General features: G+C 56.2%; 1 protein-coding gene and 1 long non-coding RNA gene across 25 annotated transcripts; one reads left to right on the top strand and one right to left on the bottom strand.

Annotated features, from left to right (window-relative positions):
• Window positions 1–999: 999 nt before the first annotated feature.
• Window positions 1,000–39,086, bottom strand: LOC124107493 (uncharacterized). 24 transcript variants are annotated; one of them, XR_006856424.2, is made up of 14 exons: window positions 38,891–39,086; window positions 26,946–30,721; window positions 26,562–26,653; window positions 25,651–25,703; window positions 25,277–25,509; window positions 23,266–23,474; window positions 20,749–23,003; window positions 20,226–20,511; window positions 16,330–19,966; window positions 13,763–13,895; window positions 12,609–12,807; window positions 9,830–11,935; window positions 3,076–3,226; window positions 1,000–2,958 (listed from the first exon to the last, which is right to left on the bottom strand). It is a non-coding gene; the product is annotated as an uncharacterized LOC124107493 (long non-coding RNA). The 24 variants fall into 24 exon arrangements; XR_006856432.2 differs by lacking the exon at window positions 25,651–25,703 and having other exon boundaries at window positions 20,749–21,731; window positions 21,821–21,871; window positions 22,838–23,003; window positions 26,562–30,721; XR_006856435.2 differs by lacking the exon at window positions 25,651–25,703 and having other exon boundaries at window positions 20,749–21,511; window positions 21,700–21,731; window positions 21,821–23,003; window positions 26,562–30,721.
• Window positions 39,087–56,833: 17,747 nt separating this feature from the next.
• LOC124107423 (uncharacterized) lies at window positions 56,834–66,649 on the top strand. Its single transcript, XM_058585859.1, has 4 exons — window positions 56,834–56,937; window positions 58,514–58,685; window positions 63,684–63,810; window positions 65,410–66,649. The coding sequence occupies exons 1-4, from the start codon at window positions 56,834–56,836 to the stop codon at window positions 66,102–66,104; spliced, it is 1,098 nt and encodes a 365-aa protein (XP_058441842.1). The 3' UTR covers window positions 66,105–66,649.
• The last annotated feature ends 2,974 nt before the right edge of the window (window positions 66,650–69,623 follow it).

A 69,623-nucleotide genomic window follows, 5' to 3' on the forward strand; every position in this document is an offset into this window, starting at 1 on the left:
CCCACCGGGGTGGACAGAGGCTCCTGCTGCTGGGGTGCTGCAGGGCCATCAGCAGAGGGGCAAGCTTTGCCTGCCAACCACACTTGGAGTCACCACAGAGCAGAGAGGATGAGCCGAGAGCCCCTAGGACAGCTGCTGCCCCTGCTCCATGCGGCCTGCTCCTGGGGTCAGTGGTGTGGAGGAGCTGGCCGGCCACGAGCCCTGGAACTTGGCAGCCAGCCACCAGGCTCCCGTTCCCCAGGTTCAGAAGAGCCCTGGGCAAAGGGTATGCTGTCTCCTTGTCATCCCAGCCCAGTCCCTTCCAGGGCCGTAGAGCCACTCAGGAGCCTGGATCCGGCGGTCCTGCCTGGAGGCTGACCATAGGGCAGTGTGTCCTCTCCCCAGCCTCAGGTGCCCTTGCAAGTGTGTGCTCAACACAATACACCAGCAGGGAGATGAAGGCAGCTAACAATTCCGTACAGCGGGATCCCAATCCCAGATACACACACGAGAATCGGGGAGAAATGCCTGCCTGCCCCGAGGGCTGCCTCAGAGAGTTCTGGAAACAGGCACTTTCACACCCCACTTCCTGCTTTTCCTCATATTCTACAAAGACTCTTTATTTTAAAAATAGGGCTGACCACAAAGTCCAGTCTGGAATCCATCGGGAGCCTGACCCCAGCTCAGCCCGATGGCCCTGTCACCACGTAACTCTGCCTCGAGGCTCCCTGCAGAAGCCCCCACCCCACGTCACCCCCTGTGGCATCCGGAAGCCAAGGCCATGCCTCTGGAACCCGCTCCTCCTGCCCTCCTCGGTGTGATGGGTTCCAGCCTGCACCGGCCAGCTGTCCCTCCCCCCAGGCCAGCTCAATTCCGTCAGTGATGTCCTCGAACACCCGCATCCACTTCCTCCGACAGGACCGTGTGCGCCCTCCCCTTGCTGCGAGGAGATGTACCCTCTCTGCCCACCCTGTCACCGGGCCAGAAGAGATTAATAACACACTTAATTTCACAAGCACAGAAGGTTGCATCTAAATGGCCAAAATATTTGGACCACAGCACGACAAGTGAGCTCATTCTGGTGGTTTTAAAAGCTGACACAGACGCCGCTTGGCTTGTGTTCACGGTGATCGCGTGCCAACACGGCTGAACGGCGAGGTCGCCCGGGATGGTGCCCCAGACCCTAGGACCCCACGAACACCAGGGATGGCCACAGAGGGGGAGCAGACAGCACGGGGTAGGCCACAGCACGGCCCCACCCCAGGCCACTTGTACTGGCACCCAGGTGCCCTGGGGGCCAGGTCCTGCCCAGGCCAGACCAGGGACCCAACCACGAGACCAGAGAGGAAAAGGAGCCAGTGGTGCAAAGATGCCCCCAGCGCTCCCGAGCTCCATTAGTGCCTGGAGGTCGGGTCCGGTCTGCAGGAGATTGGAAGGGCCGGCCTGCGGGGGCCACAGAGAGGCTGTCCCAGTGGGCCCAGGAGGACACCGTGCAGGACGATCTGGGTGTCTGGCGAGGAGACTCTAAAGGCTGGGCGGCCCCCGTCTGGAAGAGCCCAATTATTAGGGAAGTGGAACAGGAGCTGCAGGAAGTTCTGACCCCGAGGGGCCCACGCTTGGTACCCCTGTCCTCTGAGCGCTGGTCCCTTGTTCCTCGTGCCAGGGATCGATGTGATATTGGCTCCATTTTACCAAGAGGAAAACCAGGCTCCAAGGTGGGCATCGGCTCTCTTCACCGCCCACTGCACTGGGGTCCTCCTGGGAAGCCCCCAGGCTGCTTGGCTGAGGAGGGCTTGGCTGGGGGGCTGCTGCAGGCACCCCCCTCAACTTAACTCCAGGCTAGCTCAGCAGCTGGGTCCTCCCTTCCCAGAGGACTTTCCAAAACAAAGGAGGGTCCCAGGCAGGCCTGGATGCCCCTGCCTCAGCCCCTGGCCCCTCCAATTTTGCACACAGGGACTCAGGCCCAGAAGGAAGGTGCTTGCCCACGCGCCTCCCGGCACACAGGGCCCCCCAGGCCTGGCAGCCCCTCCCTTGGACTGCCCGGTATGGTGTGGGCAGCACATGCCCATGGGGTCTGCCGCCTGCCCTCCAAGAATGCCCCCTGCTCATCCTCACGCCTGCTGTCCCCAGGAAGCCCTCGAGCAGCTGTGTCTGGAGCCCCTGACACATGCCCTTGCTGAGAGCTGAGCAAAGAGCTAACAGGATTTCCCTGCGGCCTGCCACTCCCGCGCTGACCCTTCAGTGGTGTCTGAAGAGGAATTAGCACAGGCTCCCCCCCCCCGCCCCAGCTGCTCCAAGTGGATTTCCTTCTGCGTTCAGCCTGGCTCCTGGCGAGGCTGGACTCCGGGCTAGCGGGGAAGGCGCCTGGACAGGCGTCAGCTCTCCTGTGAGGCAGCCAGTCCAGGTGACAGGGAGGGGCCAGCGTCGAAAGTGTTCACGGGAGGTCCTGTCCACAAGGCCCAGGCAAGCACCCTGAGGCTCTGACCCTCCCCTCTGCCCTACAGCGTTGGCCAGTCCTTCCTGGAAGGCTGCATCTTGGAACAAGTCACAGCTCTGAGTCTCAGTTTTCTCACTTGTAAAACGGGACCTAGTAAAGGCCCGAGTGGGCCTCGGTACGCACAGAGCAAACAGTACGCGGTTTTGCTTTTTAAAAAATGGTGGAACGTAGAGCAGGAGGGAGGAAGGGAACTCCCAGGCACTGCAGACTCCTTCTGGGTGGGCTCGGAGGAGGCCAGCTCCTCTCCTGCACGCAGCGTGACCACCTCTGAGCGGTGCCCGGCCTACTGTCTTTGCAGGGGTCTCTTCAGGAGGAGGTGCCCACCTGGTCAGTACCACCAGCAGAACAAGCGAGTTCACCACGCCCTCGTCCATATCAGCTGTGAGGTCACTGTCCAGTCCCCAGGAGGCCGCCCAGCCCCTGAGGGAAGGTCGCAGCTTCTGGAAGCAGCAAGGCCTGTGGGGGGGCGTGTCGCACCTAATCTGCAAGGAGATTAACAACAGGATTAGACCCAGCCCGGCCAGGCCAGCAAGGAGGCAGGACAGGCCCAGAGGCCACAGGCATGGGAATGGACACCAGGAGGACAAGAAGTTACTCACGCAGAAGCCAAAGAGGAGAGGATGCTGACTCACTCAGGTGCGACCAGAGGGCTGGAGCGATGGCACAAGGAGACCAGGTCGTGCCCGCACTAGACAGGCCAGCAGTAGCAGAGAACCCAGGTGTCAGGCTGCCTTTCTAGGAGGATGGACCCTGAGAGGAGGAGGAAGATGGGGTCCGAGATGGCTGGGGTGGATGCGCCAGGCCAAAGGGGGCCTGAAATTCCCGCCCTCCACGGTAGGCCAGCATGCAAGGATTCACCCGAGCAGGGGCCTATTTCTGCCCTCGCACCTTGAAATGAAATCACAGAGGGGACCCCCGAACCCAGCCAGCTCTCTCCAAACACAGGGAATAAAGTTGCAGCCTAAAAGTGATCATTCCAGGGCTGTGGCTCCTCGGTAGAGCACTTGCCTAGCAGGTGCAAGGCCCTGGGTTGATCCTGAGCAACACACACACACACACACACACACACAGTGATCCTGCATATCAAATTGTGTGAGATGCAGCCAAAGCAGTGCTTAGAGGGAAATGTTTAGCTTTAAAGGCCTGCATTAAAAGTAAAAAGATTTAAAGTCGATAACCTAAGGTTCTATGTTAAGATGATTTTTTAAAAAGAAGAACAAAGTAAACTCAAAGTGAGTAGAAGAAATACTAAAGATAAATGCAAGAAATCAGTGAAACAGAAGCAGATCATAGAGATGATAGTTAACAAATGCAAAAACTGGTTGGTTGAAAATATCAGCCAAATTGACAAGCGCCTCATCAGAATAACCAAGAAGAAAAGAGAGAACACAGAAGTGGTTTTCTATTAGGAATGGAAAAAAAGCCCATCGGCACTGTACATGTAAAAAGATGTAGGAGAATGCCACAAACGACTTTTTGCCTTAAAAAATGTGACAATGTAGAGGAAATGAACATGTTTCTTTCTTCCTCTTTTCTTTTTTTCTCCCTTCTCAATCTTTGTTTTTTTTTTAATTTTTTGTTTATTTGTTTTCACCTGAGAATTGAACCCAGGGCACTCTGCCACTGAGCTACATTTTCAGCCCTATTTATTTTATTTTGAGACAGGGTCTTGCTAAATGGCTGAGGCTGGCCTCAAACATGTGATCCTCCTGCCTCAGCCTCCAAGTCACTGGGATTACAGGCGTGCACCACTGTGCCCAGAAACGTATTTCTTGAAAGAGAAAACTTACCAGAATTGACTCAAAATAGAATATAAAGTCAGATCAGCCCTGTAGCTCTTAAAGAGATCAAATAGACCAGAAATCATCCTGATAGAAGACTCCAGATCCCAGTGGTTCCATGGGTGAACTCAGTCACTTAGATCTTTTATCAAAGATTTAAGAAAAAACGTTTTTTCAAAGATTTGATAAAATTCTTTTCAAAATATTGTATTAAACATAACAATATATAAAAGAGTGATATTCATGATCAAGTGGGATTTATCCCAGGGATGCAATGTCAGTTTCACATTTGGAAAATGATCCACAGAATTCACCATATAAACATACTGAAGGGGAAAAGTCACATAGCAGTTTGATTATTCCAAAGGATTCTGAAAAAGGATCTGACAAAGTTCAACTTAATTTCATACTAAAAAAAAAAAAAAAACTCAGAAAATTAGACATAATAGAGAATTTTTTCAAAGTGATAAAAAGAATCACAAAACAAAACAATCTCATTTTTTAAAAAGACATATTTAACAGTAAAAATGCTGACTTATTTCCCCCTTGGACTGGGAACAAGAAAGCATGTTCTCTTGCCACTTCTACTCAACATTACCGTTAGTCAAGAAAATGAAATAAAAGGCAAAAAGCTCAGAAAAGCAGTTGAAGTGCTCCTTTTTGCAGATGATGTGATTATGTATGTAGGAAATCCCAGGACATACACAAACAACAATCAGAACCAGTGAGTGAATTTAGCAAGGTCACAAGATGCAAGGTTGATATTTAAAAAAAAAAATTTTTTTTGCTCTTATGTGTTAGCAGTAAACAATTGAAAATAAAATATTTTAAATTTCACTTATAATAGCACAAAAGAAGTAAATTGTTTGGAACAAATCTAACAAAATTTGTTCAAGACATCTATACTGTAAAGTAAGAAAATAAAAAAGTCATAGGTAAACACAGATATACCATGTTCATGGATTTGAGAGTATGGCATGTTGGATTACAATGACCTCAAACCGATTCAACACAATCGCAATAAAATCCCAACATGAATTTTGATAGCAACTGACAATATAATTCTAAAAGTCATCTGGAAATAGAAATAAATGACTTGGAATATTCAAAGCAATTTTTTAAAAAGCAATTAAAAAAAAACAAAGTTGGAGAATTGACCCTATGTGATTTTAAGTCATTTTATAAAAATTACACTAATAAGGACAGTTTGATATTGGTCTAAAATAAAAAATGAAATATGCATATGTATAATTTGGAGGTCTAGAGCCCAGAAGCAGACCCTTACGTATGGCTAATTATTGACAAAAGTGTAATGGGTAGAAATTTTGTTGAAAGGACAGCTTTTGGATGCTCTGCCACCTAGATACCTATATAAAAAATTAAGTGTCAACCCTTATATCAAACACAGTAATTACCTTAAAATGTTTCATAGGACCATAAACCTAAAAGCATAAAGCCCCTAAAAGAAAATACAGTTGTTTGCTACCTTGGGGTGAAAACAGGACTCTAGGATAGAACACAAAATCATACAACCTTTTCTTTAAAAAGATCAATTGGACATCATCAGAAATGACAAATTTTGGCCAGGTGTGTCGTGGCACACCCCTGTTATCCCAGAGACTCAGCGGCTGAAGCAGGAGGATCACAAGTTTGAGGTCAACCTCAGCAACCTAGAAAGACCATGTCTCAAAATAAAAAATAAGAAGGGCTGGGGATGTAGCTCAGTGGCAGAGTGTCCCTGGGTTCAATCCATGATACCAAACACAAAAAATTTAAATTAAAAAGTTTCATTCTGCAAATAGTACCATTAGAAAATGGAAAGTCCAGGCACGTATGAAGAGGAAATATTTGCAAGGCATATACTACACAGAGGACTTGTGTCTAGAATATAAAAAGAGCTTTTAAAATTCAGTATTAAGAAAACCAACAAGAATTTTAAAGGCAAGAGATTTGAACATACATTTCACAAAAGGAGACACACAAGTGCCGATAAATACATGCAAAAATGCTCCCTGAGACATCCCCTCATCCACTGAGATGGCTAACTTTCAAAGACTGACCATTCCGATTGGTGGCAAGGACGTGGCAACTGGGGTGCTCTGACCCGGCCATGGGGATGTAAAGGGCCATAGTCACTTTGGAAAAAATTTTGGTGTTTCCTTTGAAAGTTAGCTATTCATCTCTCCTGTGACCCAAGCGAGCACTTACTCTTGGACACATGCCTACAAAATATTTGCACACAGCCGTATAGCAGCCCCCTGCAGTATGGGCCCCTGCCTCCTGTGTGTGTCACCAGAGGAAGCAAGCAGGAGACCTTGCGCCACAGTGGTGTAGGAGGAAGGAGGTGGCCCTGGAGGCCCTGGAGTCCCAGCCTCAGCTGTGCCCCTTGCTAGCCGTGTGACTTCCCCTTCCCAGCCCTCTGCTTCCTCAGCTACAGGGCTGTGTGCCGTGCTCCGAGGTCACAGAGGGGGACAGCAGCTCAGTGGGCAGCAGAGACCCAGCAACAGGAGGGGGTGCCAGCAGAGCAAGGCTCTTCTCTGGGGAGGCGGCAGGGTTCAGGGGAAATCTCAGTCCAAAGCAGTGGGATGTGCTCCTCCCAGGAGGAAGAGGGATGCAGAACGGCCCTCTCGCCTTCAACCGTGAACCTGTCCGTCTCGTGGGGCAGGAGACACAGGCTTGGGTGTCAGGCAGATCTGGGCTCAAATTCCAGCCCAGCATTGTGATATTGGCCCGGAATCCAAAGCTCCGAAGCCCCAGATTCTCCATTATAAATGGGCAAGAGAGCTAGCAGCTCCCCCGTCAGATACAGGAGGGAGCAGGTGGGCCTGTCCCCTCGCGGATGCCTTGGGCAGCAAAGCCCGTCTCTCCAATGGCTCCTCATTGGCAGAGCTGAGCATGAGGAAGCCCCAGGTGGTGGTTAGCATGGGGACCCAAGAGCTTCCTGCTGGCACCCTCTGGCCAGCCTCGTCTTCCTGGCTGACCAGCTCCTGGGTGGCTGTACTCAGGCCCAGGTGGTGCCCCTGGAGGCAGCTCCTGGCTTATGCTGTGCTGGGCTTGCTGCTTCCTTCCTTCCGAACTGGGCATTGAACCCAGGGACACTTCACCACATCCCCAGAGCTTTTATTTTAAATTCTGAGACAGAATCTTGCTAAGTTGCTGAGGACCTCACTAAATTGCTGAGGCTGGCATCTGACTGGCCAACCTCCTGCATTAGCCTCTCAAGTCTCTGGAGTTACGGGCGGGCACCACGTGTGCTGGGCTCTTTCTGGAGGCCCCCGTGGGACCTTGCTCAAGGGAGTTCTACAGCTCTGTGGGCTCCACCTGTGCCGCCTTCCCTGCACTGAGAGCTGGAGATTGGTCCCTTGGTCCAAAGGAGGCAGCCACAGTTTCAAATGGACCCCATGCAGGACAAGGGCCAGGCAGGTAAGGCCCAGGCAGGGGGTGTGGCCAGTGCTGCTGAGCCAAGGTGCCACCTGCAGGCATGGGGTTTACTCAGGACGTGACTGGGAACAGAACCACACACTGCCTCTGATCAGGAAGCCCATGGGGTCCAGCTGTGGTCCTTCTGCTCCAGGCAGTGTGGACTGGGTTTGAGGGTGCAGTCCAGCTGGCAGCAGGATGATCCGGAAGGTCCACCACAGCTTTATCACAAGTCTGAATCCTCGACAGCATGACAAGAAGACTGGGCTCTGCTGGGACTGTCACCCTGTGCACCTACACATGGCCTCATAAGCACATTCTCAGGGTAAATGGACTCTTAAGTCACAGCTCAGGATTGCCTGCATGTCCCAAGGGGGCCAGAGGAGAAGCCATGGGCTTCTTCTGACCTAGGGTTAGACGTCCTGGGGCTTCACTTGCACTTAGTGTGTTGGTTAAGCAAGCTGCACTGCCCATAAGATTCAAGGGGCCAAGACTGAGACCCAGCTTTCAGTGGAAGAAGAGTTATTTTGGAAGGGCTCTCTGCTAGGCTGTTTCCTCAGGAAGCCCTTACCACCACCAATAGCCTCATCATCCTCACCCTTATCATTACAAACTTCACCATCATCACCACCAGCATCACCACCATCACCAGCACCATCACCATCACCACCATCACCACAACCATCACCACCATCACCACAACCATCACCACCATCACCACCACCATCACCATCACCATCATCACCATCACCACCATCACCACCATCACCACCATTATCACCATCACCACATCACCACTATCATCACCACCATCACTGTTACCACCAGCATCATCACCATCAATACCATCACCACCATAATCACCACCACCATCACCATCATCATCACCACCATCACCACCACCACCATCACCACCATCACCACCATCACTACCATCATCATCATCTCCACCATCACCATCATCACCATCACCACCATCACCACCACTATCACCACCACCACCAGCATTGTAGCATCACCACCATCAACACCATCAACACTACCATCACCAGCATCACCACCACCATCACCACCAGCATTGTAGCATCACCACCATCAACACCATCAACACCATCACCACCAGCATCATCACCATCAACACCACCATCACCAGCATCACCACCACCATCACCACCAGCATCATCACCACCACCATCACCACCAGCATTGTACCATCACCACCATCACCACCATCAATACCACCATCACCACCATCACCACCAGCATTGTAGCATCACCACCATCAACACCATCATTGTAGCATCACCATCATCAATACCATCAACACCATCATCACCACCGTTGTCACCATCACCACCATCACCACCACCATCACCAGCACCACCAGATTCTTTACCACCATGGCTAACACCATCTTGGCAACCTCATTACTGGGGAGCACCAACTGTGCACTTATGCTCTCTGGGTTGCCAAGAAACCAAGTCACAGAGTGACTTACCTGAGCCAACCTGGCTGCAAACTGGTGTCCACCACATCCCTCCCCAAGGACTCCACTCCCAAGTCCTCCCGAGGCTGACTGGGCTTAGCCCGCGAGTCCTCTCCACAAACGTGAGGGCAGGCGGGCTCCTGGAAGCCTAGTCTCCTGCTCCCGTGCAGCCGAGGAGCTCGGGAGCTGAGGGGAACAGGACATCGCAGACGTCCCGCCGCTGTCTACACTAGTCAAGTTGATTGAATAATTGCCACTCCTTCATTTGGCATCAATGCAGCCTTGAACCTGGCTCTTTTACAGAGGCGTTCACCAGACCCTCTCGGGGAGGTGACTCTGGCTGGTCAATAGTGCTGCCTGCTCCCCCAGGTCAGGGGTCTCCTTCTCCAGCTGGAGGAGAAAGGCTAAATGACTGTCCGAGGTCAGGGAGTGACCCATGGGTGAGGCGACAAGAGGAGCCCTGCGCCTGACCACTGCCTCAGGCACTGACGACTAAATCACCCCAAAGAGACGAGTGTGATTTCATTTCTAGTCCATCTACAGGAGGGGGAAAATCAATGTTTGCTAAATGAAAAGGAAAAAGATTGGCAGGAGGAAAATATATTTCCAACTTTTAATAGTGCGTTATCGACAATGACCAGTCAGAGGTAAAGAGGGAGGGCCCACCTGGCTGAGTGGCTTGGCTTGACAGAGGGACACGATCTGGGGACTGAGAGCCAATGCAGTGGGAGGGCAACAGACTCCTCTGCCAGTCGGGGTGGCGGGCGCTGTGGGTGAGCCCAGCTGAATGCCCCAGGGGCCAAGGGGGGAGCAGGGAGGTGGCGTAAGGGGTCATCTGTGGACAGAAAGGAGAGAGAAGATGACCTGGTCTCTGCAGGGCCAGGAAGCACCAGGGGGGAGGGCAGGGAAGCGAGGAGGCGATTCCTGGGGCAAGGGGCAGGCACCTCCCAGGACCTGGCTGGCCCCGAGGCCCACCCAAGGGGGTTGAGGGCCACATTGGTTGGGAGGGTCGGTTTTCTTGCTCCCTGATCTCTGGTGTGCATTCAGGAAAATGCAGCACAAGACTCCTCGGTGCCGGCCTAGTTCCCAAAGCCGGGGAGGAAGCAGCGCCCAGCGCAGAGGCTGCCCGCCCCGTGCTGGCGATGGTTCAGCGAGTACAGCCTGGGAGGGGTGGGCGAGGGCCCAGTCCAGGCTGGGTGGAGGAGGGAAGGCGGGACACAGGGTCTGTCTCAGGCTGGCCCAGTGGAGTAGGGGAACGTTTTCAGAGGAGGAAGCCACAGGAACGGAAGGCTCCACGGCCCCGCTGAGAGGAGGGGGAGAGCCCAGGGTCCAGGGCCGTGCATCAGCCTCGCCTGGGCCCCTGGCCACACAGGAGCATATTTACGACCAGTGCAGACCCTGGGGAGGCAGGACGTGTCCTCAAGCATCAGGATCAGGAGACTCCAGGCCCCAGGAGGCTGGCTTGCTGGGCAGGGCTCCTCGTGGACGCAGGGCCAGCCACCCATCCGCACCTTCCCTTCCTTGCCAGTTCTCTCCAAATTGTTGCTCTTTGCACTGCTGCTGAGCCTCCTGACCACAAGCACGGGGCTCTGTCTGACCTGCACTGACCTTGGGACACCCGCCGACCTCTGTAGCCCTGGCTTGAGTCTTCCCTTTACCCCCGGCTCCTGGTCCCTCTTTCCTCCCAGGATTAGCCACTAAACTATGCACATCTCCTGGGGGCTTGCAGAGGTTGTCACTGTGTCCCCAGCTGACACTGCCCAGCTCAGGATCTGGGCCCATGCAAACACCCTGCCTTTGACAGTCCCAGACATCCCTTGTGGAGAGAAAGTGGACACAGAGATGGAGGGGACGGTAGCCCAAGAGGTGTCTGGCCAGGTCTGACCCAGGCCTCGTGAGGAGTTTGCCCAAGTTTATAAGGTGAACTTGAGGCAGGTGAGAGCCAGGTGCCACCAGTGTCTCTGGGGCCTTCCTCAGTCTCTCATGACATCTGTGCAAAGTAAAGACGTCTGAGCCGCAGCGCTGCGTGTGCCTGCGACAGGGGCCTATCCGCAGGACGTCCTGCCACAGGGGTACCTTCGGCTCATGTGTCCTGTGTGCGATGCCTTTCTACGTCATTTCTGCTTCAGTCCAAAAACGTGGTTCATTCGAGAAAGTCCAGAAAACATAAGACGACAACGGACAAGAGGCAGAGAAAAATGTCAATAATCGCTCCCCAAGGGAGTCACCACCAATGACACTATGACCTGCTCCTAGCCTTTCTTCTGCCCCTAGAGGGACATGCGGGAGTTGGGCACGGTGTGCGTCTGCGCCGTCAACGTGGTCCTGCCCCCGTGCCTGTTCCTCCCGACGTATCAGCTGATTTGATCTGCTGAGGTAAGTGTCGATGGACCTCCTCCTCACGTCACTGATGAAATGAGCCCTCTTCTCCGCCACACTTCCCGTTGTCTGCAGCTCCGGAACATTCTTGATGAGGGTCCGTCAGGGTCCGGGGGCAGGCTAGTGGCAACCCGACCTTCCCTGGAATGAAGTGCCCCACAGCGTCCTTCTCCACCTCTTCACGGGACCTGTGGTCTCCCTATGGGGACTCTCTGGTCTGGGGGGTCGGAGGGTGGTGGGTCGACCACAGGTCCCCTGCGCCCCGAGTCCCACTTCTGCTGCGTCCTGGCTCTTGGCAACTTGGTTACTGATGTCGACTTCTTGGGGCTTTGTGGGTGAATAGGTTGCCCATATTCTTACTGTCCGCAGTAGTGACCGGAACTAGGTGTGCCTCTGCAGGGACAGTTCATAAGAGGACGGAGGGCAATCCGTCGACCGCCCCGGCCCACGTTCCCTAGAGACGAGCGAGCACCCGCAGAGCCTCCCAGCCCCGACACCCACACACTGTTCAAAGGAGCACAGCAAAGGGCCCGGGGCTGCAGGGCACGGGGTGCTGCTTGGGGCTGGAAATGAGGGCCTCCCACACCCTGGGATTAAAGGGTGAGGGGAGGGCACAGACAGGGAGGGCCGCGGGACGGGCACCTAGCAGGGGGCACGCCACTGGCTGCTCCAGAGAGTGCTGGGAATCAGCAGCCTGACGTGGTGAGCAGGGGGCTGTTGGTTCAGCCTCGAGGACCCCAAGCAGGCAAGGGTAAGGGCCAAGGGACAGAGGAAGATGTGCAGCGGCAGCATTTTTCTATTGATCTGAGGATGCTCTTTATTATCATGGCGCTGCCCATCCCTCCAGCAGCCACGACAGGACCCCCTCTCATCTGCACTGTCCTGCGTGAGCCGGGGCCCGTGGGACCAGCACAGGCTGTGCCTGGGGACATTTCTGCCATCAGTATCAGGTTTGTCAGGCTTCCTGCCTACTAAACAGATAGTGCTAGGCAGCTTTAAAAATGTCGCCTCTGGCAGAGAGATGCGCCCGGGATTCAGCGCGGCACGGGCAATCACAGGGAATTACCATCAATTTATTTGGAAGGACTAAAAACAGCAGCATCGAGGGCTGGAGAAGCCGCACTCGGGCTCCCGGGAGAGTCCGGTTGTCAAGGTAAACACCAGAGTCCCTGCTTGCAGGAGGCAGGCACAGGGGGCTTCCAGGGACCCCCACTCCTGACGTTCAAGTCTCTCTGTGATCCCCTCCCACGCTGGACAGGGCCAATCTGTGTGACCAACAGGACATTGTGGAAAGGAAAATGTGACTCTGAGATTGGGGTCCAAGAGACGAGTGTCTTCTGTCTTCCCCCCCAGGAAGCTGACCACTCGGGCAGCCCGAGGAGAGATCTGAGGCCTCCTGCCCACCGCCAGCTCCCACTGGCAGCCGTCCAGCCCTTCCGAGCCGAGCAGCCCAGCAGACAGCCTGGTGGCTACCTCTCGAGGAACCAGGACAGACCCTCCTGGCCACACTGCTGCCGGCTTCCTGACTCACAGAAACTGGGAGCTGCGTGTGGTTAGCACTACGTAGCCAGGGGGCGTTTCTTGGGCGTCAGTAGATAACCAGGGAATGGCTAGCTGCCAACCTAGGCTGCAGTGCCAGATCCAGGCAAAGCCCAAGGTCTGGGTGCCGGTGTGGACCCAGCCCCGCGCCCATAGCACGGGCTGCCCGGCCACTCAATGTCACAGTCTTTGAGATCAGAGCTCAGGGCTGAGGCTCTGGAACTTAAACCTCTCTGCAGAGCCACTGCCACCTTTTGGCCTCGGTCTTCCCTCTGTAAAAGGAAGGAGCTAAGAAGGACACTTCCAGCTTGACCTCCTGAAGTCCACAGAGGCCATGTGAGACCCCCTCCCCTCCTACACCTGCCTCCATGACAGGGGCCAAGTCGGGCTGCACAAGCACCCAACTCGAAAAGCACCAGAGCAGAGCATCCCTCTGGTGACCCAGCTCTCTGGTGTTCATTTCCAGAGAAGAAACTGTGCAGATATATAGAAAGAGTTATCATGGACACCGGCCCCAGTGATGATTACACAGGATGAACGTCCCGTGATCTGCCATCTGCAACCTGGAGATAGAGGACAGCTGCTGGTTCAGCTCTTGTTCAAGACAGAAGGCTCAAGCCCAAGAGATGCTATGTCCAGGGAAGGAGATGGACATCTGGAGAAGAGAGAGAACAAACTCACCTCTCATCTTAGCCTGTTTTCTGTTGCCATTACTAAACACCCGAGGCCAGTACTTTATAAAGAGAAGAGGTTGTTTAGCTCCCAGATCAAGAGCATGATGTGGCTTCAGTGGACTCCAGTGGCAGGGAGGTCACTGGTGAGAGAGGGAGGAAGTGGTCACTGGTGAGAAAGGGAGCAAGTGCACCCAGATGGCTGACCTTACTTTATTCAACCCACTGTCAAGGGAACCAGTGCAGGCCCAGCAGTCCTGGCTCACTCCTGTGCAAAGGCTCTGATCCCTTGCATGGGGGAACCTGAGACCCAACCGTGCCACAGCCCTACCTCTTAAAGGGCCCACTACCTCTCAGTACCGCCACAGGGATCAGTCAGACATTCGCAGACCACAGCAACCTCCCTCTGCTTTCTGTTTGGGTAGCTCCCACAGACGGGGTGAAACCCACTAGAGGGGGTGGGACCCACTGACTGGATCCGGTGCTGATCTCTTCTGGAAGCGCCTCACAGACACACCTAGAGCAAGGCCACCAGCTCCCGGGGCACCACTGGGCCCAGCTGAGTGACACATGTAACTGACCCTCACAGTCCCCTGTAACTCCTTTTGAAAATCGAGGCATGTTTCACGTGCCACAGAATCCCCGTTTCACAGTGTCCTGGGCTTCCGAACACACAGTTGTGCAACCTCACCACTACCTGATTCTCCTCTGCCTCATCACCCCAGAGGAAGCCACGCCCACCCGGCCCTGCCCCGGCCCTGGAGACGGGCTACTTTCTGTTCCTGCAGGCTTGCCTCTCGGGACACTTCAGAGCGCGAATCCCACAACACGCAGCCTTCGCTCCTGGCTTCTTGGAGTTACGGCGGCAGGGACCAGCTGAAGGCTATTCCACTGACCACAGGCTGCCTAGCCATTCACCCACAGGTGGACAGCAGGCTGTGCCCACTTCATGGCTATCATGCATAGAGCTGGCCCACCCCCAGGACAGGAATGAGCCAGAGGAGCTGTCCCTCTGCTTAGGGGACACCAATCCTGCACCTACATTTTGATTAAGTCCGTTTGTGGGTTGGCTGCAGGAAGACCCTGCCCTCTGGATGGGGAAAGGCATGTGCTTTTGTTGACGAAAGGCAGGCAGGGCCCAGAGACTCGAGCCCCCTCCCCTAATCCCATCTTCCTGAAGTTCAGTCTCCCCTTGAGCCTGGGGTTGAATGACACCAAGAGGCCGGGGGTCAGGAAGGACCCCTTGCCATGGCAAAGCATGCTGACCTTGCCACTGGACCCTCCCAGGTGCCCCAGAGGCCCAGGACCAGCATGCCTACTCCCTCCCCATTGCCTCCAGGAGGCTCGGGGCTGAGTGAAGGCCCTGGAGTTGGCCCGGCCTCTGCCCAGCCTGTGGCAGCAGAGGGGCTGCTGAGTCCACCCCTCAGTTCTCCTTCTGTACCATGGCGGTAACAACACCTGTGCAGGGACAGGTGCTGGGGCCATGGCGCCACCACCAGGTGGGATGGCGGGGCCCATGAGCAAAAACCCACTCTGGGGAGCAAGCGACCGAGTACATGGCAGAGGAACAAAGCTGGCTCTGCGTGCTGCACCAGGTGGGGGGTGGGCTGGGCACAGGTGGCCCTGCCCCACGTGTGGCCTTGTTGACTGCTTGGAGGCTGGGTGCCCCCACGGCTGCACACCAGGTCCAGGAAGTGGCCGGCCTGCCTGCGGTCCCTCGGTGCCCTCCCCTGCCAGCCTGGTCCCTGCAGCCTGGCCTCAGAGGGCCGGAGCTCCAAGGCTGGGCTGAGCTGGAGACCAGGCCTCCTGCCCTAGCCCGGGACCACCCTCCATCCTGGTCTGCACCCGCTAAAATACACGATAAAGGGAGGGGGACCAGGCAGAGGGTGAAGGGGAGGAAAATGAAGTGGTTCTGCCTGACTCTTCCTCCCAAGGCCTCGTACAGGGAGGAGGAAAGGGGCTGGGCCACTCTTCCCTGGTCCCACGCCTCAGACACCGGCTGCCTGCCCCCCAGGTGACGATATGGCCATCCGTCCACAGACGGGGCCATCCAGTCCCTGGGTGGCCGGCCTGCAGGCCCAGGGCAGAGCCATGGGCCCAGCTGCACCTGCGGGCTGGAGACCTTAAAGCAGGTTCTGCAAAGATGGAGCTTTGGCCCATTCCTGCCCTTGAAGCTGGAGCCCGGCCTCCTCTGTGTGTCCTGGAGAGCTGTGGGTGTCCCACCCACTGGCATGTCCTGCCCCCCAAGGGCACCCAGGCAGGTGGCCAGGGGTGGCCTGTGGGCAGCTCAGGCCTTCATCCCACCAAAAAGCCTTGAGACGGACATTTCCTGTGATGCCTGAGGTGCTGGCCCTGCCACTCCAAAAGGTGTGACATGCGGCCTGTGGAGAAGCCAAGCCCCAGGGCTGGACACAGCTCCACGGTAGCACTGTTGCCCAACATGTGAGGCCCCGGTGTGGTCAGAGGAGCCAAGACTCAGTCAGGGCCCCCGCTCCCGTAGGGCCGGCCTCCAGGGAGCCAGGCAGGGCAGAGCCACTGATGAACGTGAGGTCCTCACTCCACCCAGAAACCACTTACATGGACTTCCCTGTGCGGACCCCGGGCCCTCAGACTGGCCTAGCTGGAAGCAGGGTGGGTGCCGATACACCTGGTGAGCTCGGGTCCTGGTGGAGTCAGACGGGCTCCTGGTCCAGTGTGTCTAGTGCCCTCTGAGGACAGCAGGTGAAGACAGACCCGGGGAGAAGCCACATGCAGTGGGGGCAGGCCGAGTGACGCGAGGCCGATGAAGCCATGCCAAGCCTTACTGACCCCCCACTCGCACACGAGGACGACGCGGGTCCCTTCTCCTCACCAGGCCCTGGCACAACTCAGGGTGCAGGAATAGTGGCCTCCCTGGCCCAGCTGTGTGCTGGAAAGTTTGGACACAAGGTGGGCTTTCCCTGGGGTCGGACTCGGCCGGCACAGCTGTTTCGGAGTCCCAGAAAGCCGGGCGCTGGAGGCGAGCAGGCACCGAAACGTCTCCCTCCCGCCCCTTCTCAGAGGCGAAGGAGATCACCGTCCGCTGGTCTGACCTCAGTCTCCATCCCAGGCCTCAGGCCCTGGAAAGGCCCAGCAGGTGGACTGGAACTACATCACCATGACTGGGCGGGTCACCAGCATTGGGCTAGGCCCTCCTGGTCACCCCACCCCGAGGACTTGGCCCCAGAGATGGAGACCAAGGCCTGCGGCAGTGGGCAGCCCACACCCCAACCTGCTTCACTACCTGCACCTGGTGGAGCCCCTCCCCCGGGCTGCTCCTCCCATGCTTCCCCCTCCTGAGGAGGATGTGTCCTTCCTGGGGGACGGTCCACAGGTAGGCTGGCCCTCACAGAGTCCACACTCCAAGGCAGGGTGTGGGAGTTAGGATCTGCTAGGCTAGGGGCAGTCAGAGATCAGAGCCACAGCCCCAGGCCCAGTGACCAGCTGTGCCAACCCTGACCAGGGTAAGGACCAGGGTGAGCAGGAAGTGATTCTGTCTGACTGATGGCTAGAGTTGTGGTGGGCTCAGCAGGAGTTTGGATCTGGGCTGGGTCTTATCTGAGGGCACTGGGGAGCCACAGAGGGGTTTAGAGGAGTGCCATGGGTGAACTTCTGGAAGACACTTCAGAGGCCAGGTGGGGAGGGAGGGCGGGCATAGAGGCAGGCTCCTGTGAGGAGGTGGAGGTCGTCATGGCTGGGGGACACCAGGACCAGGCAGTGTGGCATGGCCAGAGTGGAAAAGGGTGGGGCACTTGCCATTTCTGCCTGGCTTGTTTCTCAGAAGGCCGCTGTCCTGGCCAGGGGCTGACCTCCCCCCACCCCCACCAGGTAGGCTGGTCCCTGGCTGGCTCTTTGTGGGAATTGGGGATTTCTAGCATGTTCTTAGCCAGCCACCTGGGCTGTTCCATGAGCTCATGTCTTGAGGGGTGCGGGTCTAGGCGCTACTGGTGTCCACAAAGAGGTCCCCACAGGAGGCAGATGAGGTCCCGCCCCACAGGTCTCCCTCGTCCCCATCAGAAAGTAGCCAAGGTGATGGCGCAGTGCAGGTGGGTAGGGGACATAGGCCTGTGCTGGGGACAGAAGCTGGGCAGGGAGCCTCAGTGTGTGCGTGAGGTCCTGTGGCAAATTTCCAGGGCCACCCAAGGCCCAGGGCAGCCTCAGGCTGGGCATGGACGCCCTCCCAGAGTCAATGCCCGGGTCTGGGCACACTGAGGCCCAAGGAGCAGACCTGCCTCTCCCCTGGTGACGGTCACCTTGGGAGGATGGAGGCCAGCCCTCCTGGCCCAGGGCACCCCACCCCGCCTCCACCTCCAAAGGTCGGGTCCTAGGGGATCAGGTGTCTGTGAAAACTATCCCCCGAGAATCATCCGGAAGCTCCATTTCCAGACAGGGCTAGGGTTCCCGAGGTTGCCCCGAGCTTGCCATCCACGTGACAGGTGGAATAAACTCCTTCGCCTCAGCTGGGAGCTTGGGGTCCTTGTTGGGTCATTTGTCCACTCAGCTGATTTCTATCAAGGCCCCGCTAGCATGGGCTGGAGGGACAGCGATGACCAGACAGAGGCAGCCTTCAGGGAGTTTGCAGTCAGGGAGGAGAGGAGCCTGCCCCACTCTTCATGTTCCTAGTGACCATGGCACCATGCCTGGGCTGGGAGAAGGGCAGTGGGCAGCGGGCAGTGGGCAGCGGAGCTCCTGGGCAGGGATTCAAACCACAGCCTCCAGCCCATTGCCGGAGACCTCTGTCTGGCCATTGGGAAGCTGCGCTCCGCAGCCCGGGGAGGAGCAGCCAGCAGCCCGGGTGCCACCCAGGTGCTTGCCAGCCACTTGTGGCCCAGGGACTTGCTGGTCTTCAGGGGCCGCCAGTTCAGGAGATGGAGCAAACTTGACGTGCCAGATCCCAAGCCAGAGACTGCCTCAGTCCCCACGGGAGTGGCAGAGACGGCGGGTCCCTGCCAGCCCCCAGCCAGGCCACAGTGGCCTGCTGGGAAATTGGCACCTGCTCCCCGCCAGCTGCTGGTTTTCTCGAGGGCGCGCTGGGTGCCAACTGCTTCGACTTGTTTGGAATGGAAATCTCCCCTTCCTGATACTATTGTCACTGGTACGTCCCCCCAGAAGCGGGGATCTGGACGTGCCGCGGCAGCAGCAGCCTGCCCTCCCGGGGCATGAACAAGCCCATCTGTTTCCACTTTGGATGTGGCGGAGGCTCAGGGCGAGGGCTGCCGTCTGAGCCCACAGATGCTGAGCAGAGGCGGGGGACAGCACCCACGGCACCCACGGTGGGAGAAGTGCTTGGATGGAGACAGCCACCGCTGTGGGGCTGAGGCCAGGGCGCCCCGGCCAGCCCCCCACAGCTGCACAGGTTTGGGGTCCCAGAAGCTCTTCTTCCTGATTGCCACAGAGGCCAATATGGGCTCCCTGACTTTGCACCCCTCTGGCTTCCCTGCAGGTCCTCGGGACCCCCGGCCTGCCAAGCCCAGCTCCAGCCTGCCCCCCTGAAGCTGCCCAGACCCCGTGCTGTGGCACCACATGGTGGGTTTAGGGCAGGGCATGCCCTTGCTCAAGGTTGAGCACAAACCTCAGAGACCCACAGCCCCAGGTTGTCTCCCACCTACCCTGTCCACCTGTGTCACCTCCGGGTCCTATGCACAGCAGGGGCTCTGTGGGCTCCAGACCTCAGAGAGGAGGAGGGGCTTGTCAATACTTGACTGGCAGGTGCATCCTAAGTAACATCGTATTTCAGGATCAAATTACGTTGCATGCACATACAAAGGTGGCATAGTGAATCCCACCCCTGTGCCTGACTGTGATGCACCAACAGAAAATCAACTGAAGAGACAGACTCACGTGGCCCTCTGGGCAGTCTTGGCAGGAGGCTGAATGAGGTGCCCAACCTGAACCCCATGGTGGGGAGCTGGCAGGGAGCTGCTGCCCCACGTCTGCATCTTCAGCCCAAGGCCAGGTGACCATGCTCCTCCACGCCCTACCCCCCACCCCGGCTCCAATGGGGCAAAGGACCCCCAGAGCAGCCCCCGCCCCAGGGAGCCCAGAGAGGGCTGGGAGCCCCAAGGACCAGGTTGCCATGGAATCACGAGGGTCTTACTGTCCACCAGGGACCCAAGCCAGGTGTCAGCAAATTCCAGCAGTTAACATGTCCTGTGACAAAAATGGCCCTGGCTGGAGAAAGGAGCCCTAGAATTTCCTAGGACGAAATTTCAAAAAGCAAAGCTGTCACAGAAATCCAGATATGTTTATCCTCGAGGAGAGGGGCTGCGGGGCTTGCCGACCGTGGGGCTCCCAGGAGGTCAGTCCCCGCCCGGATCACTCCTGGCCTGCCCCATTCTGGCCGCCACAAAGCCATCCCAGTCCTCCTCACCCAAGGCCAGCGTCAGCTCTGGAGCCCGCCCCCTCTGGTCACCCCCTGGTGGGAAGTGGCTCACAGGGGAGGGGGCCTCTGTCACCTGGGGTCTGGCAGCTGGTTTGCCTTTCCTAGGATTGCTTGGGCAGCCCTGGGCAGGCAGGCAACCTTTCCATCGGGCCACCTTGGCCAGGACATAGGAGTCCCACTGTCCTGCAGGAGGGACCCCTTTGTGGCTCCCCACCCAGTAGAGGGGAGGGGCGGCTGGTGGCTTCCTCCCGGCAGGGTGAGGAAGGGCTCCGTGTCATTAATCCCCTGGGGTGAGTCCCCCAGCTCCCGCTGAGCTGGCCCCTGCTCCAGCAGCCAGGGCCTCGATCCCAGGTGCATGACTGTCACCAAGATAAAAGAGACATAATTAAATTCCAATCAACTGGGTGATTTGTTATCATAATGTAATATTTCCCTCCAGCCCCTTAATCCCACAGATCTGCCTCCGCCAGGGCTGCGGGTGGGGGTCCCTGCCACTCTGGGCCCAGCTGCTGGAGCCCCTGCCCCCACACACTCGCCCTCCCCCAACGCCAAGCCCTGAAGGTGATAATGAAGTCATTTTTCTGAGGAATGCTCACCTGGAAGACAGCTTGTCCTCCGGCCAGCCAGCTAATCGGCTAATCGAGCTGGGGAGGCAGGCCCAGGGGCAGTGGGGTGAGCAGGGCGGGCCCTGATGCGTGCTGTGCTGGGAGCCTGCTGCCCCGTAGGGGGGGGCCGTGTGGAGCCTCCAGCAGAGACCCTGCCCGTTGGCCAGTGTGCACAGGGAGGGGAACACGGGACCTGGCGCCAGGGTCCCGGGAGAGATGGATCTGCTCTGTCGCAGCACGGCTGAGGCGGAGGGCAGAGCCTGGGCTCACACGGGGCCACTGTGCCACCTTCCTGGGGCCTCAGCTCCCCGTCTTTGAGGTGAGCCTCCTAACGCTGGGCCACTTGAGGAGGGGGAGCCCCGAGCCAGGAGGCAGAGGCCGTCTCCCTGCCTCCCTGGGGCCTGTGTTAGAGAGGCCGAGGGGCCACCCTGAGGGGGGCAGGGCTCCTGGGGAGGAGGTCACTTTGTTTACACCTCTCGCCCATTCTGTGGCTTCCACGTTTTCTAGATACGGGTCTGTCGACTGTCACGGGGTGGGAGCCCGAGCTCTGGGTGGCTGGGCAGGCTGAGGACCCAGGCAGCTCGGAGCTCATCCTGGGCAGGCCTGCCGGCCACAGGGTGCAGGGCACAGGGGCTGTCAGTGGCAGCAGGACCCCTAGACAGCAGCTCCCATACCTCTCCTGGGCCTGCACAGCTCGGGTGTGGACTGGTCACCTCTGAGACCCCATCTTCAGCAATGCAGCCTTCCCTCCAAGCTGCAGGGCCAAGGAAGTCACCTGCTTGCCCTTCCTCCTACCTGATTCTCCCAACACCCGGGGACTGGGAGAAGGAAACAAGGCCAGAGTGGGTGCCCAAAGCCACACGGCTCTGAGCGCCAGAGCTGGGGTTCGACTGCAGTGGAAGGACCCCAGAGCTGGGCTCTCGACCTCCCCAAAGGCTGCACCTGTCTGATCGAGGTCTGCACAAGCTTCGCTGCTGGGAAAAGTGATGGACGCACATTAGGGACAGGAAATGGACACTGTGTCCAAGTCACACCATTGAGGAAATAATGAAAAACAACCCACATTTTGACTCAAGGGATTATGATGCAATTTCTCAATAAACATAAAAATTCTCTACAATAAATAAAAGGAACAAAATTAAAACTTGGTGGGGTGGAATCTCCAGTGGTTCTCAGTTGGTGGACTTCAGAGTTTAAGACTCTTCTCCCTGGGTTCGGCTCAAGGGCTGGTGAAGCCAGACCAGTGAGCATCTGGCGACCCCCCCAGGAGCTGCTGTGAGGTTCCCTTCCCAGGGACACAGAGGGTCACGCAGGCAGGTGAGGCTGGTGGAGCTGAGGCTACGGCTCCTGTGGTGGGACACACCACCCAGGCTGGAAGGCCAGGGACACAGGGGCGGGGGGGCTTCTGGGCTGCACGACTGTGGCCAGCTCCCCCCTCCAGGAGTGGGCCCCTCCTGTGCAAAGAACAGCACCCAACCGCTACCGGCCATACCACCCAGCTGTGCTGCAGAGCCTTGCGCCTGCCTACAGAAACTAGGTGTCCAGGCCCCTGGACCCAGCAGCACAAACGCAGGGACTGGAGCCCTCAGCAGGTGCCCAGAGCCCCGGCAGGAGGCCCCGGAGCTGTGCCTCTGCAGGTAACCTGGAGCACTCGGGGTGCAACACCAACCCCCAGGCCTTTAGAGCCTGCCCTGCATGTGAAGCAGGCTGGTGGGTGAGGAGGCCGCCACAGAACAGGCCTGGCCCCAGGGCCTCTCCTTCCTGCCCCAGGCAGTTCTGCTCCAACTGAGCTCCCAATAACAGCCTAACGCTGGGCGGCAAGCAAGGGCCTGGTGCCCCGAGAGCCAGTGCTCTTGGCTGCCTGGGGAGGCCCAAGGGCCACGCTCCATGGAGAGCTGGCCCTGGTGATTAGTCCTGTCTGCCACAGGGCAGGAGAGGCCCTGCCAGTGAGGGCCTGGCTGCTCCCTGTCCCCGCAGAGACCACTTCATGTATCCCTCCAGAGTGTCAGTCACACCTTCTGAGGCCTTCATGACATGTCCTAATGTACCCCGCCAGGCAGCCACCCACCCATCAGTCCACCTGTCCATTTGTCCACTCATCATCTTGTCCACTCCTCATCCGTCCACTCATCCCATGGCCTTCAGCTAAGTTCTGCAGGTAAGGGTGTTGGAGGGTGAGCAGGGGCCTCCGTGTGGCCTGTCTCCAGATCGCCCAGGAAGCTCCATGCCTGGCTGCACAGAGTGCCCTGGACAGGAGAGGACCTATAGGAGCCGCCCCAGATGACCAGCAGCTCCACGAGGGCCCTGAGCCCCGTGAAGGAATTTGAGAGGGGAGTGGAGGGGGCTGGCATGGGGCCTGTGCTTCCTGGGGGACAACCTTCCAGCACAGGGACATGAGGGGACCGAGCGCACACGTGGAGGTGGACACAGGACAGTGTTGTGCAGAAGGGGCCCAGAGGACGGGGTCTCGGTAACGAGACCTGGACTCCAGCTTTGACTCCCTCTCACCTGGGCCTCGGCGTCCTCCTCTATGGAGCGGAGGTGCTGGCCCAAGTCACAGCAGCTGTGTGGACGCACAGCCATAGGCTCGGGGCTGGACACACGTCCTGGACCAGAAGGAGCAGCCCCTGGCTGCCTGGACACTCGCCCACAGAAGGAGGCCAAAGCCGGGCCCCCAGGTGGCGCGGACTTCCGGGAGGCATCCCGCTGGCTCCCAGCTGCAGGAGGGAAGAGCGCGTAGGGAAGGGCCCGGCCTCGGCACAGAGCGAGAACTGGGGAGCGCGGCAGCCCGTGCCAAGGTGGTTACAGCAGCCCTATTCATCAGCGGGGAACTGGAAACCTCCCAGCTGCCCAACAATGGTGTTGGGGAAGCCAGCGGCCGCGCAGGCAGCTGTGCGGGCCCTGTGGGCACACAGCTCTTGGCAGCATCGGCAGCGGAGGCGGGCAGCAGGCAGGACCAGCCGTGTGGGCACGCTGGAGGGCCAGGCAAAGGAGGGCACATGCGGGGGACAGTGGGTTGTGGTCTCCCGTGTCCCTGTCCCCTGGCTCCTTGGGAAGCCTCAGGGTCTTGCTGTCTACCTTATAGTGTAGAGAAGGGGTTTTGGTGTCCCCCGGCTGGGGACATTACAAATGGTTCTTGTCCCAGTGCCTCTGTCCTGCTGGGCCTCGGTTTCCTCACCCCTGAATAGGGTGGCCACTGTTGTGAAGCCAGAGAACGGGCCTGGCCTGGCCAGCAGGTGTTCAGGAAGTGCCTCTCGGATGGCGAGGCTACGAGGGGAGGGGACCGCAGAACTGCAGGCTGCCTCGCGCCTCTGTGCTTCCAGACACTGCACCTCTGCTCGTCTCCCACTCCACCCTGCAACCCCTGCCCGGTGGCTGCTCTCCTGAGCGTGTTGGCAACGGGGGCCCACAGGCCTCTGCCTGCTCTCAGGCCGGGGCCCAAAGACCTGAGTGGGCAGCGGGTGGGAGGGGAGAGCCAGGACTACCCAGCCCACGCTCATGCTGGAGCCCAGGCATGGCACTGTAGGCCTGGCCAGTCACTGGGGGACCCTCTGTCAGGGGTGCAGGCCCCTGGGGAGGGAGGTGTGTGGGGGGGTGCAGAGGGGCTCGAGCTACAGCTGCGTGCCTGCAGAGCAGGGAGCCGAGGGGTCTCCCCAGCCCTCACCTGGGGCGCCGTGCAGGCCTTGGCCTGGGAAGTGGACACCCTGCGCTCTCAGGACAGGTGAGGGAGGCGCCTCCTGGTTCCTCACAGCCTCCAGCACTCAGGGAGCAGAGACCCAGGCCCCTGACCCCACGAGCCCGGCCAGCCGAGGGTTTGCAGAAGCTCAGCCAAGTCTGAGCCCCAAGGTGGGCGTTTCCGGGATCCCTCAAAGCGCTTCCAGCCATGATTGCCCGAAGCCGGGCGCTCCACAGCCCTTCTCCGTCCTCATCCTATTTGTTCACAGCTGTCACCACATTTCATAAATTCCTCATATAAGGAAACCGGGTCTCAGTTCTCAGACACCCGCGGCCGAACCAGAATCAAGCTAGGCCCTGAGTGGCACTTCTCTCTCTCTGTTGGATTCAGTGTCCCACCCTTGGCGCCAAGGACAAAGTCCAAGAGGGGTGGGCATGACAACTGCTCCCTCTGTGTCCCTGTGTCCAGCCCCACCACCCCTCTCTGCCACCAGCGGCGTCCTCAGTGTCCTGCAGCCCCCCAGCCACATGCCTCCCTCCCTCCCCTGGACGGCGCTGGGCTCCGGCTCTGCAGACCTGGGGTGGGCCTCGGGAACCCGCAAGAAGAGCTGAGCACGTAGGACCCATTTTCTCGGATGAGTTATAATTTTCCTTCATTTCCCCTTCAAAACACGCTAATTAAACGGACATTGTGGAGACAGCCCATTGAAATTCAAAAACGCACCCTCTCTCCAAAGAACATCCCCGTTTCTTTGGAGGCAATTGTGTGCATTGTGGAAACTGGGCATGGACGCGCACACGTGCGCACACACGCGCGCTGAGCCCGGTGCAGGCGCCGCCTCACCTGAACGGTGTGCTTCCTGCCAGGAGGGTGGCTGGCGGCCTCCTGCTTCTCCGCCAGCTGCCTTCACCACGAGGCCCTGAAAATGGTGCTCTTGTCTCTCACAGCCGTGCCACTCTGCAGTGGGGCAGTGACCCCTGGGGGCCGTCCACCCTTCCATGTCCTCTTCCAGGGCATTGTCCCTCTGCAGCCCCTGCTGTGCCCCTCACTGATCCCACCGAGGCTTCTGCACCAGCCTGAGGATGAGAAGGTGGCCTTGGTGAGCCACCCTGACCCTGGGCATCACCTCTGGGTGACAGAGAGAGCAAGGTCCCAAGGTGCCACAAGAAACAGCCTCTCCAGGGAGGGAGCTGGGCCTTGAGGGCAGCGGGACTCACCTGGGGCGGCCCCTGCTTTTGGATTAGTGACCAATACTCAGCAAACCGTCCACCTAGGGGAACACCAGGGAGCAGTGCTCTGCGAGAGGGCCACTGGGGCCGGATGGAGTGCTACCAGAGCCCCCCTGGGAGGGCAGCCACCCCGCTGGGCCACATAGCTCAGCATCACAGGCCCCTTCTACCCTTCCACGCTCTGCAGGCGGAGGCTCTCCGCCCTCATTCTGTGTCTGCGGCTTTCCCACAGCTCTCTCTGCATGGGGCCGCTCACGGACATGTCCAGCCCCTGCAGGAGGACTCCTGGCAGTCTCCGGCCAGGGTCACTGTGAACGAGGCGGGGGTGGCCACTCGCCTGTCTCCGAGTGGCCGTTGGGCAGGTCTCTGTCAGTCACAAACCTGGGAGTGGGACTGCAGGGTTACTGAAGAACGTGACAAACACCTCAAAGAACCCTGTGGACAGTGTCCAGTGCAAATCACAGGCTCCTTCTCAGGCCAGTTCCTCTTGTCCCTTCCCCATGGACATGGACCCTCCTGGCCTGCAGTCCCCCTGCTGCAATCCATCCTGCTGGCCAGCCTGATATTGTGCTCTCTAGAAGGTGAAGTTGGCCGTGTGGCTGAAATGACCACCCTGGCCTCTGCAGCTGGGAAGCAGCCTCAGGACTGCCGAACACCACTGTGGCAATGCCAATCCCATCCAGGGCCCTGGGCACCCAGTTGTGCCTCAGGGGTGCACCCCACCTGGTCACAGTGGCCTCAGGACCCTTCATGACCTCCCACCCCTGCTGCCTCCAACCACTGCCTTGGTGTTGGCCTCCCCTCAGGCAGGGGAGCCCCAGGCTCCAGCCCTGGGACTTCACCCCATTTCTAGGCTCCCTGCCTCCCTCCTCGGGCGTGGTCACCGTGAGGTCACTCACCCTCAGAACCTTTCTCCACGCAGCCAGTGCATCTCCGAGGTCCATGTGTGGCTGTGCCCCCAGGCTGACGAGGCCGTGAATGCCGAGGTCAGCTGGCATTTAGGCAAGCAGGAATCGGAGGGACCATCGTCACAGGAGGACGTCCCACGCCCTCAAGGACTCAGCTTCCCAGTGCCAGGGCATTTGGCCCCTTCTGCCCAGAGCCTGCCCACAGCCTCAGGGGCGGGCAGCATCGGGTCCTGCCCGGCTCCCCAGCCAGGACGCGAACACCCAAGGCTAGGCCAGGACTGGGCCCTGACTCCTGCTTCAGGAAACGGAGACCACCCATCCCTGGACCTCCCTGCCCCTCTCAGGCCCACACCCCCCTGCTGCCAGGCCCCACACCTTGATGCCAGGGTGGGCGGGGCTCCGTGGGGGTCCTGGGGAGGCCTCACTCCTTCCTCATGGGCCCCTTCATGCCCAGAAGAGCAGGAGAACAAGTCCCGGAGGCAGGGGGTGTCAGACCACGCACCTGGCACCCCCTGGCCTGCCACCAGACCCTGTCCAGGTCCAGGACACAACTGCCCCCAGCAGAGCCATCGGGAGCACCGCCGGGGACAGGCAGGCCACAGGCCAAGCTGCCACCCCTGCCCAGGACAACTGGCACACATGCCAGGCCGTGGGCCGGTACCAGTGAAGGGGCTGCCTGGTCTGGAGGATGACCTGCCCATCTCCTCGCCTGTGTCCAGATTGTCCACACCTGGGGAGAAAGGAAGGGGTCAGCATGTCTTCTGAGCTGTCCCAGCCCTGCCCTAGCTAGACTCCCTGTGCAGGAACCCCAGGCCAGGTCTGGGCCACGGGCAGTCCAGCGCTGGGTCATTACATCTCTACCCCCTGGGGTCTGGGTGGCCCCCAGCCCCAGCCCACCCCAGTCCGCCTGCACCTCCACCTGAATCCAAGAGGCACAGAACTAACGCAGCTGGCCAGGGGAGGGGGCTGCCCTGCCCACCCTGGGTCGGCAGTGACCCCAATCACATGTCCTCCCCCAAGCTGGGGGCATGACCAACAGGGTCTCTGTCCACTCCGGGGGCTGGGTTGGGGACACAGGGTCTTTGTCCACTCTGGGGGCTGGGTTGGGGACACAGCTGGGCAACAACAGGGAGAAGGGTACAAGGACAGGCAGCCGTATGGGGGCCATGGGGGATTCCGGCACCAGGGTCAGCCTGGCCTGGATAGGAGCCTCTCCTGCCTCCAAGCCGGCCTGGCCCTCCCTCTCACTAGGGCAGCGGGTAGGGGTAGGGAGCGCTTCCTACTTCTGCCTCCACAGAGCAGATCTTCAGCCAACAAGACAACTGGGTGGGCATATTTTGAGCACCTGCTGAATACAGCACAGTACTGATGCTTGTCCTCCAGTCCCCAGCCCTGGAGGCTCAGAGGAGCTCAGAGACAGTGGGCGCCCGGCAGGGGAGCCAGAGCCCTGCCTGCTGGACACCAGCTCCCGGCTCCCCGCTCCAGCCTCCCCCTGGTCCAAGCCCACAGCAGGGGAAGCCTGCCCTGGCCCCCACCCAGCTCTCTAGGGGAGCAGTGGAGCCTGTGGGGCTGCGTCCCCACAGCCAGATCAGCAAGGGGAGTGGGGACAGAGAGACAGAGACAGGCAGGGAGAGAGACAGAGACGGGGAGAGGGAGAGAGGGGCAGGGAGGAGAGGGAGGGACACAGAGAGGCAGGCAGAAAGAGACGGCGGCAGAGTCAGAGGAAGAGGGAGAGGGACAGGGAGGAGGGGACGAAGGAGGGGACAGGAGAGGACAGGCATGGTCCTCAGCACCACTTAGCCCGACTGTTGAAGGATTCCTGTGATTGGGCTCAGGGGAAGCCATAAATCTCAATAACCATCGGCCCAAGTTTTCCAGCCTCCTTGAATCAACAGACATAATTTCATTGGCCGACCGAGGATCCCAGAGGGCCTTCTGACAAAAAGCCACTTCTTCAAAACATCAAACCCAAGTTGCTGTGCCTCTCAAGCCACCCGGGGTCAGGATCGCGAGAGGGTCGAGTCTGAGGCAGGGGCAGGCTGCAGTGGGTGGCCAGGGAGGGCCTGCTCATAGACTGCAGGTGCTGGGGCCCTTTGTGGCCTCCTTGAATGTGACACCACCAGCCGGAGGAGACCGTCCCAGCTCTGCTGGGTCACCACTGGAGCGGAGTGCTCACTCCCACCGGGGCCAGCCTTCCCTTGGGCTGTGGATAATGCTTCTCAGGCTCCTTCTGAATCCTGGGAACCCCCAGGGATGCTCTCACAGCAAGGTGGTGGCTCGGCCACCCACCCAGAGCCACCCAAAGGGAATGCAGCCAAGGCGGATCTGAGCCCAGGGCACAGGGTCCCAGCCTGGGTTGGAGGCTCCACGCTGGAAAACTGTCCTTGAAGGAAGCAGAGGCAGCTTCAGGGACCCTCCCTCACAGAGGGGGACACCAAGGCCCTGGAGGACTCTTGCACAGGGACGCAGGGAGACAGAGCCCAGCAGGACAAGGACATGGGCTCCAGACTGTTCCAGAGAGACACCTCGCTCGGCAGCCCTTCCCGGGGCACAGGACACCCAGGAGAACAGCAGAGGAGGCCTGGCTTTGGGGATGCCCCTGTCCTGGAGATGCCGTCTGGACCCAGGGTGCACGTCCCTGGCCTGCATGCCGAGCACCAGCGCAGCGCCCTCAGACACAGTGAGAACCAGGGACACACCCAGTCGCCCCCACCCTCCTCAGTGGGCCTGGGAGACGCTGGGTGCCTCTGAACATCCCGGCTCCTCCTCAGCCCACAGGCCTCAGGACGCCCAGCACCTCCCAGCACCCGGCATCCTGAGCCCCGGTGGTTCACGCTGAAGCCACGGGACCCCTACTCATGTGATCCCTGAGCATCTGAGGCCCCCAGGTGCTGGGCTCAGGGGAGACGGAGGTGAGCAGGTTCTGGTGCCTGAGGACTTGGTCTGGTGGTGAGCCAGGAGGGGCAGGTCCGTCCGTGGGCAGCTTTGATGCTATGTGGCAGGGACTTGGTCAGGCCTGGTCCAGACTGGGGGGTCAGGGAGGGCTGTCTGGAAGCAGTGGCATCTGGTGAGACACCAGGGATAGCAGCTGCGCAGATGCCGAGGACGAGGGGCCACTGATGCACCTGTGGACAGAGCTGCCCACTTCCAAGGGGCTGGGACAAGCACCTTGGGGAGTCCGTCCCAGCGGCTGGGTCCCTCTGTGCCCTGCCTGGGACTGTGCACTCAAGGCCCGTGTGGGGACAGACTGCACGACCCAAAGGCAGAGACTGAGCAAGCGAAGGAGTCGGTGGGCCAGAGAGTGGACGAGGGATGGAAGAGGGCGGAGAGCAAACCCAGAGTCAGGGCAACCTCATCCAGACCTCCAGGGGTCACTGGGGGCCAGCACAGTCAGGAGACCGGAAAGGCCAGCCTCTCCCAAGAGGGGAGAGGGCAAGGCTGTGCCCCACACAGCCATGGCATCCTGGGGGCTGCCCTCAGAGTGGGCTGGGCCTCTACTCCCCTCCTGTCATCTCCCTCTCCACTCAGACCAAGCCCAGTGGGCACCTCTGCCCAGGCAGACGGCTGACGTGAGGCTGGCCTTTTGGAAGGCCTGTCTGCTGGAAGCTGGGACGTTCCTGAGTGAGTGCAGCCCTGCCTGAGGCCGCAGAGCAGTGGCCAGTCCTGTGAGGCGGATCGTGACGCTCACACCTGGGAAGAGCACCCCATGCCGACCACACTAGGGCAACCCCTCCTGGGTGCAGGCTCTCCTCCACCCTGATGGCTGAGGCTGGGCCCTCCACTTCCCAAAGGCTGTCCTCTTTGACTCCCCAAAGATGCCACCAACTATGGATGTTTCTCTAAGTACCCACAGGAAGGAACCCCAGGAACCCCTTCAACAAACCCCAGGCCCTGAAGCCTGAGGGTTGCAAACCCGTCCTCTGTGCTTCCCGTCAGACTGTGCGGCAGGGCAGAGGGTGTGGGTGCACACGCACCTGTATGCAGATGGGGAGTCCTTCCTTCATCCAGCTCAGGGAAGGAGAAATCTTGCCCCCGAGTGCTCACCCTCCCACCTGGTTTGGGAAACTGCCCCGAGGAGCCAGCCCTGCTTTCCAGTGAGAAGGACCCTGTGAGTGGCAGCTCAGCCCTCAACATCGCAGGACACGCAGACTCTGGGGAGGCAATAAGGCACAAGGTCTCTCATCCGGCCGGGCAGACATTCCCCTCCCACAGAAGAGGCTCAGGGGCTCCTAGGAAGGCTGCAGTTTCCCATCCACACTGCACTGGAGGAGGCTGGGGACACAGCCCAACGTCAAGCCCTGGCCTGGCATGTGAAGGCCCCGCGCTTGATCTCCAGCATGCAAAGCAATACATAAATAAAATAAATACAATGAACTATCTACCCTACTGCCCTCCCATCCGCACATCCACCCCCCCACCCACCCACCCACCCTTCTGTGCGACTGTCCATCCACCCACCCACCCATCATCCATGCACCAACTCATGCACCTTCCCATCCACCCCTCCATCCACCCACCCGTTCCCCCACCAACCCGTCCTGTCCACCTGTCCATTCACTCACACACCCATTCAGAAAGTAAAGACACACAAGCTGATTAAACCGGCCAGGGGCACAGACATTCTGCACAGCTGGACCGTGACCAGGGGCCATGTGTGTTCATGTAGTGGCCAGCCCTGGCCACATTGTGGGGCTTCCTGTAGAGCCCTGCCAGGCCTCCCCACTGTTCCTGTTGCATGTTTGGGGGGACGGCTGGCGGAATTCCCTTCATGATCCCCCAGGGTCCTCCCAGCCCAGCAGCTGCCCCAAGTGGACCTGTGTGTGAGACCTGGCACCTCCTGAGGACAATTATTGAGCTTGGGAAAGATGTCCTATGCTGTCCCCAGGCCCAGGAGTCCCTGCACCTGGATGGGGAGGGGGCTATCCAGACTTGGCTCCGGGAAACCCAGGAGCCCTTGGAAAGGCACAGCCCAGCGCCACCCTGCATTTCGCCTTTTTTCAAGGGGCCAGCACAGGGCTCATGGGGCACCCTGGGAGGTGGAGCTACCGGCCCATTACCTTTCAAAACAGTCACTCAAAAACCTGTCTGTTGGAGAAGCTCCCAGCCACGGCCAGAGGTCACAACCTTGACCCTCAGCCCTAGGCACAGGAGACCACATTTCCAAGCACAGCTTAATGTTTAACTTCCCACGGGATGTCCCGCACAAACATTATCTTTGTGCAAACTAGACAGTTCAGAGGAGCAGACCTGGATCTCCCCAGCCTGGGACAAATGTCCACCCACTTCTGCCCACGAGGTTCTCGGCTTGCCCAGCCCAGGGTTGGGGTTAGGGGCCATCCTGTCTCACCAGCTCCCAGGGGTGGGGACCTGTGAGGGTGCAGCAGGGGCTCCAGGTCAACCCCTCCCCTGCTGGTGGTTTTACCCCCTGCTGCAGAGGGGCCCCCCTGAAGCCTGCCCAAGTCCTGCCCCCACGGTGTCAGCACCCACCTGCCAGGCCCTGCTGTGGCTCTGGGGACAGCCACACCAACCTTCCTGGCCAGTCTTCCTAAAGTGGGTCTGGCACAGGACTGGGGTGCAGTGGTGATGCCCAGACGTACGGGGTGGGTGGGGAGCCTGGAGGGAGAAGAGCAGGCGCTTCCCGGAGCGGACACCTGCTCTGGGTGAGGGCCGTGTCCACCAGGCCTCCGTGGGGAAACACCTGGAGCTGTCCCGAAGGGGCCCCTGCCCACCAACACCCTGTTTGAGGGTCACCATGACATTAACTCCCTGGCACCACCAGCTGGCCTCATCTGCAGCCAAAGAAATGCAGAAAGCCAAGCGTGGACCCGGGGCAGGGCTGCCCCATCCACCACACACACGCACGCGCGTGTGCGCACACGTGCATGCGCACTGGGGCCTCCACACCTGGTCAGCCCTGACCCCACAAAAGTTGGCCACAGACATGCTCCAGGAGCAGGGAGCTCCCTGAGGGTCATCCTGGGCCAGCCAGGTTGGGGCACTTGCTGGCCTCCGAGTGCCCAGGTGGTGGGCCTTCTGTAGGAGTGGGGTCACGGGCAGAGGCTGGGTGCAGCGTGGTGTCCGTGGCCCAGGGTGAGCCCCACTGAGGCCCCTGGGATGCGGAGCGTAGAGAGCTGGTACCCAGTCTGACCTGCACAGGGGCGGGCTTGCCCAGGGTTGATGGCAACAGGCCTCCAGCGCCTTCATAACAACAGGCTGGGGTGTCCCCAGCCCTGAGGAATAGTCGCAGGACAGCACAGGACAGACTCTGCCTTGCCCCCCAGTGCTTCAGAGCTCCTTCCAGGTGTCCGCGTCCACCATGCTGACTAGGGCTCACTCCAGGGAAGGATCCACAGCCCACGACCTGAGTCTGCCCCCAGCTCGGCAGTTGACCCAGGCAGTTCCAGGAAGGGAAGACAGCCCTGTAGCACCTCCCGGCCCCCAAGGGCCACTGTGGGCCCTCAGGTGGGCAGATGCCCCAGCCTGGCACAGCATCTGCTTCTCTGGGTAGGGATCAGGGTGACATAAAACCAGTGTGTGCAAAGAGCTGAAGGGAAATGAGATGGAGGGCCCAGCCCAGTCGCCGGAGGCAGGGCCTCCACCTCTGGGGTCTTGAATTTTATTTCCTGTATTGGATGGAAGCTCGGGGGCAGGGAGGAGGCAGGAGCCCCACGACAGGAGAGAGCATCTGCACCCCTGTCCTGGCAGGCACAGCACAGTGTGGCCATGCTGAGGCCCGGGCCACCCCTCCCTTGATACGCACGGCCAGTGTGAGAAGCACCCAGAGGACTGTCCCCAGTGTCACCCACCCTGCCAGAGCTCTGCCGGCTGATTCCTCCTAGATTCAAAGGCAACACAGCCAAAGAGCTGGATTCCAAAACCTCGCTGCTCTGAGCCTCGATTCCCTGCTGTAAAGTGGAGATGTTGACAATTCTGACTGGTCACAAGACCAGTGCAAGTGTCAGGCAGGCATCAGGGCCAGAGCTGTGCCTGGCCTTCAGGGTGCATGGCAGAGAGAAAGGTCTGCGTTGGTCCCTGGTCACAGTGGCCACATCTGTAATCCTAGCAACTCTGGAGGCTGAGGCAGGAGGATTGCAAATCTGAGGCCAGCCTGGGCAACTCTGTGAGAATTTGTCTCAATATAAATTAAAACTAGAAAGGGCTGGGGGTGTAGTGCAGTGACACAGCACCCTTGGGTTCAGTCCCCAGTATATTTTTTAAAAAATGAAGTCCCTCTTGGTAGCACCGTTTTGTCTTTTCGTGTTCGCAGTTCACAGCAACCCAGCTGAGGCCATGAGGTCCCTGGAGTCCCAGAGCCTCAGAGCACCCTCGTGGTTGGTCTGTGTGGCCACGGGGACAGCAGATGAAAGCTGGGGACAGTAAATAAGCCCGAGGTGAATGAGGTGAAGCGTTCACCTTTGGCCCCATCCGCCGGCCTTATCTCCCCCCCCCACCTGCCCTTGGTCTGTTTGCCTACATTAGGGCTGATGGACAGTAGGACAAACACAGCCCAGTGGCCACTGGCCAAGGGGCCCTGAGGACACGGCCTGGACAGAAACAGGGTAGGGAAGGGTCAGAGCCCAGAGCCTGGGCCTGTGGTGAGCCAGGTGGGTGCCAGGCCTTGAGGGAGGCCATGCACCGAGAAACAGGGACCCAGGGACAGATGCTGCCCACTGCACGGCACCATCAGAAGCAGGCAGACCCCGGGCCCACTGCCTGCTCCCTCCCCCTGCGCGTGGTAGGGAACCCACAGCGCGGGGCCCAGGCTGTGCTCTGGGCCACTCTGTCCACCACGGATCTTCTCTCTACCAGCCACAGCCTCCGGGAAACATCCAAGAAAACCAAGACCCATGCCTACCCTCTGGCCACCAGGGAACACCTGGGTCAGGGCGGGAAGGGCGGGAAGGAGGATGGCTCACGGAGGCCTAACTCGAGGACCCAGGCGTGTGGCTCGTGGGGTCTGCAGGAGAGGGACAACCCCGGGGTGGGGGGGCATGAGTGAGCTGCAGCACCAGGGTGGAGGGGACGGTGGGGCCTGGCCCAGAAAGCCCGAGTCCCTGGGCTGCCTGGCCAGTATTACAGAGGGTCTCAGGGCCCTCAGCCCCGGCGCCTGCAGCCGGCGTGTCAGCTCGGTCAACAGCTGGCACCCTACCTGCCTGGCCACCACCCTCCTGTGACTGCAGGCAGGCTCCTGTCCAGCAGGAGCCCCGTCTTCCTGGCCTGGCCAGCCTGGGACACCTGGGACGCCCCTCTCACCTGCCTGGGGACCCCACCCAGGTCCTGGCTCACCTCAGCCCCCACCCTAGTGGTCAGTATCTCAGTGGGGCCGTGGCCCCTCCCCTCCCCCCACGGTCCTTCCTGAAGGAGGACGAAGATGACCAGGGGCCTCCTCCCTGTGCCTTCACCCAACAGGGGTGGACCTGGCACCTGGTACTTTCTATCATGGAACTGGCCTGAGGACGTCCTGGCCAGCAAAGCAGGCGGGGTCCCGTCCCCTGGAGCCTACGGCCGGGGCTTCGACCACGCAGGACCCAGTGCTGGACGGCTGAGGCCTTTGCTCTGCTAGCTCCGCCCCTCGAGGAACTGCTTTATAAACAGGCCTCAGCTTCCTTTGAGAACCCACAGAAGAAAAGGGCCTTAGAGGCAAGGACTCGCTTCCTCTTTTATTTATTTTTTATTTTTCAATATTTTTTTAGTTGTTGAGGGACCTTTATTTATTTATACGCAGAGCTGAGAATCAGCCCAGTGCCTCACACGTGCCAGGCAAGTGCGCTCCTGCTGAGTCACGGCCCAGCCCTCGCTTCCTCTTTTTTAATTTTTTTGAATATTTTTTTAGTTGAAGATGGACATAATACCTTTATTTATTTTTTTTAATGTGGTGCTGAGGATCAAACCCAGTGCCTCACACGTGTGAGGCAAGCGCTCTGCCACTGAGCCATAATCTCAGCCCCTCACTTCCTCTTTTACAAAGAAACATCTGATAAATCTGTTCAGGGCCACGAAAACCAGTCCTGTGGGGGATCTTGACACGTCCTTTTATTGGCAAAACTAAAAATCCCACTGTGCTTTCATTTCTTGCTGTGGCTACCAGGAAGCTCAGACTCACATTAAGGGACCAATGACAAACACTGGCCCCTCTCTGGCTCCTGAGGTCATGTTCTTCCCCCTCCCTCTAGATTATCCTCAAACCTTCTGCTCTATTTCCATGTTCCAGTTCTGGGTTTTGGAATGCATTATTTTTCAGATTGGCAACATGTTCACAGAAAGTATCTAATTTGTACTATGCACAGCCACTTAACGTTGGGTAAAAAATAATTTCCAACTGTGTCCTACAGGCCTTTGAACAGTAACTGCCCCTTCCCGTGGACCCCCTGAGGACCCCTGAGGCCTGCACCTGGCCTCCTGGCCCTGGCATCCCTTGGTTCACACTGAGGGCTGGCGTGGGAGGCAGAAACTTACCCCCCGGGGTCTTTGCCCCCTAAGTGCCTGGCTTTCGGGAAGCCCCTCCTGCCCCCAGCTGTGCACCTGGAATGTGGAGTTAGGGATTGCTCCTCACCAGGAGAAGAGTCTCCAGTAAGGGGGTGTGTCCCATTCAGGACATCCCCTTCCTGACTCTGGCTCCACCTCACAGACTCAGACGACAGCCGGGGTGCTATCAGCCGAGACCCACAAGGACCAGGTTGGAGCGGGTGCCAGCTCTGCACACTAAACGGGAGCAAGGGACCATTTCCCAGGGGAGGTCTCTGGCTCCCACAGCTGGCCTTCAGCACCCGCCCACATGCCCCACCAGCCCAGCCCAACCCCAGGAGTGAGCAGGCCCCGGGACCTGTCCCTCGCACCCCTCCACGGTGCCCAGCCTGCATGCCGAGGTCGAGCCCTGCCCAAGGCTCTGCTCACCCAGGACCTGCAGGTCCACACAGTCATGAGCTGCAACTGGCAAACTCAGCCAAGGCAGGGAGCAGGCCAGCCCAAACAGGCCCCGTGGGGAGCGTCCTGCCCAGCTCTGGGCTCCGAGCTGCGTTCTACCAGGCACCACCTCCGTGAATCCTTAAAAACATCCCCTCCCAGCTGCAAAGTGCAATAAAGCAGCATAATCAGTATTAATATTAGTTATTGTTATTGATTTCAGCTCTAAAGAATTGATTTTCAGTCTGGGCCCTTTTATGAGGCTCTTTGTGGAAGACAGATGGATGTGGCCCCCTCTGCTGGGGTCTTTGGCCAACTCCCAGGTGAGAGGAGACCCACCCAAAGCGAAGCAGGTTCAGAGGGTGGCCAGGGTGGGGATGCTGAGTCGCAACCTCTCCTCCTCTGCCCTTGACAATGAGCTAAGGCCAAGGTCCCAGAGGTTCCCACACACACAGCGGCACAGCCACAGAAAGACCCCACTGACCCACCCTCGGGGTCATCCAGACCTGTGAAAGACAGGCCATACCCACCCCTGGCTCAGATGCTCTGCCCCACCCAGGACCCCTCATCCTCCACCCCTTCCTTCCAGAATCCTCACGATGGCCGCACTCTGGGCTCTGGGGCTGCTGGACTCCCACCCACCCTGAGCCACCATGGCCAGGCCTGGTGTCCCGGTACATGCAGAAACCAGCTCTGAGCCTGCTGTTGGAGGAATGAGTGACCACAAGCACCTCTGAGTGCCTGCTAGGTGCCAGGTACAGGACCCTAGGACGCCAGAGGATCATCCACATGACCTGGGGGGACTTAGATGGAGAAACCAAGGTCTGGGAGAGGGGAGTGATTGCCACCCCAGCTTCTCTATTGGCAGCCTGTGGCTCCACCCTGGAGGGGAGAGCAGAAGGGGGTGGGATCTTCTGATGGACAGCCAAAGCCCCGCCCTCCAGCCGCTCCCAGAGAAGGAAGAGGAGCAGTCCTGCAGCCCTCCCCCGGCACCCCCCGCCCCCTCCCCCTGCCTTCCCCCTCCTCTCTCAGATCCACTGCTCTGTGACCCCAATTGAGAATCTGCTATAGGTGGGTTTGAGAAAAGCCCAGGCTCATATTTCTGGTCGTCCCCAAACACTATCTTGCCAGTGACATAACACTGGGCTTCATCCACTCACTTCCTCAACCATCCGTTTGTTCCTTAGAAGATGTGCCAGGCAGTGGCACTACCGATGCCAACAAGGGCCAAAGTGACAAAGCCAGGCGTTTCATAATGTAGAGGGTTTAAGGGCATTTGTTTGTTTGTTTTGGTACCAGGGATTGAACTCAGGGGCACTCGACCACTGAGCCACACCAGCAGCCCTATTTTGTATTTTATTTAGAGACAGAGTCTCACTGAGTTGCTTAGGGCCTCGCTAAATTGCTGAGGCTGGCTTTGAACTCGAGATCCTCCTGCCTCAACCTCCCCAGCGACTGGGATTACGGGCGTGCACCACCACACTGGCTCATTTTTGTATTTTTGAGATAGGTCTCGCTAGTTACCCAGGCTGGTCTCTGATTCCTGGGCTCCAACCATCCTCCTGCCTTAGTCTGCAGAGTTCTGAGGCCCCAGGCCTGCTCCACACGTCCACCCACCACAACGAAATTCACAGATCTCTAAAGGTATGGAGCAGGGCAAAGACTGGCTCTGACCCATGGCCCATGTGCTTGCTGCCCAGCTACACACATGTCCACACGGCAGATTCAGATCCAGGAGCCACTTTGGGGTTCAAGGATCCTGTCATTGCTGTCACCCAGCTCCCCGGCCCAGCCCCACTCATCCTCCTGCACCAGGGCACCCTGAGAATCTGGAGGAGCCCAACACTTCCTGGGAAGCAGGTCAAGGTCAGGACTTAGGAGCCTGCAGCCCACCAGGGACCCCAGGGTTCCCGGGCAGAGCCTTAGGACCTGCTCACATCATGCCCCAGCATGGTGAACAGGGTCCCCAAGGTCACCCCTCCACAAGAGGCAAAGCTGGAATCCAGCCCCGGCTTCATGTTTCCCAAGGCCCGGGTGGTTCTGGGTGAGGCGGCGGCTTCCCTCAGTAGTCCCTGGGGCTCGAGGAGAGAGCCTGGGCTGGGGCCTGGAGACTGAGGGCTGCTCCCGGGAGCTGGTGCAGGCGTTTGCCAGATGCGAAGGAAGCAAACTGGCTTATTGCAGGGCCTGCTTGGTCCCAGCGATGTCCCCATGACACTTGCTCCGTCCAGAACCACCCTCTCACCCGCCTGATTTCCAAGCCCATTCCTTGAACACTGCACCCAGCTGGTGGCCACTGCCGGCTGCCCGAGTGGAGGGGTCTGCAGGTTTCTCTTCCCGCTGCAGCAGAGCTGAGAGAAGATCCCCTCCCCAGGGCAGGTGGGCTCCGTGCCCCTACCTCTGGATTCTGTTGAACTCACCTGCCCTGCTGCCAGACTGAACCAGCAGCAAGTGTCTCCCGTGGCCCGGGATCCTCGGTGCCCTGAGTGGCCCTTAAATTCTGCTCCAACTCAGCTAAAGGGGAGCCGGTGAGCTCAGCCCTCTGTCTCCTACAGGCAGGGCCCCTGTGTTATCTGGTATCATTGCTGCCAGATAGGACAGCCAGAAGCCCAGCACGTGTGACAGCCAGTGGACGCGTCCAGGGACTGTGAGAAGCAGGCAGGGACCTGGTCATGCAGGAGGGCCACCCCCGAACCATGGAGGGAGACTTCACATAAGTGTAGACTCAAGCCCCCCTTGAGAGCGACACTGGGCCAAATGATTTAAATATTGTTTGGCCAATTACCAGCCTATAAATTAATTGTTCACAGCATGCAGAGGCGGCATCAGGGAGTGCAGAGGTAATTAGGCACAAGGCGCGGAACTCCCACAGAAGAGGCATATTTTACACTTAAGTTATAATTAAACTTAGAGAAATCTCTTCCGCCCAGTGCACAAACATAATCTGTGTCAGCCTTCCCGAGAGCTGGGCCTCTAATCAATTTATTTATCTGCTGTTTGAAGACACCAAGCCTGTGGCCCCCACCCATCCTCAGCATAGGGGCTGCAGGCTCAGAAGCATCTGGGCTGCGACCCCAGCACAACGCCCCAAGCCCCGGTTTGTGGCTGTTAAAACTTGGAGTCCAGAACAGGCCAGTGGCCAGCATCAGGAGCACAGGAGGGAGCTCCGGGATCCCAGGGCCAGCGCGGAAGTCCCCAGGCAGGCAGGGCTCCGGGCTGGGCAGGCCTAGGGACCGTGGCGCTCAAAACCCAAGGATCCGGCCGGGACGGGAGCACTCTCTTGCCCCAGGGAGGTGGAACCATCCCGTTCTTTAATTGCTTGGCCTAATTAGGAAGCAGCGATGCCCATAAATACTCTGGGCAACACGAAGCCGCAGGGACGGGTCTGCCTGAGCCTCGCAGTTCCCCAAGCAAATTCCGTGACTGCCTGGGAGAGCTGGGTGGAAGAGGGAGCAAGTCCCCAAGTCACTAAACACCGGCCGGTCACTGCTAACTGCCACTCACCATGCCCAGCAGCGTCCCCAACAGGAGCAGCTTGGCAGGACTTCAGGAGACCCAGGCCCACAGACCCCACCAGCCCCACAGCCACCTCCACCTGCAGCAGCCACATGTAAACCCCTGCCCTGACTTCTAAGGCCTCCTGTTTCCCCACGCACCCTCCAGCAGTGAGAGTCGCCATCCCTGGGCGACACCTCCAGCCAGGTGTTGTGGGGTCCTGTATCCGTTCCAGCAATGCTTCCCTGGGGCTCTATTCCATTTCCTCCCAGCCAGCTTTTCATATGCCTGATGGCTACTTGGAAATCCTGTTTTAGACAGTGCCTGGGCGAGGCCTGCCGTTTCCTCAGCTGGGCCTCATTGTCTTGATTTGTAGGAGCTCTTTTCATAGGAGCCTCCATCAGCCTCCGCCTCTGGGGCTGGCCTCTGTGCCTCTGTTGCTCCTCTCCTTTCCTTAGGGAAGCGTGTCCTCCCCAGAGCTGAGGTCTGCCCTAGATCTGAATCCTGGTACTCGTGCAGACAGAACTCTTACCCTTCCTCCTTTCTCCTTCAGGGCCTTACTCTTGCTGGCCTCAAGGTCAAATGGAGACACTTCACCACCCTGCACTGCATTCTGGGTTACTTCCTCCTGGTCTTTCCAGATCCTGCTGGTCTAGAAGCTCCCTGTGGGGCGATGCAGCCTGCTCTGTGAGGACTGGGAGTTCCTCTCTGCTGGGCACTTCTCGGCTATGGCTGCTGGTCTGCCTGTTTACTGTCACAACTGAGCAGGGAAACATCGAGGGCTGCCCGGTGGAGGGCCTGGGTGCTAAAGGTGCTCTTCCCTGCCCCAGCCTGACAGCAGCCCCTGCCTCCTGACACCCCAGGTCAATGCCTCCTCAAGGACGTTTTCTTGGAAGAAGGAGGTTGAAGTGCTGAGGTATCTGGCACGGGCTGCAGCCCCTGGCAGAAGCGCTTCCCCTCTGGAGGCAGGACTTCCAGAGCACAGCACGGAAATACCAGTGCTCCCGCCCCCCCCTGCTCCCCGACAGTACCGCGCCTCCTGGGAGAAGGGTGTCAAGCACTGGTGCCCTAGAGAAAGGCTCCTGTTTATGCAGGTGACACCCCAGCTGGAATCCCAGCTCTGCCTTCCTGAGGCTGCCCCATCCTGGTCAGGCCGGCAGTGCGGGGAATACGTGGCGTGCTCTGGCCAGGCGCCAGGGCTGCACTTCCTCAGGCTTGTTTCCTAAGGTGGAGGTCCGGGCACGGCTTGGAGACCTTCCTTTCCAAGGGAGACAGCTGCAGCTGCCCATCCGCTGGGCACTGCCATGTTCCCATCCCTGCTGCCTGGGCACCCTGTGCCTTTGCTGTCTTTCGACAAGGTGTTTTTTCATTTGCTCTGTGATTCCTTGACACCTGGTTACTTGAAGGGATGCTTATTTTGCACATGTTTTGGCCTTGGTCTGAGGCGTCCCCCAAAAGCAATGCAGGAACATTCAGAGATGAAGTGATTGGATTGTGAGAGATGTAAACTAGTGGATTAATCCACTGATAGGGATCGACTGGGTGGTAGCTATAGGCAGGTAGGATGTGGCTAAAGGAGGTGTGTCACTGGGGGTGTGCCTTTAGGATTTATATCTTGTTCCCCGTGAGCAGAGTTCTCTCTGCTTCCTTGATGCCTTGTCCTGAGTTGCTCACCATGAAATTCCACCTCACCCCAGGGCCAGAGCTTTATAACCTAATCAATGCATCGATCCACTTGAATAGATTAATTGGGCAGTAACGGTAAGCAGGTAGAGTGTGGCCAGAAGAGGTGGATCTCTGAGACTTGCCTTTAGGGTTTGTATTTTGTCCCTAGAGAGCAGAGCTCACTGTCTGCGCTCTTTCCTCAGCCCCACCTTTCTTCCATAACGTTCTCCTCACCTCAGGCCCAGAGCTACAAGGTTGGCCATCTATGGACAAGACCTCTGAAACCAGGAACCAAAATAAACTTTTCCTCCTCTAATTGTTCTTGCCAGAACATTTGGTCACAGCAACAACAACAACAAAAAAAAAAAAAGCTGAAAAAAACAACACATATTTGTGAATTTTCCAACTTTCCTTCTGTTATTAACCTCTAGTGTCAAACTATCCTGCTCGGAGATGATGATTCCAATTTTTTAAAAAATTTTATTGTTTCTTTATAATGATATACAACAAAGGGATGCACTAACACAGTTTAATCAATCTCATTCCCAGTACCTTCCCTTTTCCTCTGTGCCTTCCTACTCTCAATCTTTTGGAAGTACTGAGACTTGTTTTATGCCTTAACACATGTCCTGTGGCATGCTCTGGGTTCACTGCTATTGTTTGTTGGAATGTTCTGTTGTTGGAAGTCTGCTAGGTCTGGTTGGTAGGGAGTGTTGGGAAGTTTTCTATTTCCCTGCTGATTTTCAAATTGTTTCATCCATTATGGAGAGTGGATTACTGAAGTCTCCCACTCTACTTGAACATTTTTCCTCTCAGTTCTCTCACTTTTTGCTTTTTTTGTTTTGCAGCTCTGTTGTTAGGTGCATATGTGTTTATAATTACCACATCTCTGTGATGGATTTTACGCTTATATGATTATGTAATCTCTTTCTTTATGTCTAATAAGTTTGAACTACAGTCTATTTTTTTTTCTGATACCAATCAGCCACTCTATCTCTTGAGTAATGTTTACATGGAATATCTTTTTCTATTCTCTCACTTTCAACATATTTGTGTCTGTGATTTGAAAATGAGTCCAATAAACAGCATATCATTGGGTCATGTTATTTTATCCAATCTTTTAATCTCTCCATTTTAATTGCAAAGTTCAAATTATTCACATTTAATATACATGCTCAAAGTAAAGGGAATACTAATCTGATTTTGCTCTTCGGTTCTTTTGCTACCTTTTTTGTTCTTCAGTTCCTCTGTTACTGCCCACTTTGGTTTCAAATACATATTTTCTAGTATTATTTTAATTCCATTGTAATTTCTCTTACTCTTCCTTTGTTGTTGCTATCCTTGTTATTGCACTTAACATCTTATAATAATCTAGTTCATAGTAATACCAACTTAATTTAAACAGTGTACAAAAATTTTACTCCTATATATCACTATTCCCACAAATTTATGTTGTTGTTATCCAAATTATATCTCCATGCACTGAGTGCCCATCAACCTAGAATTATAATTATCACTTTGTGCAGGTATCTTTTTTTATTCTGATTTGTTATATGTCACAGTGGAATGCATTATAATTCTTATTACACATATAGAGCACAATTGTTCATATCTCTGGTTGTAAACAAAGTATATTCACACCATTCGTGTCTTCATACCTGTACTTTGGATAATGATGTCCATCTCATTCCACCATCATTTCTAACCCCATGCCCCCTCCCTTCCCCTCCCACCCCTCTGCCCTATCTAGAGTTGGTGCAGGTGACTTTTAAATCAGATTTTTTAAAAGGAGTCACAAACAAAACACGCCTCAGTTCTCTTTTAAATGACCAATGAAGCAACTTCTCCTGACATTCTTTTCTCTTTTTTTATCGATGCATTCCTGCAAGTGACCTGATTTCATCCTTCTTTATGACTGAATGGAACTCTATTGTGTGTATATGCCAATCTTTTTATCCACTCATCCATTGGTGAACACCGAGGCTGGCTCCATCGTTGTGGGGAATGGGGGTGTTTATTGTTACCTATTTGTACAAACCCACAATGTGGCAGTACAATCTGGGTAATATCATTCCCGTACTCCCCCACCCACCTTGTCCCTGTCCTCTACTGGTCTTCCTGCAGTTTTCGTGAGATGCACCCCCACTTTTCTTTCCTTTCTTCTCTCTAGCTTCCAGATATAAAAGAAAACACACCACCCCTGACCTGGGTCTGGCTTATTTCACTTAACATAATGCTCTCAAGTTCCACCATTTTCCTGCAGATGACATGATTTCATTCTTACTCATGGCTGAATAAAACTCTGTTGTGGATCTATACCACACTTTCCTTAACCAGGCATTCATTGATGGACACCTAGGCTGCTTCCGTAGTTTGGCTATTGTGAATTGCACTGCTATAAACATGGGTGTGCATGTGCCACTGTAGTGTGCTGACTTTAACTCTTCAGGATGAATACCAAGGTGGTCTATTTGGGTCATATGGTAATTCAATGCCTAGTTTTGTTTTGTTTTGTTTTTTTTAATTTCCTTGGTGGCTGTACTAATTTACAGTCCCACCAAGAGTGTAGAAGTGCTCCTTTTCCCCCACCTCCTCTCCAGCAGTATTATCATTTGCATTCTCGATGACGGCCATTCTGACTGGAGTGAGATGAAATCTCAGTGGAGTTTTGATTTGCATTTCCCTAATCTCTAATGATGTTGAACATTTTTTTTCATATATTTGTTGGCCATTTGTATTTCTTCTTTTCAGAAGTGTCTGTTTACTTCATTTTTCCATTCACTAATTGAGTTATTTGCTTTTTTGATGGTTTTATGAGTTCTTCATATTTCCTGGAATAGCTAGCAGAGGTTTCCTTCCATTCTGTAGGGTCTCTCTTCACATTCTTAATTGTCTCCTTTGCTACGCAGGAGCTTTTTTAATTTTATGTCATCCTATGTATTAATTTTTGGCATTATTTCCTGAGCTTTTGGGTTCCTTTTGAGAAAGTCGTTGTCTGTCCCTGTATATCAGAGTCTTGGCTGTATATCAGAGTCTTCTTCAAGAAGTTGCATGGTTTCTGGTATAATTCCTAGGTCTTTGACCCACTTTGAGTTGACTTCCGTGCCGGGTGAGAGATAAGGGTCTCATCTCATTCTTCAGCATGTGGAGAACCAGTTTTCCCAGCACCGTTGGTTAAACAGGCTGTCTTCTCCATTGTTTTTTGGGCACTTTTCTCAAGGATCAGATGTCTGTACATGTGTGGGCTTGGGTTTGTCCTTGTGTGTTTTTCTATTCTGTACCCTTGGTCTAAATGTCTGCTTTTATGCCAGTACCATGCAGTTTGGGTTTGTTTTGCACATTAGCTCTGTAGCATAATCTGAAGTCAATAATAATCTCCAGCATTGGGTTTTTTTTTGGCTTAGCATTGCTTTAGCTATTCTGGGTCTTTTATTCCTCCAAATTAATCTTAGGAATTTTTTTTCTAGTTCTGTGAAGAATCTCATTGGTATTTTGATGAATTTGTATAACACTTTTGGCAATGTGACCATTTTTAAAGTATTAATTCTAACTGGGTGCCGTAGTGCACACCTGTAATCCCAGCAGCTCGGGAGGCTGAGACAGGATTGTAAGTTCAGAGCCAGCCTCAGCAACTTACAAGATCCTAAGCAACTTGGCAAGACCCTGAATCTAAATAGAATACAAAAAAGGGCTAGGCATGTGGCTCAGTGGTTGAGTGCCCCAGGGCTCTATTCCTGGTACCAAAAATACAAAAAGAAAGAAAATATTCCTTCTGTCTATCCATCAACACTGGAGATCTTTCTATGTCCCTGTGTCTTCTTCATTTTTTTTTTTTTTGGTGGTGGTGTTGGGGATTGAACCCAGGGCCTTGTGCATGTGAGACAAGTGCTCTACCAACTGAGATATGTCCCCAGCCCCAATTTTATTTTTCAGTGCTCTGTAGTTTTCACTGTAGAGGTCTTTTACCTCTTTGGTTAAATTTATTCCCAGGGTTGTTTTTTTTTTTTTCTTTTTAGGCTATTGTGAATGTGATTGTTTCCTGATTTATTTCTCAGCAATTTATTTATTAGTGTATTTTTATGTTAATTTTGTAACCTGCTATTTTGCTGAGTTTGTTTATCATCTCAAGAAGACTTCGGATGGAGTTTGGTTTGTTGATTTGATCTTCTAGATATAGGACCATGTCATCAGCAAACAGAGATGATTGGACTTCTTTTCCTATTTCTATTCCTTTAATTTCCTTCTCTTGTCCAACTGCTCTGGCTAGCATTTCAAGACCTATATTGAATAGGAGTAGTGAAAGTGGGCATCCTTGTTTTGTTCCTAATTTTAAAGGAAATGATTTCTGCATCTCCTCAGTCACTATGACTTTGTGTTTGTCAAGGTAAGTTAAGATGTTAAGGTAAGTTCCTTCTATCTCTAGTTTCTCCAGAGACTTTATGATGAATGGGTGAAGTTTGTCAAAGGCTTTCTCTGCATCTATTGTGATGACAATGATTTTTGTCCTTGATTCTATTTATGTGGTGAATTGCACTTATTGATTTACATATGTTAAGCCATCCTGGCTCCCTGGGATTAATTCAACTTGGTCATGGTATACAATCTTTTTTAATATGTTGTTGAATAGGATTTGCTAATATTTTACTAAGGATTTTTGTGTCCAAATTCATCAGGGATATTGGTCTGTAGTTTTCCTACCTTGATGTATCTTTATCTGGTTTTAGTATCAGGATAATACTGGCTTCATAGGATGAATTTGGAAGTATCCCATCCCTTTCTGTTTCATGGATTAATTTGAGGAGTATTGGCATTAGTTCTTCTTTAAAGATCTGGTAGAATTCAGCTAAGAATCCATCTGGTCCTTTGGTCTTCTTTGTGGGATGACTTTCTATTACTGTTTCTATCTCATTGCTGGCTATTGGTCTGTTTAGGTTTTCTAAGTCCTCTTGATCCAATTTTGGCAGATCCCACATGTTTAGAAATGTATCCATTTCTTTCCCACTTATTAGAGGACACATTTTCAAAACAGTCCCTAATGAACCTCTGGATCTCTGTGGTATCTGTGGTGATTTCTCCCTTTTCATCTCTAATTTTAGAAATTTTGGTCTTCTCTTTTTCTTTTGACCAGTTTTGCAAAGAACCAACTCTGTTTCATTGATCCTTTGTAATTTTTTATTCTTTATTTCATTGACTTCAACTCTGATTTTATTTCCTTCTTTCTAATAGTTTTGAAATTGGCTTGTGCTTGTTTTTAAGGGCATTTAGATGCAACATTAGGGTGTTTATTTAGGGTTTTTCTGATTTTCCTATTACCACTCATAGCTATAAGATTTCCTCTTAAAGACTACCTTCACTCTGTTCCAGATGTTTTGATATGTTATATCACTATTCTCAATTGATTCAAAGAATTTTTAAATTCCTCCCCTGATTTCTTCAATCACCCATTCGTTATTCAAAAGTATATTATTCAATTTCCATATGTAGAGTTTTATGTGTGTGTGTTATTTCTAATTTAATTCCATTATGATAAGATAAGATCTAAGAAATTATAGTGTGTGTTTGTGTGTGTTTATTTTCCAAGAGTTACTTTGTGGACTAAAATATGGTCTATTTTGGAGATGGTTCCATGAGGAGCTGAGAAGAAAGTATATTTGATTGTTGTTGGATAAAATATTCTATAGGTGTCTGATAGTCCATTTGGTTTATAATATTTAGGCCTGAAGAGTCTTGACTGAGTTTATGTCTAGATGGCCTATCTGTGGTGAGAGGTGTGTTGAAATCCCCTCGGGTTATTGTACTGAGGTCTACCTGAGTCTTTAGTTCAAGCAGTATCTGTTTCATGTAATAGGTGCACTAACCTTTGGGCACAAATATTTACTATGATCATATCTTCTTGCTGGATTGTTCCTTTTACCAGTATGAAGAGACCTTCTTTGTCTCTTTGGGTTAATTTTGGCTTGCAGTGTACTTTGATGAATATGAGAGTAACTACTCTTTTGGGGGGGGTGGGTTGTTTAAATAGTACATCAATGTCCATTTACATTCAATGTCTTTATAGAGAGTTTTTATTAATTTTGATTTATGTCTAATGTTTAATTTGGTCCTATTTCTCATTTTCTCAGCTACTCTTCAAATGAGATTTGTCCATTTGTGAGTTCAGGGTTTATTTCTTCTGTGTAGTATTTCCTTAAGTATTTTCTATAGTGCCGTTTTATTAGTCATGAATTCTTTTAGTTTCTTCTTATCTTAAAAGGTTTTTATTTCCTTTTCAGTTCTGAAAAATGGCTTTGCTGGATATAGCAATCTATGGTGACAGTTTATTTTCTTTCAGGGATTAGAACACATCATTCCAAGCCCTCCTGGCTTGACTCCAAATGTGGCCTGATGTTTTTCTCTTGAGGCTTTTAAAATTCTATCCTTGTTCTGTACTAAGCATATTAATTATAATGTGTCATGGAGAGGCTCTTTTTTGATGTCTCTTTGGGGTTCTGGATGCTTTCTGCATATGGATATCCATCTCATTCTCAAGGTTTGGAAAATTTTCTGTTATTAATTCCCTGAAGAGGTTATTCATTGCATTAGCCTGCATCTCACAACCCTTTTCAGTTCCAGGGATTCTTAAGTTTGGTCTCTTAATGTTGTCCTGAAGTTCTTGTATCTCTGATCATGGTTACTCATTTTCTTTTCTTTAATGCTGTCTGACTGTCCAAGACTGGCCACTCTTCCAGCTCTGAGATTCTGTCTTCAGCATGAGCTACTCTATTAGAGAGACTTTCAACTGAACATTTTATTTGATTTGTGGTGCCTTTCATTTCCAAGACTTGTGTTCAGTTATTTTTCGTTATCTCTAGTTCCTTATTGAACATCTCATTCACATCCTGTACTGACTTCTTTAATTCATTCAGTTGTTTTTGTGTGTTATCTTTGAATTCATTGATCATTTTTAAAATCATTCATTTGAGGTCTTCTTCTAGCATTTCATTCATTCAATATCTTTAGAGTCAGTTGCTCATGAATTATGAAATTTAGGAGGCATAAGATTGTTCCTTGTTTTTTCATATTTCTTGTATTCCCATGTTGATTTCTTTTAATATTTATTTTTTAGGTGTAGATGGACACCTTTATTTTTTATGTGGTGCTGAGGACCGAACCCAGGTCCTGCCCGTGCTAGGCGAGCGCTCTACCACTGAGCCACAACCTCAGCCCCCCATGTTGATTTTTATGCATCTATTAAAACGGATTTGTCTTCCCCTCTTATATGTGGGCTTTTTAGGGCATAGTCTTCTCTTACCAATATGTTATAGGGTGGTATAGACTTAGATCCCTTGTAGGGGTGGTATCCACAGCCTTTCTGTTAATTCTCTGTTTCTGCTGTAGGTAGGAGTGGCTATCCATTAGTCGGGCCTGAGGGCCTCCCCAGAGCCAGCCATTTCTACTTAGGTCCTGATTGTTAGTTGTTTTTTTGTTGTTGTTTTTGTTTGGGGAGGGGGCGGGGGGTTCTCTTGTATTCTTCATATTAAACTGTCACTGAAGTTTTAATATGCTTAATCTGTGTGTGAAGCAAGGTACATGGTCTCTTGACCGGGTTTAGCTCAGAAGTTAACTCTCTAGTCTGTGAACTTATAGTGTCCCTGTAGATTCCCAGGACCTTGCTAAGAAGCAGTACTCTACTGCTTGAATCCTGAGTCATGGGGCAAATGGAAATGCAGCCTTCCTCTAATCTACCATCTTGAGTCTATCCTGATCTTTATTTTTATTCTGTAGTGTCCTTTCTTTTTCAGCCTGATGAAGTCCCTTTAGTATTTGTTGTAGGGCAGGTCTGATAGCAGTGGATTTTCTCAGTCTTTGCTTCTCCTCCTCTTCCTCTCCCAGCCCCCTCCTTCTTCTTCTCCTCTCCTTCTTTTTCTTGTTGTACTATGTTGCTCAGGCTAGCCTTGAACTCATGATCCTCCTTCCTCAGCCTCCTGCTGGGATCATGGCATGCACCACCTCACCTTCCTTCTCCCTCCTTCTTGAAGGGTAGTATTGCCAGATATAAAATTCTTGGTTGTTAAGTTCTTGTTTCAGTGCTTTGAATACATCATCCCTTTGCCTTCTGATAGACATGCTTTCTAATGAGATAACAACTATAGATCTTACAGAGGATGTTGGGGCTGGAGTCCAGCCTCAACGGTAAAGCACTTGTGGGGCAAGTGTGAGGCCCTGGGTCCCATCCTCAGTACCACATATAAATGAATAAATAAAATAAAAATCCATTTACAACTAAAAAATATTTTTAAATTCTTACTGAGGATCTCTTGCACGATGTAGAGAGCCGCAGCCGGGTAGGGATGGCGACCTGCATTTTGCCAGGGGGAGTGGTTGAGAGGTGGCGCCAGGGAGCCATTAGGATGGTTGAGTTCCCCTTGAGTTCTCGCGGAGTTCCCCTTGAGTTCTCGTGGAGTTCCCGTTGAGTTCTGGTTGAGCTCTCGCGGAGTTCCTGGAGGGTCGCGTGGGTCCGCCGGGCTCAACAGGAGCTCAACGAACCCACGCGAACTCTCTAAGAACTCCACAAGAGCTCAAGCAGAACTCAAGGGGAACTCGCGAGAACTCAACGGGAACTCGCGAGAACTCAACGGGAACTCCGCGAGAACTCAACGGGAACTCAACCATCCTAATGGCTCGCTGGTGCCACCTCTCAACCAGTCCCCCTGGCAAAATGCCGGGCGCCATCCCGACTCGGCTGCGGCTCTCAACAGTACATGATTATTACTTCTTTCTTGCTGCCTTTAGGAGTCTCTTTGTCTTTAGATATTGACTGTTTGGTTACAGTGTTTGCAAATATGGAGCACTTTGGTGATTATTGAAACTTTCGGATGTATAAAATAATATTTTCATCAAATTTGGGAAAAATCAACCCAAAGCTGGACTCCAAAAAACATATGCTGATAGTTTTGTCCATTTTTTTTTCATTGTTATAGAGGAGCAACATTTGGAATCCCTCATGCTATCATTTTTGTTTACATCACCCCACTTAAATTAACTTAACCTTAAATTAATTGGTACATAATCACCCTCAGCCTTTCACTGTTTGTTTCCCACCCACTGATGTCACTCAGTCATCTACTCCTAGTCCTCATGATTGCTACTTACTCCTAAACACCTAAAAAACTTGAGCTATTGCAGCCACCAGTCTTCTCCACCAGTATCCCATCCCAGTTTCTCACTGGAGAAAGTTTTAACAGTTGAACACTCTTATATGATTTTACCCAACCAGCTGTTCAACTCCAAAATCCCATTTTAGAATTTGCTTCCTACAGCCACTTCCAGTACCAACTGCTTTCAGTCAGGTTTCCTGAGAAATAGACGTCAAGACAGAGATTTTCCATGCAGGTGATTTTTCAGGGAGAACTCTATGGAATGCACTTGTAAGAAACTGAGGGATGTGAGGCCGGTAGGAGGAATAAGTAGAAATTGTGAAGCAAAACCAACAAAGGACTCAGTTGATCTCATAGGAAACTTGAGTTGGGTTAACTCTTTAGAGTTGTCTCAAATTAAAGCAAGGAACTTTGTGCTCCCACAATGGCCAGTCATTGGATGCAGGCTTAAACTGGGGTGAGGCAGACTTCTTTGGCAGAGGCCATTCCTAAAGAAATACTCAGCTACGAATTATCATCAGGCAACATTCCCAGAAGCTGGAACAATGGGTATTTCCATGTGGACATGAGCATTTGGACAATGCATTATAGCCACCCTACAAATTATTAGATAATTGATTTTCTGCCTGTTTTCTTTTATATACATATATATGACTATGAATTTGCCTATAAGCACAGTTTTAGCCACATCCCATAAGTTTTGCTGCTATTTTTAAATTTTTATATAGTTCCAAGATTTTCTAATTTAATCTTCACTTCTTCTTTGCCCCAAGGATATTTTCTGGGTTTCTTTTATGTTTGTTTGTAGTGGTGATGAGTATCCAATATAAATATAGTAAGAAAGCTTATTCTGAATTATCTCCATCATTTAAAAATTTGGATAGCTTTCAATGGCCTAACTTTGGTCAATTTGGGTAAATGTTTCAAGTGAATTTGAAAATAACATGCATCCTGTTGTTTAACACACAATAGTGTTCTTTATGTGGTCTTTGCCAAAATCCTGAGAAGTGATTTGGTATTGTGCTGTATATTTGTCAATTAATTCAAGTCTGTTAAACATGTTCAGCTCATCTTTATTTATAGTGATTTTTTTTGTCTGCTTGATCTATTTATTATAGAAAAAAAGTATTTTTCTATTTTTTCTCTTATTTTAGCCATTTTTCCTTTACATATTTTAAAGTTATATAATTAAATTAATAAAAATCTGTTATAGCTTTCTGGTGGTATAACTCTTTTATTATCTTCAAATGATCCTCTTCATTTTAATTTATAAATATTTTGTATCTATTTATTCATATGTGTGAATAAATACATACACGTGTGTGTGTGTGCGTGTGTGTGTGTGTGTGCGTGTGTGTGTGTATGGTACTGGGGAATTAAACTCAGGGTAGTTCTATCACTGAGCGACACCACCATCCCTTTTTAGTTTTAACTTCTTTTCAGACGGGGTCTGGCTGCATCGTCCAGCCTGGCCTCACACTTGAGATCCTCCTGCCTCAGTCTCCCGAGTCAAGAGGCAGCTTTCCTTTGGTCGGTGTTTCCGCGAGTGTGTTTCCTGCTCTCTCCTCTCAGCCTCGCTGGGGTCTTCTGTGTTGTGGGTGTGTGTCTAGCAGGCGACACGTATCCACTGACTTTAAATCCCATTCTGACAGCTTTTGCTGTGTTGGAAGGTTCAGTTCTTCCATGTCTACTCCCCGTTTGGGTTTCTACCCGCCGTCTACTGTTTGTTCTCCATTTGTTCCAGGTTTTGTGTCCAGTTTTCCTACCTCCCTGCACCCTCCTCTCTTCCCTTTATCATCTCCGTCGTTTGGCGTCTCTGTTTTAACCCTTCCTCGGGATTATACCATGCACCCTTGACCTGCCCCCGTCTGGTAGAAACTAAATCAATACTGTCAGCTCCTCCCAGACAGTGCTGAAAGCTCGGGACCGGCCACCCACGCCCCACCCTCTGCCTTTCTTGTTGGTGTTGCCAGGCACCTAAATTCCACCCATGCGCTAGATCCCAAGAGATTGTTATTGTGGAGGCCGATATTAACCTACCTCACCCAGAAGCCTTGTCTTACCCAGGTGTCACGCTTCCTGCATAACCAGTGCTTCTGCTCGGGCTCATTTTTCTTCTACCTGAAGGATCCCTTCAGAACTTCTCTCAGTTTAGGTGTGTTGGAAGGGAATCGTCTTGGTTTTTATTTATCTAGAAGCATATTTATTTCACCTTCACTTATTTTTGCTACTTATGTGGGACTTAAAGTTCCAGGATGGCCAACCACTCGTATTTATTGAGCAACTAAAACTGTACACGTAATTCTCCACAAACCCCCGGGAGAGAAGGGCAGAATAGTGATATTCCTATCCCCATTTACAGAGGGAAATCTGAGGCTGAGAGTAGTTCAGAAATTTGCCTAAGGTCACCCCAGGTAAGTTGGCGTTCTCTAGGGAAACAGAACCAGTAGGAGATACACATCCTTCTCCATGCCTACCATGAAATAAGGCATTGGCTCCCACGACTGTGCAGGTTGACAAGCCCCAACATCTGCAGTCAAACTGGAGCCCCAGGATGTTGACGTGCACGCGTGTCAGAAGGCAGAAGGCCAGCGCCCCAGCCCTCGCGGGAGGCAGGCGGGCTCCCTCTTGCTCAGCCTTTTTGATCTATCCAGATCTTCAAGGGACAAAAGGGGCCCCCTCAATTGCCTTACTCAGCCTACTACTCAAATGCTAATCTCACCCGGAAACCCCACAGACACATCCAGAAGTGTGCATGGGCAAGGTGTCTGGGCACTCGGTGGCCCATTCAAGTTGACACCTAGGTGAGTCACCACACCGTCACTAAGTGGCAGAGCCAGGACTGGGAGCTTAACTGTGCACACCACACTGACTGCTCAGCCCTCCTGGGTGCCCTGGGCAGCTCTTCCCTCTCTCATGTCCACTGTGTACACACGTGCTGTGCACTGACAGACACAGAGGTGCAAATCCGTGCTCCTCTTCTCCATGTTGCCCAAAGTCTTCATGAGCAGACACGAGAGCTCAGCCCTGACGTGGCCCCTTCACGGCTGAGGAGCCTTTTTCAATGCCATAAAAATGCCACTCAACCAACTTGTGGACTTCAGCATTTCTGCAGAGGAATCTCGTTGTCTTTTGGGAGGTGATTTGCTTTTCTCTCTGGATACTTTGAAGACTCTTGTCTTGGTTTGCAGCAGTTCTACACAGTATGCCTGGACCGCTTTCCCTTGGGTCGATCCTATTTGGCATTTGTAGATTTTCCACCTATGACTTGATTTCTCGCATCTATTCCATCCGTCCTGGAAAATCCCCCATCTTTATATCTTCAAATACTGCTCCTCCTCTGCCCTCTCTGCCCCCTCTGCCCCTCCACGAGCTCCAGCTGGGCATGTAGAGAGGGCCCCCTGTTCCAGGGGTGTTTCGTGTGCTCTCTGAATTCCCCTCCTGTGATTCTCTATCCTCTTTCCCCTTTAATCAATTTCCTTCTGTTGCTGAGCCCATCTACTAACTTTTTAATTTTAGTCACTGCTTTTTTCAGCTCTAAAATGTCTGCTCTGTAGTAGGTTCCGGGCACCTAGTGAGATTCTCTCTGTCATCATCCCCTTCCTAAGTGGCTCAGTCCCTCTGTGGTGACACCGACCACTGAGTAGTCTGCGGTCTGTGCTGTTGTCCATTTTTTTCCTCTTGGCCATGCTTTTTGATAGGCCTTGTGATGCTTTTATGGACTGGCTAGGCTTTTGGTGCCCTTTGCCAGTGGGCACCCTTCCAGGCATCCCCACAGGAGCCTGGCGAGCCCTGGCCTCCGTTGCTGTGTCCCCAGGATGGTGGCACCCTGACCGTTTTCTTCTCAGCCTCCTGGCTTCCTGCTCTTCACAACTTTATTCACCAAAAAGTTCACCAGTAAGTTTTCGAGCATCAGGTTCACTATTGCCACCTCCCTCCTCATCAGGATCTTTGCTGCTCAGTTTTTGGTACCTTGACATCCAAATTGCCCTCCCAGCCCCATGACATTCAGCTGTGACATTCCGTGGCCTCCCTGCCTCCCATTTTGTAGGAGGAACTTTCCCCAAAGACAGCAAGTAGCAGAGTGGCTGACGTGTGTGTTCCTGATCACGGCAAGGGCCACAGAGGAAGCAGCTGAGGTCCACCGCTCAGCCCACACCCTTGAGGCCATCCCTCCCTCCCGTGCCCCTCACAGCAAGACTAGGGGGCAGGGCCTGGGGCACAACTGGGAGGTGGCACTGGGGACTGAACCCTGACATGTCTGAAGCCCTGTGCTGCTGTGTCTTGCTGGCTCTGGTGGGAAAGCCTCTGCCCATCTGGCTCATCTGCAGGATGAAGGAGGCCCAGCCTGCTGGAGTGTACTGTCCATGCTCCAGGAAAGACCAACACCAGAGCCTCTGGAGACCCCCGCTGGTCCCCAGGGGGACTGCCTGATCTTTGAATCCCTTGAGACTGTGTCCAAAGAGTAGTTGTCCCTCAGCCCCTGGGGCGGTTGGTTCCCAGACCCTGCTCCACCGACCCCAAAGTTCATATGTGTCCACCTCTCTCACAGTGGCCTAGCTTGGCACGTAACCTGTGCACGACCCCCGCGCACTTTCAGTCATCTCTCGGTGGCTCGTGGTCCCCACCACGGTCCACGTGTTGTGTGAACAGCTGGCGTTCCGTGCTGTTCAGGAGATCATGGCAACAAAGGTCTATGTGTTCCCACAGACACGATGCTTTTCCAAAGTCTCATCCACAGTTGGGGGGACTCCTCTGGGACACCCCATGAAGGACTGTTGCACGTTCATTTGTGGTTTTGTAGGAAACGTGTCCATGGCTTTCATTAGATTCCCACCAGCTCTGTGACCAAACAAAAATGGAGAGAGCTGTCTGCCCGCCCCGCCTGGCACCCCACTTGGCACAGCTGTAAGTTGGGGAAGATCCGGTCAGAGGATACAGGTGAGATGCTCAGCTCCGAGCCAGGCTCTTGCCAAGTCTCATCTGAGACTCAAGTTCAAGTCCAAAGGACTGAGCCTAGCGAGTCCAAGTCTGGATAGCTTGTGGCCCCCTGTGGCAGCTGCTCCTCCCTCTGTCCCCAGGGAAGTGTTGGAGCTGATGGGGGGTGAGCCCTCCAGCATCTTGCCCAGGGCTCAGCCTCTGAGACAGCCCCTAGATGTCACACACTGAGAGGCACTGGACGGGCCACGCGGGTGGCAAGCCGTAGGTGAAGCATCTCAGCCTGAGCTACACTGCATGGGCCTTGGCCCAACAGTGACCACAGAGTGACCGGGGGCTGGTAGCACCCCAGTGCCCCAATGTGCTTAGCCCAGAATCTCCTTTTTCTTCATGAGTTTTATTTATTGGAACAATTTAAGGTTCACAGCAAAACTTAGAAGATAGCAAGCACAGAAAGATCCTGCATCCCCAGAGCCCAGGTCCCCTTGTGCCACCTTGGGCTGGCAGGGCACTCATGAGACACGGCCAACCACTAGCGACACATGGCTGTGAGTCCACGTCCGTCCTTTACTGGGTCTCCTTAGCCCTCACCTGCACCCTCCTTCGGGGTGCTTTCCTTGCTGTGTCCCTGGGGCTCCTGGCTGTGGAACTTCTCAGACTTCAGTGCCTTGTGACCACGGCCGTGTTGGGTGCGTGGCGCAGGATTCTGTAGAACATTCCTGTCAGGCAGTGTCTGCTGCGTTCCGTGCATTTAGCCCAGGTGGTGGGCTCAGAGGACAAGAGGCGGCGTTTCCTTCTGGTTCCATTGGATCAGGGGTGCATGGTGTCCTGTCCTCAGACAAGAGGTGGCAGCCAGTCTCATCAGTGGGGTCAGCTCCCTGCAGAGCCCACTCTGGGCACCGGCTCTCTTATGAGACTCCCAATGGTGCTCGTGGCTGGTTGACTTATTCTGCAGTGGCCAAGACCACACATGGACAGTGGTCAGCTCCCATGCAGACACTGACCAGCAAGGCCGCCTGCTGAATGGTCATCACCCTTCATCCTTGGGCCATTTCTGCTCTCTGGCCATGGAGCCGGTCAGCTGTTCTGTGTAGAATTCCGTGGGCAAGTGGGGATTGGGGTCTGGTGATGCCGCGGGCCCCCTACGGCGTAGCCCTGGGTGCCCAGCTCAGTGTGGGCTATTCCAACCCAGGCATCACCACATGGAGTGGGTGTGACTCTCCCTTTTACTGGTGAGGAAGCCGAGGCCCCTAAGTGACCTGCCACTCAGCCGAGAACGAATCCAACACTGGGTGCTGGGTAGGGAGAGCCCAGGACCAACCCACAGGCCACCTGACACAGAGGTCATCTCCAAGGAAGAGTGTGACCCCTCATTTTCTTCGGGCACAAGCCAGAGTTTTCAGTCTCTCAGGTAAATGACCAAGGGGCCCTGAGGCCTGGGCAGAGCCCATTCTGCCAAGCATTGGGTGGGAAAGTCAGAACAGGCCAAGGAGATGATTTTTCCCGTGCCATCTCCCCTGGGCATGAAATCCCAGGGAGGTGCACTGAGAAGAAAAGGTCAGTCAAGGCCAGGTGGAGGCCACCTCCAGTCCCTGGACACAGCTCCTTGGGACCCTGCAGCCCAAACGTGTTCTGCAGAAGCAGCGGCTTCTGGGGTCCAGCCCAGGCCAGGAGGTGTGCAGCCAACTTGGCCCCAGGCATGGGCGGGTGACTCATCCTCAGACACAGCCTGGGGACCTACACCCCAAGCCAGGTGAGCATGGCTGCCGCCGGGACCCTCTCCCGAGTCTGCCAGGAGCTCAGCCTTGCCTCTGCCCTTCCTGGCCTTGGCTTACCTACTCTTCAGTGGGCACAAAAGCCTTGCTGCCCAGGGAGGATCCCCAAGGCCAGGTGGAGGCCAGCCTCGAGGCCTGAGTGCACCTGGCTTTGAGGAAGGTCACTGTCACTCATTCTCAATGGTCTCCATCCCATCACCTAGACCACCCCTGGCAAAGAGCTGATGTGCCCCTCCCCCGGCCTGCACCTCCAAGCAGCTCCCAGGCCAGCAGGGAGCACACTGCCCCCTTGGCCAAGACAGACCACTATCCTGTTTCCAGTGGGGTCCCGGCGGGGGCCCTGTTCAGACTGCAGGGGGGGTGTCCAGAGCACCAGGCAGTGCCCAGTAGGGAGAGGATCTCCAGGAGGGACCACACAGAGGAGGGGAGTTAACTAGGGGCAGGGACTGGGGGACAGGACAGGGCCACAATTCCAGGGCAGCGAGTGGCCAAGAAAGGGGGGCAGGGACCCACACTCGGCCCTGCTGACTCTGAAACCCACAGTGCCCATTCCTGGGGGCACTCAGGCAGCCCGGACCCCCAGCCCAGGCCCAGGCCCAGGCCCAGCGGGGAGCACAGAGCAGCAGGAGGAGGCCCCAGAGAGGAAGAGCAGCCCGGAGCAGACCACCCAGGCACCGGCACAGGAATCGAGGTCAAGGACACCAGCCGCAGGACATGCAAAGGCTGCTGAGAGGACCATGAGTGATTCCTAGACACTGGACAGAAGGCAGACACCTGGCCATAGCACCAGGCCCGGTGACCACAGACCTGATGGCCCAGGACATGCTGGGCTGAGGTCCAGGCCCAGGGGCTCACCATACACAAGGCAAGGAGTGAAAGCAGAATCCCTCGGCACCAGGAGGCCAGAGGCGGCCAGCCTTAGGGAGGAGGGACAGGCCAGCCCTACGTCAGGAACAGGGGAGCCAGGGACAGGGCTTCCATGTCATGGTGCCAGTGGGGGGGTCCGGGGTGCACAGGGGAGCTCCTTGGGCAGGAGTGAGGAGGACATTGGCACTGCCGGGGCCCTCGAGGCCTCCAGACGCCGCCACATGACAGGAGAGAAGGAGAACCACATAGCCCTGAAGGAGGCGGCCAGATCTGCTCTAGAACAGTCCTCCTGTCCTCTGGTGCTGGGTGGGGAAGGGCTAGAAGAGGGGAAGCCAAGGGTGAGTGACCACTAGGAGCTGAAGGTCATGAGTGGGGGTCCATGCAGGGGTCAGTGTTTGCTCCCTCCCAGCTGTCCCTCTGGCCACCCCTACCCTGCACTTTCACAGGCTGAGCCAGGCCAGAGGGGACAGAGCCACTCACCAGTGACCAGAGCAGCCCCCGCCCAGCAGGGTGCCTCTCCCTGAGGAGCACAGAGAGCGGATGAGCCAGGAGGCCCCGAAGGGACCCAAAGGCTGGCTCTGGAGCTCAGCCTCCCCTCCAGAGCTCTGCACCTGAGAGAAGGCCCTGACCGCTCAGAAAGGGAGGACCCTGCCACCTGGCAGCAGGGGGACACCCAGCTGTGCTGGTGTGAACCCTGGGCCGGGCAGCACTGCCCGCCCCTCCCAGGCTGGCCCTGGACTCAGAACCCCAGTGACGGGGACAGAAGAGAAGTGCACTCTGAGCGCTATCCCCTCCCTCTCCTGCCCTGCCCCTGGAGGGAGAGCGGTTGCCTGGCTGCCCAGCAGGAAAGTGGCCAGGTCAGTGGAGCCCCATCATGGACGCTCGCTACCCAGAAAGCCTCTGTTCCCCTTTCCAATGAGAAAACCAACACAGGAGGTGGCCACTTCCCCAGGGCCACACGTCTGCCAACCAACCGACAGACTGACCCTTGTCCTCACTCTGCTGGAGCTCTCGGCCACTGCCAGGCCGGGCCCAGTGCTGCGGGCTCTGTGGGCATGGGCAGGCCCCGCCCCCGAGCAGCCTCTGCTGCTGAGCCTCAGAGCGCAGGCAGTGACTGGGCCTGGCCCGGCTGGGCAGCCCCTGCTCCAGGACAGGAGCAGCGGAGCCGGGCACTCCAGAGGGGCAGGAGGAGCCCAGAGATGGTCTGGTAGGGGGACAGGAACCAAGTCAGCAAGCACACAGCACACAAGCACAGACCTCAGGGTCTCCGGGGCCAGGGCCCTCAGTCAGGCAGACAGAGTCTCCAGCCGCAGCTGGGGAAGCGTCCTACCAAACCCGGGGTACAGGAGGGGCTGGGCCTGGCCGGTCCAGGCTGCCTGCTGGGGTGGGGGCTGCGCCGCACTGTCCCGTGTGGGTCCACAGGCTGCTCAGCTGTGAAGAGGAGAGGCCACCCACTGGGGGTCTCAGGGGGACCCGGGTTTTCTGAAAGGGCTGGTGGAAGGGAAGGGAGGAGAGGCCGTGGGTCCCGAGGCCTGGGGTGGGGCCTCCTCCGAGGAGACAAGGCTCAGCCCTTTGTCCCTGCAGCCACAGCAGGTGGGGGAAGGGTCCGAGCCCCTTTCCAGCTGCTAGGGGAGGCTCCTGGCCCTTCCTGTGGGGCAAGGGAGGGCCCTGGGCCCCCACCCCTGGTTTGGTGCCCAGTCCTGCCTAGCGCCTGGGCCCTCAGTCCACAGCCGTCCCTGGTCCCTGCCGCACACTGCCAGCTTGCTTTTTGTGTCGTGACTGGCAGGGCCAGTCTCCTCCAAGGAGCAGCACCAAGCCTCTGAGAGTTGATGGCGGGTGAGGGGTGGAGGGAGGCCACTGGGCAAGCTGTGCCCAGTTCCCCAGGCCCGAGCTGGTCCAGTGAGAAGGGAACACCCTCCCATTTGTAGAGCAGGGCAGGGGTCAGAGATCCAGAGGCCCATGGATGGGCCTTACCCAAGCCTCCCAGAGGCCAGCTGCATGTCCAGGCTGGGCCACTGCACTGCCAGCTGCCCTCCCACATGCCTCCCATAAGGGACCCAGGTCCCTACAGTAGCCTCTGGAGGGCCAGTGCCCACAGTGACTGCTGTGGTCTGCTCACACGTTCATCTGCCTCCATGTATCCTGTCCTCTGACCCCCACTCTCCTGAGCATCACCTTGGTGGCCTCAGGGTCCCCTCCTCTGCAGAAATGCAGCCACTCCCAGCTTGAGCCCTCAGCAGGTCCCAGAAACTATCACTTAAATGAGAACCCTGGGAGGAGTCTGGGCTGCATCTTTCCCAGAATGCATTCCCTTCTGGGCCTGGAATAAGAACCCTGTGACAAATAATGTCAAAAGACTTCCTTTCTAAACAGGGAGAATGCCTCTTCAGTCACATTTCCCTTATTGCCCTGGCTGCTAGGAGGCTCAATGCTGCACCCAAGGCCAGCTCTGTGGCCACTCCACTCTGCTTGCTTCTGTATTCGACCTTGCCTCTGGGATTACCTTTACTTTCTCATCTCCCCAGCATGTGTGTGTCCTAGCACAGATCCCAGCTTTGCAGGACTCAGGTGGACTTGATCTTCATGTGCTTGAAGTTGTGCATGGTGCAGCAGTGCCTTCCAAGACCCCCAGCTGGTGCCCACAGAGGCCATGATCTCAGGAGGCAGCAGGGCCTGGGCCGGGCAAGTGGAGGGGTGAAAGACAGGCAGGGGGCACTCAGTGGCCTTGCTGATGGGGTGCTGGACATGAAAGAACAGTCCCTGTGAAGGCTGGAATTTGGAGGAGGCTGGGGGTCACCGGCAGAGGAAGAGGCTACAGGAAGAAGCCAGGGAAGGAACCAAGACCAAGGGCACTTCTCCAAATTTCCAGCCACAGGGGAAGTGGAGGGGCTGGGTGTCAAGGGGGCTGCCCCACTCCGTGGGGCAGTTCTGTGCTTCCAGCAAACACCGAGACCTCAGCACCGAGGGCCAGTGGCCAGCCCATCCCCTGTGGGATGCTCACTCCACCACCTCCTCTGGAAGCCTGGCTACAGGGAACACCGCTGACCCTGGCCCTGGCCAACGGGGCTTGTGCTCCCTGGAGGAGGCTGCCAGCCTCTACCTAATGGAGACACCGTGCAGGGCACAGCCCAGAACCTCAACAGATGGGAACAGGAAGTCTCACTGTTCCCTTTATTGTGACCTTGTCTCGGGGCATGGAGGAGAGGGGCGTGCCCAGCAGGGCATCCCACCAAAGCTAGGGTCCAGGGTAAGGACGATGGGCCCGGCCACTTCTCAGCCTGCCAGTCAGAAGGCAGTGCCTGAGTCCCCGCGGGCTGGTTCCCAGGCTCCACCTGCAATACTTCATGTCACCAGGGACCCTGTGTCCAGGGTCAGCAGCAAGAGCTGGCCAGCCGGCCTCTGTCCAAGCCCCGACCATCCTCTCTGAGGATGGCCCTTTAAGAAGCTGGGGGCTGCTGCTGGCCAGCTCAGGGACGGGCACGTTCCTGATGGCTCTGGAAGGCTGAGTTGGAGAGGAGACAAAATGTTCTTGCACAGCTCGGTAAACAAGCCTAAAGTGTTTTGAAAGCTTCTGTCGATATAAAGGACCATGATATAAATGCAAGAATTGCAAAAGCAGGCTCCCAGCTGCCTGGGAGGGGTGGCAGCTGGAGGCAGGGTGCCCAGGGCCGCCCACGCCAGCCCAGGGCAAAGCCGCTGGGGGGTCCAGCTGTGCATCTTCCTGCGCGTGTGCGTGCGTGGGCGCGTGCGTGGGCGCATGTGTGCAAGCCGGCAAGGGGTGTGTATACAGGCACCTCCGAGCGTGCGCACGGGCAGGTCAAGGCCTGTGGGTGCAGCAGTGCAGGGCTGTCCTGTGTGCAGACAGGAAGCACACGTGTGTGGGCACAGCAGCTCCCGCCCACCCGGTCCCTCCTGGGGCCCCGCTCGGGAGACACTTGGCCCAAGCTGCAGAACCACCCCAGCCCAGGACAGGAAGGAAACAGGAGCCCAGCTCCCCCGAGAGTTAATTAAGGGTCAGGGGAGTGTGGGGACCTGGTGACTGAGGAAAAGACATCTGCAGAGCCAGGGAGCCAGGCGAGTGCCCCCATGGGGTGGACCTGTCACAGGTCTCTTAGCTCATCTAGGACTGATCTTCACTGTAATGATGGTGCAGAGGGCGTAAGAAGTCCCACTGGGATCAGCCCAGAGCCGGGGGTGTGGCCTCCAGGTGGCACCGAGGCCAGGCAGGGAGGTCGTCTAACCTCGGGGCTGGGTTGTGTCACCGTAAGACAGGACAGGCTGGTAGTGAGGTTGGGTGTGTGCCCCATGCGGCCAGCCAAGGCGCTGGAACCTCTCCCGGCCCACTCTGCACTGGCCTTTCCCACCCGGCCGCAGGGTCAAGGAGCTGCAGCATCCCCAGCATCACCAAAGCCCACTCCACAACCCCACGAGCCTCTCTGTGGCGCCTGCCAGGCCCAGGACCGGGCACTGAGCGCCAGGGGCATGCTGCCAAGCCATCCCTGACCCAGGACAGGCACCAAAGGCAGCGAGGCGGCAGCAGGCTGACCGGGGGGAGCAGGGCAGGCCGTGCTGGTCAGCACTGGACCGGAACAGCAGCAGGACACAGTGGTGTTCAGCCAATGCCCCACCCATGAGCAAGCCCAGGGGGCAGAAGAACCCGGACACCCGGGACAGGACCTGCATGCCTCCGAGGCCCCGTGAGGAAGGGGCAACCCAGGATGTCCTGTGCCGGCCTGACAGCAAGGCCAGTCCTGCCCAGCCAGAGCTGGCTTCTGTCCTCAGATCTGCAGGGAAGCCAGGCAGCAGGGACCGGACAATTCCTGGACCCTGCCCAAAGCCCAGGGCGGCCCCTGCAGGCAGAGGAACATCCTCCCCTCTGGACACAGCAGGAGGCAGCCCGCTTGGGAAATGGGTGTCACAGAGCTCACTGAGGGGCCAGCCAATGCCAGGGAAGCCAGGCTGTCCACCCCTCAGGCTCCAGGGGGCGGGTGAAGGGGGACTCCCTGGCAGGGCTGAGGCCCTGGCCGCCGGTCAGCCCCAACCACTCGGACACCACAAGGCCAGACGAGTCCCCTTCCTGAAGTACTAGGGAGAAGGGGACTCACCGCCGCTGGGTCTAGCAGCCCTACCTCAGGGACCATCAGGCAGCAAGCAACCAGGAGTGGGTGGGCAGCGTGGCCTGAGCTGTCCCCAGCCCTCCACCCTGGAAAGGCTGGGGACAGCGGTAACAGTGCCAGTCTCGGCCCCTGCAAAGTCTGCCACGTGGCTGCCACCCCTCCCAGGACGGCAGCGAAGGCCCCTCTGTCCCCCTAGACAGGGCGGGGTGAAGGCCCCAGCAGACTCTACCAAGGCAGCAGCGGGACCCAATCTCAGCCAGGCCAACGTGTCCTCTCACAGACTGGTCACCCCAGGCAGGGCTGGGCCCACAGTGGGCCCACAGCACCCTGGCCCTGGAGGGCCCTGGTAAGTGCACCTCCAGATCCCCCCACATCAGCCCTAGTAAGCCTCATGCCTCTCCCACCAACAGGTGCTCCCGCAAAGACCGGGGAATGACATGGGCACTCCCAGCCCAGCAGCCCCAGCCCACCCAGGAAGGTGCTGTAGCCCCACCCAAGGGGGTCTCCGGGCCCTGCCCACGCTGGGCTCCAGGGTCATGCTCATGTGAGAACGCAGTGTTGCTTGGCACGCCCTGGGCACGATGCTTACAGCTCCAGTCCCTCCGTGCGGATAGGGTGCATGATCCTGCACGCCAAGACCTCAGACCCCAGACCCTTTTCTCAGAAACTTCTGTGGGTCAGCATCTACAGCACTGGTGCCCCAGGAGCAAGCTGCTGAATGTCCCCTCCACCACCAGAGCAGAGAGCTTCAAGTGCCCTGGGCCTTGAGGTATGGTGTGGCCAGCACGCTGTCCTCCCACCTCACCAAGGAAGGGGGTCTGGGTGACTCTTCATCGACACACATCTCTGTGTACCTGGAGTTTCCGGAAGCCACCTGCTGCCAGAGACACGGAGTCTCAGAGCCAACAGAGACCTCAGACCCCTCCAAACTCACCCAGTCCCTAGGGACTGTGACCTGGCCAGTCCCCCGATAGGCGGCGGCAGGCTGGGTTGAGATCCCAGCATCTGGACCGAAGGGCCAAACCCCTCCCCCAAGGCAGAGGCTGAGAGGGGCTGAGTGCCTCTGACCCCACATCCCTGGGTCGTGGGACTGCAGAGTTGTCTGTGAGGGCAGAGAGGGGTCTGGGCTCGGTCCCCCAATCCTGTCACCAGGCCGGCGGAGGCCGGGTCCCACATACCAGGCTAATTGGCGTCTGGCAGAGCGCTCCACACAGGCCGCCTGCTGTCCCCGCTCTGCGCACTGACACCCTCCAGCCCTGGGCCCCGGAGCCCAGCTGGAAGCCTGCGCTGACCCAGCCGTCCCCTCCCTCACAGAGCACGGGGCAGGGGAACAGCAGGCCTGGGGAAAGCTCTGGGGCAGGCCACATAAACACCCCGGGGAAGCGCGTCGCCACTCGTCCAAACACTGGACGCCACCGGAGCTCCCTGCAGACAGCGGCTCCCCACAGGAATTGCCCAACGGGTCTGTGGCAAGGGTTTGAATTCCGGCGCCTGCCCTGCAGCCCCGCCCCTGGCCACCCGGAGCTCCTGAGGGTGGGGAAGGACCCCGCGGAGCCAGAGGGAGGCAGGCTTCTCTGGGCCAGGGGGCAGAAGGCAGCCCGGGAGGCAGGGCTGGCTCAGGTCCTTCCTGGAAGGGTCCCAGGGCTGTCCCCCGCTGGCCTCCAGGAAGCAGGGAAGCCCCAAGCCCGCCCCACCCTGGGGGCTGGGGGACAGGCTGCACTCCAGGCTCCTGCCCTGAGCAGGGGCTCCCACCATTCCCTGCCTCGTGGTGGTCCCTGGGGAGCAAGAAGGGCCCCAACCCAACGTGTTCCCAGCTCAGCTCTGGCCTCGGGGATGTCCCTTCAGCCCATGTCCCAGTCAGGCCTTGGATGCCTTGGCCTCGCCTCCTGGCCACGACATGGACGAGTCACCCCTGAGCACCCCGACCCACTTTCTCCTCTCCCAGCAGAGCAAAGCCAAGCCGCCTTCGCCTGCCACGTCAGAACCTGCTGGGGGAAGCCGCCCTTGACCAAGCACCCCTCTAGAGGCCAGAGAGATCTGAGCTCCCCCCGCCACCGCCACCGAAGCCTGTCTCACTGTCCATCTGCAGGGGAGAGGGCCGAGGCTGGGGAGGCGGAGGGCTCGGCAGGGACCACAGCCCTGAACCTGTTTTCAGCAGCCATTCCCCTTGGCCTGAGAAAGAGCCACGCTGTGACCCCCATCTCCTTCCCCACTCAGCAGGGCAGCACCTCCTGCCTCAGGCCTGACCAGCCCAGCCCCGGTCACCCAGCCTGGTGGGCCATGACCCGGCACAGGGTAGCCCTAGGGTGCAGACCAGCCAGACGAAGTGCCACAGCCTGGGCCTCCTCAGAAGGGACACCCCGGATGCCTCTGGTCTGCCAGTGTCCGGAAAGCACGGTCAGCGTCAGGAGACTTCCCACCCACCTGACCCCAGCGGGCCCTGTGGCCCACCCTCCTGTTGGGCAGCACCGTCCAGTGCCTCTGGGGCTCCACTCAGCCCTGGCCTTCCTTGCCCCGCTTCATCCCAGGCTGTGGAACCCTCGTCCCACAGGTGTCCAGAGATGGGCCAGTGCCCTGGACAGCAGGTGCCCCCTGGAGCTTGTGCCTGGTCGTGAACAGGCAGAGTTGATGGGCGTTTGACAGGGCGCTCCGAACACCGAGAGCAGCAGCACCGCTGCCCGCAGGAGGGTCCGCAGCCTGCGCCCTGCACACCAGCCCCAGCCTTTCCTGCACACGCTGCACCCTCCACAGCTGCCCTCAGGGGGCGGCTGCGGACAGGTCTCTCAGGGACACCCCGGCTCCGCGCCCTTGGTCTCGAGCACTGGTCTCTGAACCCTGCTTCCAGCTCAATGCACCTCCTCACATGGAGCCCCAGATAAGAGGCAGAAGCTTCCAGAAGGTGCAGAGGGGAGCCAGCCCATGGGCAAGCCCTACTGTGCAGCTCTGGCTAAGCTCAGGGACACATCCCGAACGGCCACCTGGCCACCCGTGGCAGCTCCCACTTCTGCAAAAAGCAACACACTGGTTAAAAGTTGTGTCGATGGAACCCCCCCGGAGCCGGCATCCAGGCGCTCCCCACGCGACCCGGGTTTGCTTAACGGGTAATCGCAGACACTCAAGTTTGTGTGTTAAGGGAGGTTTAGGACAATTTAATAGCTCATAAAGTTTTATAGTCCCAGTTGAAATCAGACTGATAACTGTGGTCCACGCGGCTATCGCCTGCCCCACGTCTCCCTCTATTTTTCCCGCTTACTGTAGAGTTAGCAGCTGCTCTGCTGGCGGTGGCGGAGGGTGGGGGGATGCCTCTTTCAGAAGCGCGATGGAGGCTTGGGCAGCACCTCCTTCACACACTGGCCTCCTCTGGACCTCAGAGAGGCCATGAGCGCGGCCACCCCACAGTCCATCCACACAGCAGCAGGTCTGGGCCTGTGGCAGCTGCCAAGAACCATCTATCCAGGCCAAGGCCACGGCTCGGAACCAGCCAGACCTGGTGGAGGCCACCAAGAGTCGTGACCCACCATGTGACGGCCAGGGGCCCACGGAGAAACAGGACATGAGCTCGAAGCCACCACTGAGCTCTGCGCCCAGTGACAGCCCTGCCCAGGCCTTGGGAGGAGGAGGGCTCCGAGGGGCTCCAGGGACAGGCAAGACTGAGAATTGGAGAACCGATGTCCTGAAGCTCTTACCTGGTGCCATTGACCACGGGCACCTCCGTCTCCCCAACCCTCAAATGGGAACCATGTCGCCACCTGCTTAAGGTCGGTGTGGACACTACAAGGTCTGGTGCACGAGACTCAATGCCATAAAGAAGACACTGAGGAGAAGGATTGGCAGCTCCTCACAAGACTAGGCAAAGCATTGCCATAGACCCAGCAAGTCCACCCCGAGGTAGACACCCCAAAGAACTGACGACAGCAACCCAAACACCCCAGGTCCACGCAGGCTCCCAGTAGCACTGACCATGGTGACGGAAGAGGGAAGCCGTCCAGCATCCCTCAATAGATGAGGGGACACCTCAGGGTGGTCCATCCAGAGGGAGGGACCTCGGACAGGCCACAGCACAGGGAAGCCGGAATCAGCCTCCCTCATGGCAGAAGCCAGACGCAGGGGCCACGAGGCGTGTGGTGAGCAGACGTGGCTTCTGGGCACGGGAGAGGGACACTGAGGACTGTCTGTCCCACGGGGCGGGTTCTGGGGGGAAGCTACGTGAGGAGGTGGCTGTACGGCACCGTGTGCTCTAAGGGCCACCGACCCCAGGAGCGGGAAGTGACTGCCTTTAGAGTCCGTGGCTTTCCCCTCGGTGAAAACGACTCCTAAGGAAGGAATTCCATCCCGACCTGCATGACTCACGGACGCCCTGAGCCAGACCCGGACCCCGGGCCCCGGTCAGCCCTCAGTGCTGGGCAGTGCCAGTCTCACGGTGTGTCAGTAGCTGCTGGAGCCAGGGGCCAGTGGCAGTGACGCAGTAGGAGAGGCCGGTGAGGCTGGCCCTCAGGCGGGGTGGGGGTGCTGGGAGGGCTGGTGGGATGGAGGTCACTTAGAGGAGGGGCTTAGCAGCCTGGGACCCCTAGAAGGACATGCTCTCAGCCACGCTGGACCCGCAGGCGGCCTCTCCTAAGCTCTGGACACCCTGACTTCCCACCCCAAATCCCACCTGGACCTGCCACATGGCTGCCGGTGACGTTGATCCTGGGCTCCTTTTCTGGGCATCCCGTCCCCCTAGTGTCCTTGCTGACCGGTCACTCCCGGGCCTGCCCTCCTGCGCTTTTGCCCACTAGGAAAAAAAGATCAGAAGAACCGGGGACCTTTGTCTCTGCCACGTGGACACGTCCTCTGTGCACGGTGAGCAACAGTGTCAACACAGAAGCCAGGGCCAGGGAAGGAAGCAAGAGGGAGCCGGCCAGGCACAGCAGGGTCAGTGGCCGCGGGGCTGCAGGGCTCCGGGTGGGGGCTGCACCCTGCGGGGCGGTCAGTGTCCGCTGGGCCTCGCAGCCTCAGCACCTCACCCAACTGTCAGGGAATGCTGCCAAGGGACCCAAAGCCTTCCAATGCAGACGCACCCTGAGGGTGTTGCTGCTCCTGGAAACAGACACACCACGGAAAGCCCTGCCATCCTTCACCCTCACCGCAACTCCTCGCCAGGGGGACGGGAGCAGGTGCCAGAGCATCTCCATGTCAGGGTTCAGGGAGGGGTTTGTTAGTTTTTCAAGACGATTTCCTAAAGAGCTGCTTTAGATCCACAGAAAAATGGAAAGGTGCAAAGGTGGCCCCCACTGTGAGGAGTGGGTGTCCACCTGCCCCTGGTGCCCGAGCCCCTGACAAGGATCTGGTGGTGAAGGACCGATCCTGGACAGGCCACCACCTCAGGCCTGGCCATCAGAGCCACACTGGCTCCCGGCACCGGCTCCATTATGAGGAGTCCTGGGACCTCGGAGACCACTGGGAAAGTCCCGCCCTGGGCCCGGCCCAGCTCCACAGAGCAGACCCCTGACCACCGTGCCCATCCCTGGGTCATCTTCCTAGAGAGCCAGTCTCTCCCCAAGGCCCTGAGTCATGTTGGAGTTCATGGTCAATCTCTCTACTGGATTGTGGCTGCAGGGCCTGACCTCCCAGCCCCAGGTCCCCACAGAGCCCTGGAGCAGGTGGCGTGGGTTGGGTGAGGACTGGACACTGGATTGGAGGTCCAGGCAGGGGTCCAGACCCCAAATGGGAGCCCCAGCCCTGCCCCTTAGTTTTCTGTGACTTTCTACTGGTCACTCGGGCTTCTAAGACTGGGCAGTGACCAGTACTCACTGTGATACCTGCTCATCCCAAGGGGGAGGCCTCTGAGGACCCCACCAGCCCCCCGAGACAGGCTCGGGTGTGTTGCAGGGGTCACTGCAGAACTAAAACACTGGGGGTTCTGTGCAAGAGGGGAGCCCCCTCCAGGCAGCCATCCTGCGCCTCCTCCTCCCATCTGTTTCCTGAGGGGGTCCCAGAACCGGGCTGCAGAGCCGCCCTGGGCCTCAGAGACACACAGTGCTGCCAAGCCCTCTGCAGGGTGGGCCTCCCTCTCCACGCCCCTGGGAGGCGGAGGCTCCAGCTGGACTCCGGCCTCCTGGCTCAGCTGCCTTCCCACCACCCTCTCGGATCTGGGTGTCACGGCGACCCTCTTCCATC

Source organism: Marmota monax, unplaced genomic scaffold, assembly GCF_021218885.2.
Source record: "Marmota monax isolate L192 unplaced genomic scaffold, Marmota_monax_Labrador192_F-V1.1 WCK01_AAM20220418_F8-fsc00167, whole genome shotgun sequence".
Lineage (NCBI taxonomy): Eukaryota > Metazoa > Chordata > Mammalia > Rodentia > Sciuridae > Marmota > Marmota monax.

Coding starts and splice junctions, on each gene's coding strand:
- LOC124107423 (XM_058585859.1), top strand. CDS start 56,834: ATGCCGCGGGCCCCCTACGGCGTAGCCCTGGGTGCCCAGCTCAGTGTG. Junction 58,686..63,683: donor TAGAAGAGGGGAAGCCAAGG/GTGAGTGACCAC, acceptor TGAAGGCCCCAG/CAGACTCTACCAAGGCAGCA. Junction 63,811..65,409: donor CCTGGCCCTGGAGGGCCCTG/GTAAGTGCACCT, acceptor CTCCTCTCCCAG/CAGAGCAAAGCCAAGCCGCC.